Here is a 72,089-nt window from a genome sequence, read left to right as displayed (position 1 = left end):
AGAACAGAAATTATAATAAACTGTCTCTCAGACCACAGTGCAATCAAACTAGAACTCAGGATTAAGAAACTCACTCGAAACCGCTCAACTACATGGAAACTGAACAACCTGCTCATGAATGACTACTGGGTACATAACGAAATGAAGGCAGAAATAAAGATGTTCTTTGAAACCAATGAGAGCAAAGACACAACATACCAGAATCTCTGGGACACATTCAAAGCAGTGTGTGGAGGGAAATTTATAGCACTAAATGCCCACAAGAGAAAGCAGGAAAGATCTAAAATTGACACCCTAACATCACAATTAAAAGAACTAGAGAAGCAAGAGCAAACACATTCAAAAGCTAGCAGAAGGCAAGAAATAACGAAGATCAGAGCAGAACTGAAGGAAATAGAGACACAAAAAACCCTTCAAAAAATCAATGAATCCAGGAGCTGGTTTTTTGAAAAGATCAACAAAATTGATAAACCACTAGCAAGAGTAATAAAGAAGAAAAGAGAGAAGAATAAAATAGACACAATAAAAAATGATAAAGGGGATATCACCACCGATCCCACAGAAATACAAACTACCATCAGAGAATACTATAAACACCTCTATGCAAATAAACTAGAAAATCTGGAAGAAATGGATAAATTCCTCAACACATACACCCTCCCAAGACTAAACCAGGAAGAAGTTGAATCTCTGAATAGACCAATAACAGACTCTGAAATTGAGGCAAAAATTAATAGCTTACCAACCCAAAAAAGTCCAGGACCAGATGGATTCACAGCCGAATTCTACCAGAGGTACAAGGAGGAGCTGGTACCATTCCTTCTGAAACTATTCCAATCAATAGAAAAAGAGGGAATCCTCCCTAACTCATTTTATGAGGCCAGCATCATCCTGATACCAAAGCTTGGCAGAGACACACACACAAAAAAAGAATTTTAGACTAATATCCCTGACGAACATCAATGCAAAAATCCTCAGTAAGATACTGGCAAACCGAATCCAGCAGCACGTCAAAAAGTTTATCCACCATGATCAAGTGGGCTTCATCCCTGGGATGCAAGGCTGGTTCAACATACACAAATCAATAAACGTAATCCAGCATATAAACAGAACCAACAACAAAAACCATATGATTATCTCAATAGATGCAGAAAAGGCCTTTGACAAAATTCAACAGCCCTTCATGATAAAAACTCTCAATAAATTAGGTATTGATGGGACGTATCTCAAAATAATAAGAGTTATTTATGACAAACCCACAGCCAATATCATACTGAATGGACAAAAACTGGAAGCATTCCCTTTGAAAACTGGCACAAGACAGGGATGCCCTCTCTCACCACTCCTATTCAACATAGTGTTGGAAGTTCTGGCCAGGGTAATCAGGCAGGAGAAGGAAATAAAGGGTATTCAGTTAGGAAAAGAGGAAGGCAAATTGTCCCTGTTTACAGATGACATGATTGTATATCTAGAAAACCCCAATGTCTCAGCCCAAAATCTCCTTAAGCTGATAGGCAGCTTCAGCAAAGTCTCAGGATACAAAATCAATGTGCAAAAATCACAAGCATTCTTATACACCAATAACAGACAAACACAGAGCCAAATCATGAGTGAACTCCCATTCACAATTGCTTCAAAGAGAATAAAATACCTAGGAATCCAACTCACAAGGGATGTGAAGGACTTCTTCAAGGAGAACTACAAACCACTGCTCAATGAAATAAAAGAGGATACAAACAAATGAAAGAACATTCCACATTCATGGACAGGAAGAATCAATATCATGAAAATGGCCATACTGCCCAAGGTAATTTATACATTCAATGCCATCCCCATCAAGCTACCAATGACTTTCTTCACAGAATTGGAAAAAAACTACTTTAAAGTTCATATGGAACCAAAAAAGAGCCCTCATTGCCAAGTCAATCCTAAGCCAAAAGAACAAAGCTGGAGGCATCACGCTAACTGACTTCAAACTCTACTACAAGGCTACAGTAACCAAAACAGCATGGTACTGGTACCAAAACAGAGATATAGATCAATGGAACAGAACAGAGCCCTCAGAAATAATGCCGCATATCTACAACTATCTGATCTTTGACAAACCTGAGAAAAACAAGCAATGGGGAAAGGATTCTCTATTTAATAAATGGTGCTGGGAAAACTGGCTAGCCATATGTAGAAAGCTGAAACTGGATCCCTTCCTTACACCTTATACAAAAAGCAATTCAAGATGGATTAAAGATTTAAATGTTAGATGTACAACCATAAAAACCCTAGAAGAAAACCTAGGCATTACCATTCAGGACATAGGCATGGGCAAGGTCTTCATGTCTAAAACACCAAAAGCAATGGCAACAAAAGCCAAAATTGACAAATGGGATCTAATTAAACTTAAGAGCTTCTGCACAGCAAAAGAAACTACTATCAGAGTGAACAGGCAACCTATAGGATGGGAGAAAATGTTTCCAATCTACTCATCTGACAAAGGGCTGATATCCAGAATCTACAATGAGCTCAAATAAATTTACAAGAAAAAAACAAACAACCCCATCAACAAGTGGGCAAAGGATATGAACAGACACTTCTCAAAAGAAGACATTTATGCAGCTAAAAAACACATGAGGAAATGCTCATCATCACTGGCCATCAGAGAAATGCAAATCAAAACCACAATGAGATACCATCTCACACCAGTTAGAATGGCAATCATTAAAAAGTCAGGAAACAACAGGTGCTGGAGAGGATGTGGAGAAATAGGACCACTTTTACACCGTTGGTGGGACTGTAAACTAGTTCAACCATTGTGGAAGTCAGTGTGGCGATTCCTCAGGGATCTAGAACTAGAAATACCATTTGACCCAGCCATCCCATTACTGGGTATATACCCAAAGGTTTATTAAGCATGCTGCTATAAAGACACACGCACACGTATGTTTATTGCAGCACTATTCACAATAGCAAAGACTTGGAACCAAGCCAAATGTCCAACAATGATAGACTGGATTAAGAAAATGTGGCACATATACACCATGGAATACTACGCAGCCGTAAAAAATGATGAGTTCATGTCGTTTGTAGGGACATGGATGAAGCTGGAAACCATCATTCTCAGCAAACTATTGCAAGGACAAAAAACGAAACACCGCATGTTCTCACTCATAGGTGGGAATTGAACAATGAGAACACATGGACACAGGAAGGGGAACATCACACACGGGGACCTGTTGTGGGGTGGGGGGACGGGGGAGGGATAGCACTCGGAGATATACCCAATGTTACATGACGAGTTAATGGGTGCAGCACACCAACATGGCATATGTATATATATATATGTCACAAACCTGCACGTTGTGCACATGTACCCTAAAACTTAAAGTATAATTAAAAAAACAAAAAAGAAAGACCAGTCTTCAAGCTATTAAATTATTTATTCTGTTTGGTTGAGTCTGTTGATAAAGCTTTCAACTTTATTTTGAAATTCCTAAGTGAGTTTTTCCATTTCATTACCTCCAATTGATTTATTTTTAAGATGTTTATCTCTTCCTTTGTTTCCTGCATTGCTTTAGAATTTTCTTTGTGTTGTTTTTCAACATCATCTTAGATATTGTTGAACTTCCTTGAAATCCATGTTTTGAATTCTTAATCTGTCATTTCTGTTTTTCCATTTGGTTAGGGACCATTGCTGTAGAACTAGTGTGATACTTTGGTGGTGTGTCAACATTCAGATTTTTCATGGTGCCAGATCCTATACCAGTTTGTTCTCATCTAGAAAGGCTGGCACTTCTAATTATTGTAATTATTTTCATGAAAATAGACTTTTTTTCTCTTTTCCTATATATTCTTTCTTTCCCTTTAGGGTATGACTGGAAAGTATATTGGAAAAAGTCTTTTGGCTTTGTTTTTATAGCTCTGTGCACTTATGTTAGTAGGTTTTATATTGGGCTGTGCAGTTCAACCTACAGGCCAGCAGATAGGGCTTGCAGGTAAGATCCAGCTGCAGCACAAGCAGGTGGGTATAATTTTTGTTTACTGTGAAGGGCTCTTTGTTATTTCAGGTGACAGGATGGACAGTGGAGCACCCAGGGCCCTGAGCTTCCTGCTCCACAGGGGGAGGGGCACACCACTGGGCAGAACTGGAGTCCCTGGCTTGCCCATGAATACTCCAATGGCAAGCACAGGCACAAGCCCTGAAAAGGGTGGCTGACAGGAACTTCTGGTGAAGCACACTGAAGTCTCCGTGGGGAGACAAGGAAGCTGCACTGCTTCCTCATCTTAGGTAGGCAGGAAGTTGATCTGTTTCCCTATCATACCCTTGACCCAGAACTCATGACTCCTAGTTCAGAAGCACACTGTAGTCTGTCTCTTGACCACAATGTGGTTGACAGCCATGGGAAATGCATGTTTTGTGATACTCCATGGGAGTGTTTTCAGAGCATAATGTTGTCACTCAGCCTAAAACAGATAGCTTTATTGCTCACCTGTTCTCTAATGAGGCAATACAGCCACTTCTTATAAGTAGAGGGGCTACATCACCGGGGCTGTGTGAGTGGGTACTGGTTGTGGTGGTGTTGGTTGGTTAGGTCAGCCCAACTTCAGGCCATGAGGCAAGTAGTCAGGTGCCAGCAGAGTTGTAATGGGGTGGGGAGTTCCCCAGTTCCTACATGGCCCCCTGGACAGTGCGTATGAGTCCTAAAGGGGTTGGACAAGGGTCAGGCTAGCCCAGTTCAGGTGTTGGCTGTGATGGGAAGGGCTGGGCTGGGTCATGGGCCAAACTCTTAGGCAGTGGCAGACAGAATGCTTAGGGTGGTAAGAGCCTTAGGAAGTATTATAGGCCTGTGAGGGTTCAGTTTTTAGAAGGGCTCTGGGCTGTAGCTGAAATGTTCAGGCAGGGCAGGTGGCTGTGCTGTGGGCCTTTCACTGGGGAGGGCAGGGCCTCTCCGTGGTGGCAATGGAGACTGGTGGCTATGGGGGCACATGGCATGCTCACACTTCTCTCCCACCAAGTGATGCATATACAAATGAACATCACCCAGGCATATAGTCAGACTTAAAGGCTCCTAGAGAAAAAGGTCAAATCACGTACAAAGGGAAGCCCATCAGGCTAACAGTGGACTACTCATCAGAAACCTTACAAGCTGGAAGAGACTGGGGACCCATTTTCAGCATGCTATGTGCCCCCATAGCCACCAGTCTCCATTGCTGCCACTGGATTTTGTGGTTGGGGGTATGCAAAAGTGCCAAGCCTTGTCTGTTACTCTGGGAGTTTTGCTGCAGAGGAGTATAGGACCATGACTAACTGCACTGTTCAGGTGGGGGTGAGGCCACTGCTCGGGGAGCCCAGGCATGCAGGCCTTATCTGTTAAGTAGCAGCAGGGGATGGAGTCTGAATCCTGGCCACTCCTCAGCCATGCAGCAGCAGCAGTTATCCCAGGGGTGTGCAAAAGAGCCCAGGCCCCCTTTTGGCTGGCCTAAAGCAGCTGGCACTGGCTGTTAGGGATACAAGGCCTATGGGGCTCCAAGTGGACTTAACTGGTGCCTCTGCACAGGCTCTCTGTGTTGGTCTGGAGGCTCAAGGAGTCAGAGGGGCTCTCCTATGCCTAGTATTGCAAAGGTTCATGGCAGAAGTGTGAGTCCCCGGGAACTCTCACTCACTCTTTCTCTGCTTTAGGGAGCTTCCCCCAGCTCTGTGCCAGTCTCAGATGAATGGCTGCCCAGCTTTGCTCCTCTCTGCTCTCTGTGGGTCCTGTCAATTCCTTGGTAAATCCCAATATGATCTCTTTGACAATTCACTTGAAGAGCTAGTATTTAGTCACTGCTTTGTATCCTCTCCATAAGAGCAGTGCACACTAGCTGCTTCTAGTCAACCATTTTAAACCAAAATAAATAAGAATATTTTATCAAAATCTTGCGATTTGAGCATATATTTGAAGTTTAAATATTTTTCTTACTTTCTTTTTTCCTTTTTTTTTGGTAGAGATGAGGTCTTCCTGTGTTGCCCAGGCTGGCCTCAAACTCCCAGACTCAAGGGATCCTCCTACCTCAGCCTCCCAAAGCACAGGAATCACAGATGTGAGCCACCAATCCTGGCCTCATTTTTACTTATTTTTAATATATCATGATTCAGGATGAAATGTGTGTGTGTGTGTGTGTGTGTGTGTATACATATATATGTGTGTGTATATATATATAAAATAAATAGTATGGAAAATAGTATAGAGTTTAGGTCTGTCTCTGCAAACTTAGTCTACTTTATGTCAGGTGTTCACGTTTATCCCATCAACCTCATTATAACACACCCATTAATTACCATTAATCGTTGGACTAATCTCTCTTAGCCATCCCAGCCATTTGAATCACTCTCTTTCCTGGCTCTCTTAGAATCAATACTATAGTCACTAAGATCCTGACATAATGTCTTAAATGTATGTTAATCTGTGACACATTACCATCACAGCCATTTTAGATTTCTTATCCCTGTCTCTGGTTTTACCTGGGACATCCCTGGATCATCTTGTCTCCATATAGATTTTTCTGCCTTGGGCATCTCTACCTTGACACAGCTATTAGGAGAAGTGGCCAAAGATTAAACTAGGAAGTTCCTGTCTCCAAACCAGATGCTCTGAATGAGCATATCATCTTGTCCTCAAGATTGTAGATGTCCCAATGTTTCTGTCAGCCCCATCCTTCCTCACCCCACCATTATCTCTTCCTCCTCATCACCCCCTTCATGCTTCTTGGGTCCACAAGTTCCTCTTAGTTGCCATGCCTGAGTTTACTGTCCTTGGACGGACACAGGATCCACATCTTACTCACCCCGTCAACCATCCCAAGTGACAGCAGGTGACACCATCTGTATTCATCATTCACTACAAGTCACTGCAGAGCAACAAGGGACTAACCTCCAACAACTCTGACCTCAGGCCTGAGGACTCCCACACACGTGTATCTCAGCACCCTCACTTGGCTCAGACTTAGTTTCCTACTTATCTCTCAGCCCCACTACCTCATCAGCCTAAGGGTAGGGATAGTATCTTTACTCTTGAATATGCCTTGCCCAGCACAGAGTGTGCCATTGAAATGGGAGGAGTTCCCTTATCCCATTTGCAGGGCATGCAACAGGGGTGTGACTCGCTTCTTTGATGTCCTGCTGCTCGAACCGCTAGGGGGAGCATGCAAATGGGCAGGTCCTGGGAGCATTTTTGGGCTGTGACCCCATGGCAGTGTCTAGGGTTGAGTGTTTACAGCTCCCAAAGCCCCAGTAGGCATGTGTTACAGTGTGCTCTTTCAGCTTTGCGGTCTGCAGGCAGCTTGTGTTAATCAGCTCAGTTAGACCCTCTGACTTATCACAAGGACAGAGAGCTTTCTGTATCCCATATTCTGTAGGCTCTAGTGTACTGGAAAAATCAGATTACATGTGGGCTTGGAGAATGACTGCAAGGTTTTATTGAGTGGTGGAAGTAGCTCTCAGTGAGATGGATGGGGGGGCCAGCAAGGGGATGGGGTGGGAAGATAGGCTTCAGCTGGAGTCGGACCACCCAGTGGCCAGCTGGCCTCCAACTGCCCCCACTGAATTCCATGAGGTCCTGCTGTTGATGGCCTGCTGGCGTCTGCTGGTATCAGTCAGTGTGCTCTTCTGCTCCTCTCCACGTCCAGCCACTTGTGTCCATGCCCACTAGGGTCTTGAAGATTTTATGGGCCCAGGATGTGGGGCATGGTGGGTCAGAGTGGGCTTAGAAAATGCAACATTTGGGTGCAAAACCAGGAGTGCCTGTCCTCACTTAGGTCCATGGGCATAGGCCTGAGGGTGGAGCCCTCACCAGGGACCCCACTCTTCTCTACCCAGCACTTCCCTGCCCGCCTCTCGTATCACCATCATCTCAATATAAATTGTTTAAATAACGGATGATGATAACAAATGAAAAATAAAGAGCTAAAGACCTACAGAAAGATTGAGGCAGAAATATATGAATATCTTGGATATTGGAGTTTCTTGGATCCCTGCTCTCCTCATAACTCCTGACACCTGCCATGGAGATGCAGAGGGCTTGGGGCTACAGAAGGGAAGAAGCTGACTCCTAAACAAGACTCATCACTCCCACCCCTCCCAATCCCACCACTCATTTCTTGCCTGCAAAACAAAATAAGAAAACAGCTCCAAGGTATAGTCAGTCCTCACTGGATGAAGACCCTTTTACCCAAGTTAACTTTCCATTTCCCACTCTCATCTGCTCAGGAATTTTCCCTAAGTTGTGGATTCAAAGCCACATTCTCTGAAGTAAATAAGAAAATAGCCAATTTTTAAAACTGATACAATTACATGCCATTATTCCCCTTTTTACTTTTTCTAGAGTCACTAAACTTCCCCTAAGGTGTCCTGGAAGTAAAACGAGGAAGAGTTTCAAGCCTCTCCCAAATGACTTTGGGGGCAAAGTGACCACCCAAACATGGTCTTCAGTGCCCACTGCAGTCTCTTCCCATGGAGCCCCAGCTCTAGGGGCTGCCATAGCCTCAGCTCTGGAGAACGCTCCTGCCTGAGCCATCACAAGCTTCACACCTCCAACTAAGCACAGCATCAGAGTTCTGGGTGCTGTCACTCATGCAGCAACCAGGGCTCTGAAAACCACAGAGGAGCAGGGCTGGATGATCCAGTGAAGCAAAAGAGAAGCCTCTCTCCAGTGTGATGCTTTTCCTCCTCCATCACCTCTGTATCTCCTGGGTGGAGAAGTTCCATGGAACATTAGGGAAGATGGTAGAGGTGGGGATTCCCTTACAGAATTTACCATTTAAGTTGGAAATCACATATAAACCATAAATCCTAATCTTTAAATAAAAACTTGCATTGATAAATATCTGGATTCCAGCACTCAGTGTGTGCTGGTATTAATAACCCCATCTTTGGCCTAATTTCCAGAAAGACTCTGACTCAGCAGATTGCCCAGGTGTAATGCCAGCCAACACAATATTGTGGTGCCCACTCCAGATTCTGTCAAATGTTCTTGGGTTCTTTCAATGCTCCCATTTATTTTCTCTTCCAACTACCCTGCATCTATCCATTCCACAATAAATAAACCTATTCCATGCCCCCTGGAGAGGAGAACTCTGTCAGAGCCAAAGTTTATTTCTTGAGTACCAAGTATCAGTCACTAACGTGATACACCTGCCTGGGATCTAGCACAGATCTTTTATGTCTCAGTACATTCACTCCTCTCCTTACATTCAGGATAGACAGAATGTTGGGAGAAAACATGGTACAAGAAAAGAATTGTAGCCAAGAATTGGGGAAGAAGATGGCAGATGTTGAATAAAAGGAACTTGGCAAGGGTCAGATTGATCAGGGTCTTCTACTGACTCCCCAAAAGTTTTCCTTTATTCTTTCTCCCCATGGACTACAGGTGAGTAGCACACAGTATTCTCACCATCCAGCACCCAACTTCCTCTCCTCCACCTCTTGACCTAAGATATTCCTCTCCCTAGAAGACTTCCTATCTGGCCCCCAAAATCCCAACATGTCTCCCACCCTCAAGAACTTCCCAGTTTCTACTTCCTATTGCCTTTGCATTACCCACATGTGGTCATTTTGAAGCCCTCAACCAACATCCCTGAACCTGCTTTTTTTTGTCCTTTGTGACATGGAATCTTGGCATTTATTGATTTCATTGATGTTAGAAAAGGTGGAGAATCCCAAAGATGATCCCTTGTTATAAAGACATTGTTAGAACCTTAAAAATAGTATATTAAACCTTATAAACTTGGTCTCATAAAAACAAGAAGCATTGTCTTATCCCATCATTATCTTCTCCTATGCTGTGTTGAATCTCTCCTGAAAATATCTCAGGGAAATTCCACATTTCTGGAGTGAATTTTATGGATATTAAAGTCCAGACCAGCTGAATTTAATTCGGTACGCATCTTCAAACTCAAATTCACCCTTCCCAGTGAGCACTGCCCATGGCTCTCCCAAGAGACTGGAGTTGGGAGGGAACATGTATGGCTCTTTGTCTCATTCACTACCACCTCTCCACCTTCTTCCTGAATAACACTTCCTCCTCCATTGTATTGGGAGATGGAAAAGGGGAGGGGAAATCATTACACATGTGACTGTACCACTAGCCTCCTCTGTTGGTTGCTTGCTCCCTGTGTGTGGCAGGCTCTGCAGGAGGGCTGTCTTATAGGGTGTTTTTGTGAGTCCTTCTGGAGCATCTGCAAGGGTTCTCCCCACAGCGCTACTCCCAGACATGGGATGAGCAGTCAGATTTAACCCTTCAGATACTCCTTAAGTTCCCACCTTCATTGACACCAGCCACAGCTTCTTGATGATGAGGTCTCACTGCTCAACAGAAAACCGTTCTAAACACAACACTAGGAAGAATGTGCAAGCTGGTCTTCCTTCCCAGATGTTGTCTACTATTATGTCTCAACATCCTGCTCTATCTCTTTAATTCCTTTTCTTTATTAAACAATAGGCTCAGAAGTTAAACAATCAAATCTACTACTGCAGCAGAACTTCTGCTGCTGGATGAAAATCCTGTCTTCCTTTTTTGAAGGGACCTCTAACATCTACAATTTCGAATCATGAGTCCTCCCCTTTCCATTGATCTCTGTTACAAGAGAGCAACCAGTTCCCTTCCTATACAAGATAAGGGTGAAACCATAGTACTGTCTTCTAGGACAATAACTCTCCTACCTAAAAAATTTTTATCAAAACTCAAACTTCCAGATATATAACTGGACCAGAGAAATAGAGTTATGTTTTTTCTTAGCAAGTCCTGCAGAGATTTTCAGCAGCTTATCCTGAGGTTACTTTAGTATAAGGGGATAAGGGGCACATATTATTTTTATCTTTCAACTCCAGCCAACATCCCAACACAAGAAAAAAATTCGAGTCCAACATTCTTTTACACACTGGGTCCAACCAGAACTTTCTCAGGAGACTAAAGAGGTATAAATAGCTCAAAATACTACTTAACCTGAGGGGAAAATTAGAATCCATATAAGAAACTTAGGCACATTGAAGGTATATGGCACTTTCTGGCTACCGAGTCCCATTTTCCTTAAGAATGACTCAGCTGCTTGCCATGGAATGTGACTGTCACAGTCATGGCAGGAACAGAATGGAGAAGGAACTGTGAGTTGTAAGCAAAGGGAGAAGAATTCTGTTTGTTTACTCATCTTTGATTGCTGATGTGGAATGTCCAAAATGTACTCCAAAGAGCTAAACCTGAGGTCCTGCAGTGCCTGTTCCTATAGTACCAATTGGAATGACTAAGTCATGAAATTTTTCCTGGATTCATCCAGCCAGAGCAGTCTCTGTATTTCCTTGATATCTGGGGACCACAGGAAGCCAAGTCTCCTCAGGATGGGGCTCCTGGGACTAGTGACTCTCAGGGAGGTGCCCTTGTGCTGTAAGGGAAGTGACCAGATCATGGTCTTATAGCTACCATGTGTCATCACAGGACAAATCCTGTGCATATGAGGACTGTGGACTCCTGATCTCAGGAGGAGGAGAGTGAGTGACAAGGGCAATCACTAAGGTAGAAAGGAGATTAATGAGCTCTCCAGGTCTTGTGGGGAGGCTTTCAAGACAGGTAGTCAAGAATGGGGCTGGAAGAAAGCCTAATAGTCATCCACTGTGTTTCATAAAACAGAGGTAACACGATGTACTGAAAGTCATTGGAAAAGATATTTTGATTCTTTGAAACTTGCCCAAAATGTGTGATTTATTTTCCTTTTTAATTCTGGCTCCTACCTCTTGCCTCCCCTGCTGCCAACGGCTCAGGGTTGCAATCTATGGAGGAAAATGGCTGCCATGGAGGAAAATGGCTGCCATGTTTGCCCTGTCTGGAGGATAAGGCTTGCTTATGATAACTGCAAGATATGAAAAAATAAATATTCAGTTTGCAACAAAGTATAGACTTCAATACCTTTTCTCTACATGCCCATAGCACATGGAACTCCTTCTGGGGTCCATTATCCCTAACAATTTACTCTTTTATGTTTGTTAGATCTGCTAGACTTTAAGCTCATTGAAGACAGATGCCATGATTTTCTCTTACCTACCCTATCACTACTACTGACCATGATGCCTGGCCCATAATTGATGCTGAGAAAAGAAGGAGTAGCCCAGATTTCTGGCAGCAAGCTGGCCTCGCTCTAGTAGCAAGGATCTGATGTTCTCCTGTTGAATATAAATACTTTTACAGAACTCTAACCTTAGATAAGCTAACTCTGTGACCTCGAGGGAGCAAGACAAAAACAAGACCACTCTGAGCATCAATGAAGCAAAAGCATTGCCCAAACCACAAAAATGACCAAACATTCACTTGTCTCAGCTCATATGAATGACTTCTACCTTTTTACTAGTTATAGCTTTAACCTTGCCTCATTGCTCCAACTTCCTAGTTAAAAATTAAGATACCTGCTTATTGAAGTGTCCTTGCTTTCTGACAGCATCAAATCCAGAACAAACTTTAATTCCGTCAACACTCCCCCAAACTACCTAACACACAAGCCCAAATCCTACAGTGAGCACCTCTTAATGCTTCCATATCATGTCCTATCTCCATCATTGCAACAAGTCAACAAACATAAAGTCATTCTACTATAGTTACTTTTCTGGTGCTCTTTGGATGGGAAACATTGCTAAGTCTCAATAGAAATTTATTAATGAAGGAATATGGGAATGAAGGACTTGAAGTAGGAGGAATTTCATGGAGTGAGGAGGGCTGGTGCTGGCCATTAGGAAGGGGAGGAGGCTGAAGCCAAATGATAAAGAAACACAGAAGGTGGTGTCTCCATCTACAGCCATGGACTAGGGACTGAGGTGGACCCTTTAGAAGGCCCAGAGCCCCACAATGACACAGCTTCATTAGACTGACTTTCTGCCCAGCTGACATTCTCTTGGCCTCCATCACCAGCAAAACTGGGGAAAATAGCACTGTGTTTTCCAACACTTTGTGTCCCCTCTTTGAGGGGACATCACAGACAAATCCTGTGTGTGTGAGGACTGTGGACACCTGATCTCAGGAGGAGGAGAGTGAGTGACAGGAGCACTTTGAGGGGACACAAAGTGTCTGTGCTCCCTGAGCCACCACAGGTGCCACAGGTCCCGCCAATGCAAGTGCCACAGCTCCAACTTCTGTGGCAGGGGCAGTGGTCAGCAAGGTGGGGGCTCAGGCTGCCACTGACCTGGATCTTTATGCTGAAATAAGCAACTTTAGAGGAAAGAAAGTCCAAGGAGCATCCTGGTCTGCTTTGCTCTCTCATACTCAAATCTCCTTTCCTTTGGTCAGCACTGAGAAGTTCCCCCGCAGAGAGCTCTGAGGTATCCCTAGTGGCTCTTCCTGTCCATTCTCCAGGATCCCACAGGATATCAACCCTGGTATCTGCCAGTGTGTGCAATATCTGCACAGCCAGTTGTCATCACCTGTGTCTGACCCTATGAAAAAATAAAGCCTTTGTTTTATCAGCACCACGTGGTACTCTCTGCCTTTGCTACAGCCCAGGCTGCTCTGTGAGTGTCTCCTCCCCTCTGCTACTCCAGCCAGCACTGCCTGGCACAAGAAACAGAGCTCAACTCCAGACCAGAAAAGTAGAAGTTCTAACATCTCTGAAGGGGCCTGTAGGACGATTACGTTGGGGCAGGAAGAGGAGGGGTACCAGTTCATAGCCACAGCAATGAGGCCTGATTTTCCCCTGTAATGTAGTGCCCAGGCTCTGGTTGAAGGCAACTGCTACCATCAGGTTATGAAAGATATTCCAGGATCCCCACCTATAAGACAGAGAATGGGGAGGCAAAGAATCCAAAAACTAGAAGAAAAGTTGCTGAGAGACCAGGGTGGGAAAGGAAGAACCCAGGAATAACTATTAACTCAATTTTTTCAGTAAATATCTGGAGTGCCTTAGGGAGAGTTAAACATGAAGAGGTTGTGGATGCAGGGAGAAAAATGAGACTGGGATTCTATGAACAAGTATCTTATGTAAGAAGACTGGAAAGAAGAAAAAAGTGGAAATGAGAAATGCTGCTGGTTTTATAAATGGATATAATCATAAAATCTAACATTTACTTAGCACTTATGATGAGCCAGGCATTGTTCTACGTGTCTTACCTACAGTTTCTCAATTAATCTTCCCAACAACCCTTTGGGGTAGGTACTCTTAGTCTTTCATGTTACAGTTATGGAAACATAATCATCACATGTTGCCTTCACTTGCCAAGGTCATACAGCAGTCTGGATGCAGAGACCATGAACACAACCACCATGCTATACTGATTTACTTCGAACCAGGAAGTAAAATTCTTTCTAAATTACTTTTTTCAGCCTAGCTCAATGTGTTTAACATCGCTTTTTGAAATGTATACAACTAAGATCCCAAACCATGTAAGTCATAGCTTCAATATGATCCTGTTTGGGTAAGAAAGGTGCTGTCCCAGATGAAAGTGCAGTGGTCAACTAACTATGCCTCTTTACCCCTTATTAAAACCATCACTTTGCACATAAAGCAACAGTGATATTTCCCACTGATGGTAAAGTGTTGAAATGAGAGTAAAGCACAAATCATAGCCAAATCTAAGCCAGGATATTCCTAAAATAAAACTAAAAAATCAAAACGACATCGTAGTATTCCATTTCTATGTATGCACCCCCTCAGGCCCCAGTTGCTACCAGGACCACTCGTTCGTCTAATCCATGTGGCACCTTTGAGTGAATTAGAAGAATGGACACAGACTTATGCTTACACACAGGTAGGCCAGCAACATTCAAGCTGGATTACAGTCCCCACTTTCCCCATAGGCCAGATATCCTTATGTAGTGACCACCCTACCCCACAATACTGGTTTGGAGGCTGCTGCTGATGGTGGCCCTAAGGTTTGCAGAGGAGCAATACTGGAAGAAACAAAGGATGGGTGACCTGTCCCAGTCTGATGTTCCCAGCAACTTCCTCTCCTCCAGTGTGGAAGCTGAGACCCAGGGTATTCTGTGAAGGAGCATTCTTTACAGGAGCAATGAAGTAGAACTGCCTTAATGTTCAACACGAAGGGAATAGTTAACTAAAGAACTGTGCATCCCTAAAATGGGTAAAATATTGTTCAGTCATTACAACCACTTTTAAAAGTGGACAAACTGTCATCATGTGATGTGAAAAAGCAGCATTTACAGAATGTAAAGTGTGTCTCCATTGTGTGTACACACACACCTTTTTCATGTTTCCATGGTTTTCAAAAATTTAGGGAATGTACATTACCGTAATTATCAGAAAATAATTTTATTTTTGAAAGAAAGTAATTCGGCAGGGTGAGATTCCAAAGAATTATGGATCCTGAGGTTATCTGGCACAGAGGAAGAAACAGCTTCAGGCTTCAGCCCTGGGCATGTCTCTGATTTTAAAACTCTGATTTTTTTTTTCCGAAGAAACGGATGGCCCTGCTCTTCCCTGGTCACCTCAAGTCAGTGACTGCCTCTCCTGACCACTGTTGTGCGGGAAAAGGGCAGCCCCTTACCCAGAAAATAAGAGGACAAGGGCCGTCGCTCAGGTGCGCAACCTGCCTGGGTCCTGCCCCAGACCTGGGAGGAGGACCTGTGGGCTCCCCAAACCGGTGGCAGCTCCTCCTGGAGGGGCCTGCTCCACTGGGAACAAATTAAAGCTACCCTGCCTGCCCTCATCTCAAAGTTGATGTTTCTGGTCCCCACCCACTTGCAGCACCGCTTTCACCACTTCCTACTGGCATTTTAGCACTTTTACTGTTGTTATTGGTTTTTCTGTTTGTTTGTTTGTGAAGAGGCCTCATAGTCTAGGGTAAATACCAGAGGTTCATTGTCTCATGCTAGGGAAATCGAGGATGCGGACACACAAGAAGTGAGTTTAAGAGTGGAGGTTTAATAGGTGAAAGAAAGAGAAAAGAGAATAGCTCTGTCTCCTGCAGAGAGAGACGGGTGCCCAAGTGGGTCTTCGGGTTTCCTGGTGAAACGCACAGGGTTTTATAGACAAGCTTGAGGAGGCAGTGTCTGATTAACATACGGCCTGAGAGATTGCTCGGACCAGGTGTGCTGTTTGTATAGAGTGTGAAGAAGCTGGCCATCCCCCGCTAATATTTTATTATGCAGATGGGGTCTCTACCAGTCCGGACCATGTTGCCTGCCTTTTTACTGCCCAAGTGGCGACAAAGAAAAGAGAAGAGGGATCCTCCATGTTGAACATGCCTGGCCCCCAGGTAGCCTTTTTTCTATCAGCACAGCTAACAGCATCTAACTATGCAAGCTTCCAGCTTGCTTGTTTAGGTCTGCAGCTCAGTTTTACAAGCTGTTCTTTGCTGGAAAAGAAATTATTTGGAGGCTGCTTTTTGTTAAAAGGGAAGCCTTACGGAGGACTCTCTTACACTCACTAACTGCCTAAATAATTTCTTTATAGCTCCTGTATCATTTGTTTGTTTTTCAAATAACTTAATTCTAATGTATCCATCTGAACTATCTATGACATTAAAATGCTCTGCTTTTGAACCCTTATCTCAGACAAAAATCCAAAAGTTACGGGGAAGCTCTCTTGGATCTTTGCTAAGCAGAAACTGGATGCTGGGAAAGCCAGCCACGACCTGAATTTAGGGATCCATTCGCACCCTGCTTCGCGCCCCTTTCTCAAAAAACAAAACAAACAAAAACAAAACAACAACAACAAAACCTTCTTTTGCTTCTAGGTGCCTCAGGGAGCAGAACGAAGAGGGAAGAGACTGGGGACGCTAGAACGCTAGAACATGTCTGTGTACAGAACGGCGCCACCTTTGCTCCTGCCGCCCCGGCAGGAGGCCCGACGGGAGCGGAGAAGACTTGGAAGAAACCCTTTGGGAGTAAACAATACCCAGTACCGTAGGATTTTAACTCTGTCTTACTTATGCACTCGCCCAGTTAGGAATTTTCTTTCTTTTTTTTCTTTTTTTTTTTTTTTTTTTTTTTTTTTTTGAGACAGAGTCTCTTGTCGCCCAGGCTGGAGTGCAGTGGCCCAGTCTCGGCTCACTGCAACCTCCGCCTCCCGGGTTCAAGCAATTCTCCTGCCTCAACTTCCTGAGTAGCTGGGATTACAGGCACCAGCCACCACGCCGGCTACTTTGTGTACTTCAGTAGAGACGGGGTTTCGCCATGTTGGCCAGGCTGGTCTCAAACTCCTGACTTCAGGTGATCCGCCTGCCTCAGCCTCCCAAAGTGCTGGGATTACAGGCGTGAGCCACTGCACCCGGCCAGGAATTTTCTTTAGGAAAGTTGTAGTTTCTATTTTCTGCCTAGTTGTCAAGACAATTTAAAATTACATTGAATTAGATAGAAAAAAAAAATATTTAAACCTATGGTCATTTTAAACTTGCAGAACATTTCATGGGTTTTAATTGTACCTCAATTCCACATCATCGCAGCTGGTGTTAAGAGAAAATGACAGCATTTAGGGATAATTTGTTTTCCCAACACACACGAGTGCTTGCTTATTCACACATTTTCGCCTGGACACCAAGCACTGCCTGGAGCCCCAAAAAGGTTCGCATACGTATTTTTACAAAATTCTAGAGTAGAAGGTAGTATCACTGAAGCACAAAGAGTCTGCTTAATTTGGACATCTAACCTCAGGAAGAACTGACAGCTGCCTCTCCTTGAAATTCCCCGAGGTGTCTGTAGAGGGCAGCATGGGACAGAGGAAGGAGCACAGGATTTGGATTCCTGGGGCGGGGGTTTAAATAGGACAGTGCTACTTCCTTTATGATGTAGGTAAGCATCATCCCTCTTGCCTACATAAAAGTGTTAAAAAATACAGTTAAGAGATAATGCCTTAAAGAAAATGTGGGCTAAACATAAAAACTAATACAAATGATTACTTATGGAACAGAAGGGAGGAAGAAGGGGGACAAAGATGTAAGCTAGACTTTGTTGAATACATCTTGTTTGATAGTTTTGACTTTGGATTAATGTAAATGTTATATACATAATTAAAAACAAAATTATTAAATAAAAATCTACAAACAGTAAAAACAAACCAAAATAAGTCCAAATGCATATCAGGGTTGGTGGCATAACTATATACAGAAAAGAATTACTGCAAGTAATTCTAAAGCACATTTTTACTCCACATTTCTATTCCAAGGACAAATGAGTCTCAAAGAAAATGTAAATAGCATTGAATGATCTTACTGATAATAATAATGTTCGCATTATCACTTGGAAGAAAACATAGCCATATTGTAGGATAAAACAAAGAGAAAACAAAATTTTCAGCATAAGAAAAAAAAATGCAAGTATAGAACCAAAGAGGTTAAGTGCTTATTCTGAAATGTTAAATTTGAATTGGTTATTAATTCATTCTTTTAAAATGTGTTTTCTAACTGCTCACAAAAAAAATCTCGCAACAATAAAAACGCAGTCACATTTTGTCTCCATAGTGTCTAGAGTAAGGTCTCTACATACCATTTACCACTAAAAAAAAAAAATAAAAAAAAAAGGCAAGAAACCACTGGAGAAATACCTGGGTCTAGATCTGAGGCAGGTAATATACAGAATTAGCCCAGGATATCTTATTGTACCAGAAAGCAAGCAAACTATGGTAGACTCTGGGGGTTGTGTCAAAAAAAAAAAAACACAGGAGGCAATTTTAAAGAACTCCCAGTGTCTAAAAAATGAGAGAAATAATCATTGCAATTGATCAAGATGCATTAAAGAAAAAGAGAAACCCATGAATCTATAATGATACTATTTTAAAAAAATAAAAAGAGTTATCTTTGGAAATTGTTGGGCCACCAACTTATTATTCTGAAAACTGGCAAGAGGAGGAGTTTTGCATTTACTCTATATTTCCTATAAAACTGTAATTTGGATTACCAGATAATTGATGAGGAAAGTTATTTTTTATTAAAAAATCCAGTTAATAAATGAAGACGAGGGAGAGAAAGTTACTGTTTATTAACCCATAATGAAAAAAAAGTGGGTCTAGAAACAATAACCAAGAGGTGCTTATATCATTGGGTGAAAGGATTGTGGAGAACCTTAAAATGGATAAATGGATGGTGCTGACACCTAAATCTGCAGTTGAATCTTAACATCACTAAACTTAGAAGTCCTAGACAGTATGTGCCTCCTCTATGGTATAATAAGAAGTGCACATCACATCCGATTTATGCTTATCACAAAAAAAATTGAACTTGAATTTAGTTTAAGCTTCTAAATCTAATTGCCAATTTATAAGAAATACTGGGGAATATAGAAACATAACAAGAAAGTCAAGTGACACAAGAAAGAAGCAATCAGCCAAACTCAAAATGTGAGAAATTTTTCAGGATGCACAACCTATTTATTTAAAAAGTAAATGATGTGAAAGAGTACAGGGGTTGCTACAGATTAGAAGAAACTTAAGAGACAAACCAACTAAATGTGTGGATTTCGTTTGCATCCTAACTCAAAGAAATCAACTTGAAAGCTGTTGGGAGTAAAGCTGAGTGTTGGGAGAGAAGCTGAGGCAGGGCTAGCATGTCTGCCAGACTTGCTGGCTCCTTGTTTCTAGCACTGCCGTTATCTCAAGCAGCCATATGTTTCTTATTCACTTGATACACTGTTTCATTTCAACCCCCATCCTCACCACCTGTTTTTTTGTTTGAACACCAATAAATTGTATGGGCTCCCAGAGCTCAGGGCCTTCGCAGCCTCTACACTTGCAATGGCCCCCTGGTCCCACTTTCCCTCTCAAACTGTCTTTTTCTAATTCCTTTGACTCCGCCGGACTTCATCACCCCCACGACCTGGTGTTGGGTCTGATCGCCCCAACAAAAGCTGCATTTTTGAGATAATTGTGGAAATGTAAACAAGAACTATGTGTTATGTGATATTAAAGAAGTACTGTTAGGTCGGTTAGAAATGGTAATGCACATTTAAATACACAGATGAGTAACACTATAAAGCAACCACACAACAAGCCAGCGTAATAACCAACTAACAAGACAATGACAGGATCAAATCTACACATATCAATACTAACCTTGAATATAAATTTGCTAAATGCTCCACTTAAAAGGCACAGAATAGCAAGCTGAATAAAAAAGCAAGACTCAATGGAATGCTGTCTTTAGAGACTCGTCTCACATGTAATGACATCCCTAGGCTCAAAATAAAGGGATGGAGGAAATTTACGAAGCAAATGGAAATCATAACAAGCAGAAGTTGCAATCCTAATTTCAGACAAAAGAGACTGTAAACCAACAAAGATGAAAAAAGACAAGGGCATTGCATAACGGTAAAGGGTTCAATTCAACAAGAAGACCTAACTGTCCTAAATATATATGCACCCAACACAGGAGCACCCAGATTCATAAAGCAAGCTCTTAGAGACCTACAAAGAGACTTAGACTCCCACAAAATAATAGTGGGAGACTTCAACACTCCACTGACATTATTAGATGGATAACCGAGGAAGAAAATTAATGAAGATATTCAGGATCTGAACTCAAAATTGCACCAAATAGATATAATAGACCTCTACAGAACTCTCCACCACAAAACAACAGAATATACATTTTTTTCATTGCCACATGGTACATACTCTAAAGCTGATCATATAATTGAAATTATACCAAACACACTCTCAGACCACAGCGCATTAAAAATAGAAGACTAAAAAAACTCTCAAAACCATGCAATTACATGGAAATTAAACAACGTGCTCCTGAATGACTTTTGAGTAAATAATGAAATTAAGGCAGAAATCAAGAAGATCTTTGAAATTAATGAAAACAAAGTTACAACATACCAGAACCCCTGGAACATAATGAAGGCAGTGTTAACAGGGAAATTAAGAGCACTAAATGCCCACATCAAAAAGTTAAAAAGATCTCAAATGAACAACCTAACGTCACAACTGAAAGAATTAGAGAAGCAGGAGCAAACCAACCCAAAGCTAGCAGAAGACAAGACATTACCAAAATCAGAGCTGAACTGAAGGAAATCAAGACATGAAAAGCCATTCAAAAGATCAACAAATCCAGGAGGTGGTTTTTTGAAAAAGTTAATAAGATAAATAGGCCACTAACTAGATTAATAAAGAAGAAAAGAGAGGGAGCCAAGTAAACACAATTAGAAATGACAAAGGGGATGTTACCACTGACCCCAAAGAAATAAAAATAACCACTGGAAACTACTATGAACACCTCTGTGCACATGAACTAGAAAGCCTAGATGAGATGGGTAAACTCCTGGACACACACACTCTCAAGACTGAATTGAAGAAAGAAATTGATGCCCTAAGCAGACCAATATTGAGCTCAAAAATTGAACCAGTAACAAATAGCATGCCAATCAAAAAAGCCCAGGACCAGATAGATTCACAGCTGAATTCTACCAGATGTAAAAATAAGAACTAGTGCTACTTTTACTAAAACTATTCGCAAAAATTCAAGGAGGAGGGATTCCTCCCAACTCATTCTATGAGGCTAGCATCATCCTGATGCCAAAACCTGCCAGAGACACAACAAAAAAAGAAAACTGCAGGCCAAAATCCTTGATGAAAATTGATGCAAAAATCAACAAAACATTTGCAAACTGAATCCAGCAGCACATCAAAAAGCTAATCCACCATGATCAAGCAGGCTTCATCCCTAGGATGCAAGGTTGGTTCAACATACACAAAACAATAAATGTGATTCATCACATAAACAGAACTAAAGGCAAAAAACACATGATTATCTCAATAAATGTAGCAAAGGCTTTTGATAAAGTGCAACATTCCTTCATGTTAAAAACTCTCAATAAACTAGATATGGAAGGAACATATGTCAAAATAACAAGACCCATCTATGACAAACTCATAGCCAACATCATACTGAATTGGGAAAAGATGGAAGCACTCCCCTTAAAAGTGGCACAAGTCAAGGATGCCCTCTCTCACCATCCCTATTCAACACAGTATGTGAAGTCCTGGCCAGAGCAATCAGGGAAGATAAAGAAATAAGGGGCATCAAAATAGGAAGAGAGGAAGTCAAACTATCCCTGTTTACAGATTACGTGATTCCATATCTGGAAAATCCCATGGTCTTGGCTCAAAAGCTCCTTCAGCTGATAAACAATGTCAGCAAAGTTTCAGGATACAAAATCAATGTACAAAAATCACTAGCACTACTATACACCAACAACAGTCAAGCCAAGAGCCAAATCAGGAACACAATCCCATTCACAACTACCACACAAAGAGTAAAATATCTAGGAATACAGCTAACCACGGAGGTGAAAGAGCTCTACAAGAAGAGTTACAAAACACTTCTCAGAGAAATCAGAGGTTACACAAACAAATTAAAAAAAAATTCCATGCTCATGGATAGAAAGAATCAATGTCATTAGAATGTCCATACTTCCCAAAGAAATTTACAGATTCAATGCTATTCCTATCAAACTACCAATGGCATTTTTCACAGAACCAGAAAGAACTATTTTAAAATTCATATGGAGCCCAAATAGCCAAAGCAAGCCTAAGCAAAAAGAACAAAGCTGGAGGCATCATGTTACCTGACTTCAAACTACACTACAGGGCTACAGTAACCAAAACAGCACAGTACTGGTACAAAAACAGACACATAGACCAATGAAACAGAATAGGGAGCCAAGAAATAAGGCCACAAACCTATGATCATCTGATCTTTGACAAAGCTGACAAAAACAAGCAATGGGGAAAGGACTCTCTATTCAGTAAACGGTTACCCATATGCAAAAGATTAAAATGGGACCCCTTCCTCTCACCATATACAAAACTCAATTCAAGATGGATTAAAGATTTAAATGTAAAACCCTAAACTATAAAAACCCCAGAAGACAACCTAGGCAATACCATTCAGGACGTAGAAACAGGCAAAGATTTCATGATGCCAAAAGCAATTTCAACAAAAGCAAAAATTGATAAATGGGATCTGATTAAACTAAAGAGCTTCTGCATAGCAAAAGAAACTATCAACAGAGTAAACAGATAACCTACAGAATGGGAGAGAATATTTGCAAACTGTCCACCTGACAAAGGTCTAAAATCCAGCATCTATAAGGAACTTAAATAAATTTACAAGAAAAAAGCAAACACCCCATTAAAAAGTGGGCAAAGGACATGAACAGACACTTTTCAAAAGAAGACATACATGTGGCCAACAAGCATATGAAAGAAAGTTCAGTATCACTGATCATTGGAGAAATGCAAAACCGCAATGAGATACCATCTTACACCAGACAGAATGGCTATCATTAAAAAGTCAAAACCATAACAGATGCTGGTAAGGCTGCAGAGAAAAGGGAATACTTATATACCCTTGGTGGGCATGTAAATTAGTTCAACCATTGTGGAAAATAATGTGATGATTACTCAAAGACCTAAAATCGGAACTGCCATTTGCCATTACTGGGTAAGTACCCAGAAGAATATATGTAATTCTATGATAAAGACACATGCACACATATTCATTGCAGCACTATTCACAATAGCAAAGACATGGAATCAACCTAAATGCCCATCAATGATAGACTGGATAAAGAAAATGTGGTACATGTACACCATGGAATACTATGCAGCCATAAAAAAGAATGAGATTATGTCTTTTACAGAACATGGATGGAGCTGGTGGCCATTATCCTCAGCAAACTAATGCAGGAACAGAAAACCAAATTCCACATGTTCTCACTTATAAGTGGGAGCTAAACGATGAGAACTCATGGACACAAAGAAGGGACCAACCAACATTGGGGCCTACTTGAGGGCCGAGGGTGGGAGGAAGGAAAGGAGCAGAAAAAGTAACTATTGGGTACTAGGCTTAGTACCTGGGTGAAAAATAATCTGCACAACAAACCCCCATGACATGAGTTTACTTATATAACAAACCGGCACATGTACCCCTGAACCTAAAAGTTTAACAAACAAAAAAAGAAATGGTAATGGCATTGAAGATATGCAAGAAAGAAAAATGTCTATGTCAATTACAGACATGTACTCCAGTATTAGTGGGTGGGGGAAAATGTTATATGTGGGCTTTGCTTTAAAATAGTCCAGAAAAAAAGAATAGGGGGCCAGAGAACAAATGAAACAATATGGGAACAATGCTGATTTCTTTTTCATCTGGGTGCTGAGGAATTGAGGGATCATTATCCTACCCTCTCTTTTGGTGCAGATTTGAACATTTACGTAATAAAATATAGAAACAAAATAATTAATGCATTAAGTTAGCATGTGAAACTTGTTTGTAAAGTATAAAGTCCTATACATGTGAGGGACAATATTTTTATGAGGCAAATAGAGAAGAAATGGTGCTGAGGTGGTGCAGAGGGCAGGACTAGGGCCCAGAGTGGGAGCAAGGTGCAAGACAGTGTTGGTAAGCACTCCAAGAAGCAGGCCTTCTCCACCACAGTGGGAGGATAGCTTAATAGAAAATGCAGCAATTCCAATTCTACAGGTTCATCTAAGGTTTATCCTATGGATATGTGACACAACGTTATTTCCCCTCCTAAATTACAGACTGAGCCTTGTCACTATCTCATTAACCCATCTTATTTTTTTCATGGCAATTATCACTCTTTGTGATTATCTGATATTTGTGCTCTGATTATTTGTTTATTTTCAATCTCCATCTCCCCCTTCAGAAGTTAACACTGAAGACAGGAACTTCGTTTCCCATGCTGAATGGTGCAGGCAGAGTTAAGGTGCCTGACAAATATTTGCTGAATGAATAAATGCATTACAGCATATTTAATTATAGTAAAGAATTGGAGGCAAGACAATGCCCAACAATAAGGAGTTGCTTAAATAAATAGTGGACTATCCATAAAATAGAAAATGATTAAGGCATAAAAAGTTTGCTATGGATGAATGTGTATTGTCATGCAAAGATGCTATGATACATAATTGGGTGACAAGTTCAGATGAAAAAATAGCGTTCAAAACCTGAAGACAATTTTGTTAAAAGAAAAAAAAGTTTGCATAAAGATCTGGAGGAATGCACAATTAGGTGTAAAAATGATTATCTGTAGACAATAGAATTATAAGTTGTTTTATTTTTTTGTTTATGTATATTTGTATTTCTCTACAATTCAGTTTTATATGCCCTGGGTTTAAACAGGGCAGTGCTCCTTCCTCTATAATGGAGGTCATCATAGTCTCTTTCCTGAATATATAAAAATGTTATGCCCTGAACATTCTAGAATTATTCAATAATAAGAGAAAAGTATATTTTAAAATCAAAAACCTAATACAAAGATTTTTTAAGTAAAGTTTTCTAGAAGTGCAATAAATTTATTGAAAAGATTAAATTTTTCAAAATGAGATAAATGATTATGTGAGGCAGTGAGCTAACATCCTGTATCTAGCTGTGTTTAGCACTAATCAGGTTATTACAGAAGGACATTTTTCTGCATTTAATGAGTGATCTGACTACATAGTCTCTAATAACCTTCTCAAATTATAAATATGTCGTGAACTTTCGACTGTTTACCCTGAAAAGTTTTTTAGAATCTATTTTGAACTAAGCAGGAATACATCAATCATCTCTACTTTATTATTGACTATAATATTAGTTATGGAATGGAAATAATGTCAAAAATGAGCCCTGGCATTTTTTTGTATGTTTCTACACTGGGTGGAGTGCACAGTTAATATGGTACTTTACACTGAAATGCACCACACCTTGATGTAATTTTCTGATGAGTACAAAGTTCAAAGCAAGGATTTGTACTGTCAACAATCAATCATCAGTTGTGTTGAGCAACTTCCATATACAAACTGCAGTGCCAAGTAGACAGAGAAATAGTAAGATGTATGGGACATGACACTGTCCTCAAGGAGCATAGAGTCCAGCAGTTGTATGACAAAATTTGCCATATTTAGCAATGGGCTGAGAATCAACAACCTGCTCCTGGATTTTGCCTTTTTTTTAAGGTTCTCTCACATCAAATATCACTGATTCAGCAGTCTCCAGGGCATACTTGCCCCTAAGAATAGCAGAAATGTTTTCCCTTCGTTTTCCTTAGCACAGCTGTGATCATCTGGAACTTTCTAAGAACTAACACCAATTCTGACAGTATTGCTTATTAGAAAACTTTTAAATCTTTATACTATTACCATCTCATGTGTTAGATACAATGTAATAAATATATTTTTAATGTGTATCTAAACTTGCATGAAAGTTAAAAAAATTCCCAAGTTCCATAATTGAATAGAGAATTGAGAACCAAAACCAAAATAAAAGGCCCATAGGTTGATGTGGCAGCTGTCTGAAAGTAGAAAATGTTATTTTCTAAGGTTTTGGAATCTCAGGTCTTGAAGAGAAGGAGACAAGATTGGGAGCAATAAAGGAAACATCCTCACTGGAAAAGGTGGATTACAGAAGCAACACCACAAGACACAAAGAAGCTTGTCTGCCTTAGCTTGGGTTTATAAGGAGGGGAGAAAATAAGCCCTTAAAATGTATAACCAAGGGTCTGTGCCTCATATATATTTGCCACTCTTTCCAAAGGACACTACACATGGGATCTGAGAATACCTAAACTAGATAATTACATAAAAATTGGTTCCAGGCAGATGACAGATACCTGAGATACCTGGCAGAAATAAATTCAAAATCAATCTAGAGGGATTTGTCTTCAACATAATCCCCTTAGGATGCCCACACATAAAGTCTCACTGAAGATGAACTCTTGTGGCTTGTTTTCTTGTATGTTTTCTAATTTTGAATTGTGATTTCATCTTCAGGGAGAATCAATGAATACTATAAGCAGTAGAATTAGACCACCAAGAAATTTCAGATAAAAGAATTATCAGATAAATATTGTAAATTTGGGTGATTATGAAGTATCAGTGTAGGCTCGGCAATTGTAACAAATGTACCACTCTGGTGGGGGATATTGGTGATCAAGGAGTCTATGCATATCTTGGGGCAGAAGGTGTATGGGAGATTTCCATGCCTTCCTCTCAATTTTGCTGTAAACCTAAAACTGCTCTAAAAAATTAAATCTTTAAAAGTATGTTTAAAATGATTAAACACAAATAAGAATTTAAGACATAAGAAAATATATCGACTCTATAAAAAAAGAACCAAATAGAACCATAAGAAATTAAAAGTATATTCATTGTCATTTGAAAATCAATAAATAAATGGTATAGGTTAAAATTAGATGTGCCTGAGAATAAAAGCCAAAAAAAGATAGATTAAGAAGTTAGAAGTTTCTCACATAAAATTAATTTGTTTCTCACATAAAAATCCCAGATCTTGACTGTTCAGCATTGGCATTAAGGCGCCATAGCCATCTGGAACTGATTATTCTTCTACATTTCTATTTCAACTCCTAGTGGGTGACACTTGTTATTTTGGCTCAATACGCAGTTCCAGCCATCAGTATACATTCTAAGCAGAGGAAGGAATGAAGAAGGAAAGGAAAAAAAGGATGTGGGTTTATCTTTTGAAAACGTGTCTTGAAGATACTCCCATTGACATCCTATTGCCCAGAACGAGTCATATGGCGATGCTTAGCTGCAAGGGATCCTGGAATGTTTATTCTTGGAAGTCATAGACCCAATTAAAACTTAGAAGTTTTATTAATGTGAAAGGAAGGTTACATAGATATTGAGGTAAATTAACACTTAAGTGGCAAACAATAATATATTTAAAATAGTTGAAAAGAGAAATTATGAACTGAGAGATATGTTGAAATGACTTAGAATGCAGTGATTTCCATATTACAGAATGCAAAAGTCCTAAATGCATCTAATGAGATTTCCAGAAGGAATATAAGAAATAATGAATAAGTAGCAATATTTGAAGAGGTATTGGCTCTAAATTTTTAGAAATGAATGAAAGACATGAATTCTCACAAACACAAATCTGAAGGGAAAATTGTAAAAAGTATCGGAATATGAAACAGATTACCTCCCCAGAAAAAAAAAGGCTGATAGCACCTTTCTCAACCATTAGTGTCAGAAAATAGTGGAATAATATCTTCAAAGTGATTTGAGACAATATTTGCCAACCTGGAATTCTATATCTAGCTAAAATATTATTTAAGCGTAAGGGCGCAATTAAGGTATTTTCAGATGAAGATTAATCTTGCTACTAATAGTGGCTAAAAGAACTACCAAGGATTTACTCCAGGAAGAAGAAAATTGAATCCATAAGGAGAGAATAATCTAAAGTAGGCAATGGTAAGGGGGCAGAGAAAAATATGAAAATGTGGATAAAAATAAACAAGCATTGACAATATAAAATAGTAGAAGTAGTTTCAGGGTGTTAAGATGAAACTACAATATTAGACAAAAATAAAATGAAAGGCAAGAAGTATATGTTTATAGTTAAAGTGCTCTAACATGTTATACTGCTCCAGAGCATGGGAAATATAAGCAGCTGTCCATCATATGTGGTCTGACCTCATCAGAGATAGCTTGTTGCCACCATATGTAGGCATAGATTAAGATTTCCAACTTGAGCCTCGTCTGGTACCACATGGCAAATGCCTTGCCTGGATCCTTTACTTCCAAGTTCTGTGCCCATTTTCTTTTAGAGGATTAAAAGATGATGGTAGTAGATATAGGGGGAAAGGGAGCAAAGAAAAAGAAATACACTTTGGCAAATGATTAGATGCAAAATCAAAAGAAAGGGAAGAGTCGAAGATTTCACTGCAGTTTTTAGTGTAATTGGTGACAGTATCCCCATCCTCTAAAGTAGAGAAATCTAAAGAAAAATATAACAACACTAGTTTGAGAGGTAGTGATGTTTCATGTGAGATGCGTCTGAATTAGTGAAATAAAACCATTTTATGAGAATCAGAGGTTTTTAACCTTAATTTTCAGGAAGTATCATTATTAAAGATAGAAATTTTAGAGACAGACACATAAAGCAATATCTCAGATACATATTTCTATCTGAACTCCTAATGAAGAGCCTAGCACATATTAGGTTCTCAATAAAAGTGTGAGGAATTAGTAAATGAATGAATGAATGAGATTTTTCTGTAGAAAGAAAAAGTCAGACAGCTAAGGGCTAAACCTTAGTTATTATGCACAGATTTAGAATTGGAACTAGCAGAAATACTAGCAGAGAAGAGACGGGGGAGAATCCCAGTGAATTATAAAACACTGACAGCAGTGCAGTGTCCAGAATAGAGGGGCAGGAGCTGACCAAGAGTGGGCAATGCTTTCCAGAGGGCTGGGACCCTGGGAAGTAAAGAAAGACTGTTGAGCACAGAACTTAGGAGATGACATGGTGACTGGGATGAAATGATCAAGCAGAATGGCTAGTGGGACAAGCATTATTCAATGAGGTTAAGGAAGATTCAAGTAAAATATAAAACTATGAAGAGCACTTTTTGAAATTTGGGGAAGACACTAAGAAAAGAAGATAGGTGAGCATGGTGGCTAGAAATGATGCTAATGCCCTCATTTTTTTAAGCTAAGGTAACTTCAGTATAATTAAAAACACAAGAGAGAGACCTATCAAGCCACAAAAATGCCATGGTCCACGTCGCCTCCAAGATAAGGTTCCAGGAGTTTTCAAGAGTCATACAAGACCCTGCTTTATTTATTCCCCGACTAGCTATATAATCTCACCTACTCTGGCTTCCATGATCTTCAGCCGTGCAATATTGCTTTCTATAAAATACATGATCACCTTTCCAACCTTTGCACTTGCTGTTGTCTACTTTAAATTAAATATCTTTTCTACGTTCTCAGCCAGAGCAATTCCTACACATCATTCTGGACTAACTTCAAACAATACCTTTTGCCAGTCCCTCAGCCGAATGAGCCATCACCTCTCTGTATTGCTGACTTAAAGCGTTTATCAAATTACACAGTATTATGATATTTGACTCTTTCCCACTAAACTATTGGAGAAGAGTTGTTTGTATCACAAAGTGCCTAAAATATAGTAAGTACACAATAAATGTTTATGAATGGAAGATTGCAGTAATTAATGAACAGAAAATTATTTTGGGTAGTGGGAAATGGTTAATTTCTGACTTTCAAGTACATATAATCCTATTTCATACCATGGAAAAATGGCCTTTGAACTTAATTGCAAATTAAGTTTCCAAACATGCAGAGCTGATATAGCTACATTATTGGCAATGGAACTAATAAATCCTTAAGGATGAGATATATCATTAAATAAGATGGCTTAATACCCCTCACTCTTGCCCTGATGCAATGTTTATAAGAGAAGAAGAGATGCTTGCTTTTCTAGGGTTGACTATTACTCAACCTGAGCCAAGATAATATGTTTCAGATTTATCATGGCCAAATCATTCTGACCTGCTGCAGTGTCATCCATGGAAGAGAGGATTTTTTTTTTTTTACTCAATGTGAATGCCAGTTTTCCTGTTCAACCCGTTCTACCTAGTTAGGATGAAACTGCTATCCCTTCAGATGGAATTTCCTACTATAACTGTTCAATGGTTTAAAGATGCCAAAGATAGATCGCGCAGTGGGAAGGAAGACCCTGACTGGTTGACATTCTTTAGCTTCTGCATTCTTGCATCGTGCTGGTTCCCTTCTGCCCAGATTCCTAGAACATAAGACTTTAAAGTAACCTTATATGAATTGTTGAGGCCAAATATCTGAGTAATTTCTCTGACTTCATCATCTTTGCCCCCTTCGATCGGAATTCAACTTCCTCCTTTCTGCTTCGTTTCTCCCTCAACTCAAGTCTTGGGCACTCTGTCTTGCTGTTTTATTTATTGACTTACTCAACACATATTCACTGAGTGCCTTTACTTGCCTAGGTCTCTGTTCTTTGCACTGAGGTTGCTGCAATGAACAAGACAGACCAAGTCTATTTTCTCATAACCTTCACTGCAGAAATAGGACTGCATTCATTCCCAAAGATTTGACTCCAAGCTGCATAAGGCTTATTACCATTTATCTTAATTGTGTTTATGTCAATGTTCAAGGATTCTGAGTCTGAAGTTCCAGCCCCACATCACTGTCACATGGTCATGTCCTGCCAGCACGTCAAACCCAACACATCTTGGACCAAACTTACCTCTCCTCCTCACACTTGTTCTTTCTCCTGACTTCTCTATTTTGTCAATGCTGTCATCATTTCCCAGGCACAAGGCACAAAACCTCAGAGACACCCCAGTTGCTTCCTCTTTCTCAACCCCAATACATCACCTGATTCTATCCCTCTTCCTTCTGGACAAATGCTTTTCACAACAGTCATTTCCTTTTTGTAATGACTGCCATGTGCCAGGTTCAGATCTTCATTTCATGCCTGGGCCATTGCACCTGCTCACAGAGGTAATCTCTCCATTAACTTCCTCTTCTGGAGCACCTTAATCATTGCTGCCTAATTAATCTTAGGGTCATGTCAGAGAGTACTCTAGATGTTATATAAACCAACTTTTATCTCTCTAATGTACTTCTTTCAAAGCCATTTTCCTACCACCATACTCCACAAATATGAGATAGTTGAAACTCCTTGATTTGGCACTCCAAACCATCCATGATCTGGCCTCCTATCTCCTTCTCTGAAGATGTGTCCTCAGGGTCTTTCAATATCAACACCACTCCCTTGAGACCCCTTTCTCCTCCCCTAGTCCAAGCTTGAGACTACTCCCCTCTTTCCCAGAAATGCAGACTGTAGCACAATGTTCAGAACATTGACTTCAGAGGAAAATGTCTCCAGTACAAAACCTTGTTCTTCCTATTACAAGCTGGGAAATCCTAGGATGGCTACCTAACAGCTCTATCTTTCAGTTTTCTTAACAAAATGTGGGGAAAACTTGTCTTGTAGGAGAGTTGTGAGGATCCAATGAAATAATGCCAACCTCATGGCACACGATCAATCACACTAGCAAATCTGTCTGCCAAGAAACTGGAATTCCAAGTTACTTTCCTAGTAGTGAAACTGTCTGGTGGAGGCAACATAACTGAAAACACACCTCAAACACCTGCAGCCCTAGGCTGCCATGGATGCAGGAACCCTGTAACCATGGGCTTCCCTGCTCTGTGTCATAACTCCTATTTCTCCTGCTCAAATAACATGTCTTCAGAGAGGCCTGGCCTAGCTCCATCTAAAATCCCCATACACCTCTAGTTAATGTTTATACCTTTATTTTCTTTGTTTTCATCACAACACTTTTCACGGTGTGAAATAATCTGACTTCCTTGCTCACTTTCTTGTCTGTCTTCACTCCAGAAATTGAGGTCCATGCCAGCAGGGCCTTGGTCTTATTTCTGGTTCTGTCCCAGAACCATAAACAGTGTCTGATGGAGTTGAACAGATACATAAATGAATGAATCTCTGCCCGTCTGATGTGTTTCCATCCTTCACACCCAGCCCAGATCCTTCCTCCCATGAAGGCTTATAAATAATCCAGTCCACAGTAACTTGCCCTCATTCAAAGTCGTATCACAATGCCTCATCTAAACTCAGTTGAATCCCTAGAGCAGTTGCCTATGCCATGTTCTGCTTGTGACATTTTTTGCATTTCAGATCTGAGTTATCATTTATATCTTGTATTTTTATTTACCATAGTTTCTGAATCAGACTATAAACTCCTTGAGGTCCAGAAATGCTTTGTATATCTCTGTGGAATTCTTTAGCACAATGCCTTACACATTATGCACTAATAAACAATCATTTATTTATAGACCTTTAATATGTACCTGGCATGATACTAGGGATGCAATAGTGAATACAGCACTGTCTCTAAGTAATCAACTGGGTGCCATTATTCAATTATTTCAGTGAATATTCAGAAGTGGCTGTTGGCCTTCTTAGAGGGCATTAGAAGGCCTGGTCCAGACAGAGACCACACGTATCAGCTGGATAACCTCAGGTGGGTTGTTTAAACTGTAGGAGTCCCTCCCTGATCTGTTAAACAGAGATGGTAATACTTATGTTACAGAATTATGAAAGAGATAATATATGTGGAAACGCCTCATAAACACTAAATGCTACATAAGTATCAGTTGTTATTATTACCAGTATAATAATATAATTTAAGCTGAAATTGGAGCCATCATGAATAAAATATATTTAACAATAATGTCCATTTATTCCAGAGATAATACGAAACCTGATTCTGCCTGTCACGTGTACCAGGTGACAACCTCTGAGTAGGACTTCACTTTGCCAAATTTCCCACAGGCTCAGCATCCACCACCATCACCTCACAGAGAGTGCCTGGGCCACACATACAGCTTTACCTACTGCTGGAAATCAGAAAAGCCTGAAGGACCATGAGCAGAGAGCTCTAGACCTTCCAAAGTCGCTTGCTAGATTTCTAAAATGAAACTATTCTTAAAATACTCAAATGTCTCTCATCAAAGTCCATGTGTGCTGACCTGCTGGGTTTCAGCAGCATGTGGGCCTGGAGGTACCACCACCATCAGGGCCAGCCATTTGACATGAGACCCAAATGCCTGGTGTACAGGGCATGTGCTCCTATTTGGACTCTAATATCTCTCCGTGAGTCACCACCTCTCTTTCCCAGAGCTCAGGCCTCAGCTTCCTGCTCCAGGTTGAGCCCTCACCCTCAGATTAGCTGCGTAGTGTGTCTGTTCTGAGTCAGGCAGTTCTTCCTTCCCACCCACTGCCCACCAAGTCCCAGGGCTTGCTGTTTCAGCACACATTACTAGTGTGGGGAGGCAGGTCCACGGGTGATATCATCTGTTTGTAAACAGCTTCCACAAATCACCTCCCACTGGAAATCACAGAATCTCAGACATGGAAGGAAGGGCCACTCCCAGGCAGAGCAGGACTGCCCTCCAGAGCCTCCCTGGCAAGGGGTCATTTGGCCGCAAGGTCAAACATCCTGGATGAATCAGTAGAGCATTTCCGACCTCACCTTTGAGCAGACACCCTCAGCCGCCAGCTGCTGGGTGGATGCCATGACAGAGCTCCCCACTCATTGGGTCACCAAGGGAGCAGCAGCCAAGAAGCCGAGCTGCAATTTTCTGAGAGCCTGGGTGTGTCCAGAGACCCGAGTGTCTCTTCCCTGTGTGGTGGTGATTTCTAAGACAGTAGAGCATGACTCTTTGAGTGTGAGGGCATGACTTTGGAGTCACACAGGTTCCAGTTTCAATCTCATCTCCCTCACTCAAGGGGACATTCACTAGCTCTGTGATTTCAGCCAAACCACTGGAACTGTCTAAACCCATGTGCTCACGTATAAAAAGTGGGGAAGTGAATGTCTATATTTTTAGATTACTGTGAGGATTAAGTGAGATAATATAGGTAAAGTGCCTTGACTTGTGCCTGAAATATAGTGCCAAATAAATGGTAACTAGTGTTACTATTATTATTACCATGATTATCTCTTCCTTCTGAACCCAGCAGACACCATGCAGAGGATATTGTTCTCCTGTTTCCTCGTGCCTGAAATGAGTGGATAAAATCTGTGCCCACAGGGATAGGTTTCTGACCTATGCAAGATGACCCATCCATTGCCACTGCCACAGCCACCATCTCTAAAGAATGAGATCCCCATGTTTCCGAGCACACATGCTGCACCACAGAGACTCCCAGAAACCCATGGCTGTTGGTCCTGCTTCAGCTGCACAAATGAGACCTGGAGAGGGCAGCTCCCAGTTTCCTGGAAGGCTCATCTTAGGAAAAATTTCCTCCCCAGCAAGCAAAGCAGTAGGTCAATGAACTTCCATGCCAAAAATAAAAAATAAAATAAGACATAAAACTAAAAAAAAAAAAAAAGAAGACAGCTGGCTTGATTCCAAAGCCCCAAAGAGTTGCCAAAACAAACTTTTACCACACAGCTGCCTGGACCTGGTGGTCGGGAGGAGCACCTCAGTGGTAAGGCTTGGGAAGCCCAGGTGAGAACTCAGCAGAGCAATGAAGCCCTTGAATCAGATGTCCTGTCTTCTTTATCATGCGCCAGCTGGGTGACTTTGAACAAATTACTTAACCTCAGTTTCTCTTCTGTAAAATGGGTATAATTGCACTCTCCTACGCAAGTCATTATGAGAATCAGATTGTGCCACATAAAGTCCTGAGAATATTCAAGGACTTTGTCGCATAAAATCCTTAAAATACTCGAAACAGTCGATATGTGATCGCTGCTATCATAATTAACTATCAGAAAGCCACCTTCTTGTTCAGGCATGAATTATAGTATTCTGCCTTTCACAAACATTTCAAGCCTTTCTACCTGGGTGGAGAAACGAATGAAGAACAAATAAAAGGTGTTCTCAGGAGGTAGAAGCTTTATTATGACATCTTCAAAAGACAATCAAATCAATAGACATTTGCTGAGCACCTGCTGTGTGCAAGCCCGTGTAGACAGTAGGGTCCAGTGTCCCACGCATGGCTCTCGAATCCCCGGGGAGAAAAATCACATCGGGGTCAGGGAGTTTTGCGTGGCTGAGAACAAAGTGGGTTTCTGAACATCAAAGTGCAATTCGCTTTACGGGGCAAACTCCGAGGCCCAGCCCCGCGTGGGAGCCGCAGCGGGGCGGGCCCGCTCTGGGCTGGGCGGGTTTCTCTAGCGCAGCGCTGGGGGTTGCGGGCCTCTCAGCAGCCGGAGCAGCATCCTGAGCTCCGGTTGTTGGAGCGCTGGGACCTCTGGCTGCCGCCCCCGCAGCAGCAGCAACCACTACTCCGCTGTCGGCGGCGTCTCCTTGGGAAGCAGCAGCAACTGGTGGAGCTGGAGCCGCAGCAGCCTGAGTCGCCGCAGCAGCCCCTGCCGGAGCCGCAGCAGGAGGAGGAGGAGGCGGGCGCCGGGGTGGGCGCCGGGGCGGGACACGGAGCGGGGCCCTGGGACGACCCCTTGGAAAAGCCTTTGGCGGAAACGGCGCTCTGTTGAGAGGACATCGCGGAGCTCCTCACGACAAACCTGGAAGAAAGGCAGCCTTTCAAAGGCGAGCCGGCTTTTTCTTTCCACCAATGGAACTCTGTCTGGGCTTTTGAGATTCGGCTTAGTGTACAAGTCAGCCTGGCCTGGGACAAGGAGGGAAAAGCACCCAGAAAGAGCGGACGCAAAGAAGCAAATCCAAGCAGGTGTTTCCAGTGAGTTAAACATGCTCAGAGCAGGACACAATCCATGCAATGAATCAATGCATTTCCATTTTCTCTGACTAGAAGAAGACTGCTCAAGTTCTCCACAGTGGAAAATAAACAGCACACTGCGGCAACTTATCTGTATGATCCAGTCCAAAATCTCCACTTGGCTTTTTTCTTGTCCCTCATTTTACTTTCCTACCGACCTTCGACTGTATCTTCCTAGTTACTACACCCCCATCAGTTAGAAAACACCCAAGTCCAACAGGCGGTCCCACCTGCTGGGTCTAAATAATCCACAGGCCAGAAGCATGTCCTGATCATTCTTTCTTGCCTACGCCTCTCATGCCCCACAACCATGTGGGAAAGGAGAGTTGTGCCAATATAAATAACCCCATCCAGGGAGCTGAAAGACCTGGGTTCTAGTCACAGCTCTTCTGCGGACTTGCTGTGTACCCTTGCAAAAACCACCTCCTATGTTGCCTTTATGTCCTCATTAGTACCTTAAGAGGTTGGCTCACTAGAAGCGTAGGTGCCTTGCGGGACACCCCTTCCACATCTATCTGCTGCCTGTGTTCTGTTTGCTCCTCCCCTGTGCCCTCAACTCATCCCACCCTCTCCCCCAGACCCTGCTAGGAGACTTACCAGACCCTGGCTCCACTGAAAGACTCACTACGTTCTCCAACTGGAATGGGCCACCTGCTAGGCAGTGGATTGAGCAGCGTCCAGCCAGAGAACCTTTTTATAAGAAGTATTCAGGTTCAGGCTCTTGGGAGGGGCCCATTTCCCAACAGACGTGCTCAGCTGACACTCACATCCCAGAGACATTCATCACTCAGGTAGCATTGTAGGTGGTGCATGTGGGCATCTAAGTCACTTCACAGAGGTGCCAGGATTGCTATGGCATGTTTACTTTCCAAACAGGGCACTGTTTGTACCTGGGAGGCTGTGTGTATGCTAAGAGAGGGCATGGGGCTCAAATGCAGGGAGGTCTGGAACCCCTGCCCTTGTCTTCAATACACACACACACACACACACACACACACACACACACACACACAGACGGCTCCACTTGCCCACACATCCATTCCTATGTAGTCATCTACTTGGTAGGTGGTAGTTCACCTATTTTTATCTTGATTCTCATCTCTCTGGCTCTTGGTCCTTGGCTCCCCAGGGCAGACCACAAGCTATGCGATAAGCCTGCTGGGTTTCATCCATATGCTTCAAGATGCAGTGAGTGAAGATGATGACGGGGATGCACCTTTGGGAACCCCAGGGGTGATTTCTCTCTGTCACTGGAGACAGGAAGAAAAACCTAGGCAAAGTTAAGGAACCATAAGACCAGAAAAGTTGTGAATGTAGTCAGGTTGCCATATCCCCATAATACAGCATGGTATGACAAAGAGAAAAATGTGTGCAGGACAGTGGCCCAATTGCAAAAAGGCTAGTCAGCCTGTGGGACTCCTGCTTCTTATCCCACCCCCAACCACCAATCTGCCTTTGAAGATAAGTTCTCCCTAGGGCCACTGCCCAGTGCAAAAGAAAATGGGAAAGGAAGAAGGGAGGGAGGGAAAGAAGAAAAAAAAGAGAAAGAAAGAAAGAAAGTTCTTTCCAAAGGTCCAAAGTGTTCATGATAGATAGTGTTTTCAGAATAACTAATTTTTAAGAATTGGAGGATACTTTGGCAGTCAACTTCAGAACTGCTTCTTAATCAAATTGCCCACAACTGTGAATGTGAACTATAACAGAAGTCCAAGACTAAGAATTCAGGAATTAAGGATGAGAGACAGGTTTGGGGGCGAGTGAGCTGGGAGTGGCTCAAGGGACTAGGCGAGGAAAGATAAGTCACAAAAGATACCAGTTTCATTTAACATGGATTTAGAGCCTGATTAACAGGTTGCCAGTTCCTAGAGCACCTGTTGGTGAGTATAGGTGAGACATTCCAAAAAGTAAAGTCAATATTAGAACAGAGAAGGAAGTAATGAAATAACAAGACAGAGGCAGGATCTCCTCTGGGAAAATGGGCAAAGTTCTTTTAAAAAAAAAAAAAAAGAATGAAGAACGTTTGGTAGGAATCAGTATAAGGAGATAATCTGGGCAAGTGCCTACTCATTCTGTGGGCATCCTATGATCTCATAAACCAGCTTACTTTATTTATCGCTATTAACTCTTATCAAAGGAGGCATCAATTGTTTATCTTTTATATTAAAGGCTGATTTGGAATTAACTTTTCTAGTTATCTTTTCTAGGTACATTATGAGTGTCTCCTGAAGGAACCAGCCCATTCCTAAAGAAATGTTGCTTGGAAAACCCAACACAGGGACCAAAACCCCTGTACTCTTATACCTCTCACTGCACACACACACACACACACACACACACACACACACACGTACGTCCCAACCACATAGAGACAGTCTTTGCAAAGAAGGGTGTCTTTCTCAGTTCTTTACCCAGATTCAAATCCAGGATTTCAGCATGCAGGGAAAATGTGCTCAGACGTTTCATATCTGCCTCCAAAACTCACTCACTGCCCACCCAGCTCTCCCTCTAGCCAACTGATGGAAACACCTGAGCTTATAATAATCAGAAAAGTAAAGAGTGTCCATTTATTAGAGCCCAGGATGAGCACTTCAGGCAATCTTATTCCCCATGAATGGGGACAAGCAATTTTTCAAACTGTGACCCATGCTTGAAGGAAACCCTCTCAGAACCTGAACCTTTTGAGTACAACCATCCTCTTCTCTTCAAACCCATTCCTGGCTCTCCTCATACAATCTTGTGTCTGGCGTAATGGTCTCAGACATTATTCTTTCCTTCAAGCTTAAAGTTCCAGAATCCAGTGCATAGAAGGAAATATTGTTTTCCAGAGGCCTAAGTAGCTTCACTGCCAAAATGTGCTTCCTAAACAAGTTTGTAAAGTGTTCGCTTGCATTTAAGAGAAGGGAAGGGAAGATGGCTTGATGCAGCAGGTAGGGAGTGGGAGAGGCAAACAATGAAATCAGGAGGCAGTGATATCAGGAATAAAAAGCTTTATTGTTACAGAGAAAATAGCTTCATAACTGAATTACAACACCTAGTTCTCCAAAGAGCTATGTCTGAGAGGGAAAGCCAGGCCAGAAAATATCACAAGCTAGACTTCAACCCTACAATGGAGTGAACATGGGCAGGATAAAGAGGGGAACTTAAGGCATTTCCGAAGTCCTTCCATGGGAAATGAGAGAAAAGAAGCCTCAGGCTGACACACATCTTCAGCACCTGGGATCTGCCAGTCCTTCTCCTCCGTGCTCCTCATGGCCCAGGTCAGCAGCAGCCTCCAGAGCTGTGGCAGCAGCCAGAGCCCCCAGAGCTGTGGCAGCAGCTGGAGCCCCCAGACTGCTGGCCACTGCCACTGCCACAGCAGCTGGAACTCTGAGGTCGGCGTCGGAGGGACTGGCGGGGCCTGTGGTGGCTCAGGCAGCAGCCACCACCCTCAGAGCTGCAGCAGCCCCCAGAGCTGGAACCACAGCAGGAAGAGACTGGAGGTGGGCATGGGGCTGAACACTGGGGAGGGCATTTTGGGGGACACTTGGGAGGACACTTAGGAGTACACTTGGGAGGGCATTTAGGGGTACATTTGGGAGGAGGCTGGCACTGCTGCTGGCTCTGCTGGCAGGACATCTCTGTAGAAGCTGAATAAAGCTGAAAGACAATACAAGCCCAAGGTCACTTCCTTGCCCTTAAAATTGAACTATAATTTCACAAGATTTTATCTCTAAGATGACCAGAATTTATTATTATGATTATTATTATTATTTGGGATGGAGTCTCACTCTGTCACTCAGGCTGGAGTGCAGTGGTGCTATCTCGGCTCACTGCAACCTCCACCTCCCGGATTCAAGTGATTCTCCTGCCTCAGACAGGTGTGCACCACCACACCCAGCTAATTTTTGTGTTTTTAGTAGAGACGGGATTTCAGCATGTTGGTCAGTCTCGAACTCCTGACCTCTTGACCCGCCCACCTCAGCCTCCCAAAGTGCTGGGATTACAGGCATGAGCCACTACTCCTGGCCTAAGATGAACCAGATTTTAAAAACCCAGTCTCCCAAGACCAGTAACAAGAATGATACAAATGATTTCCACCTAGTAACTCCATATTTTCAAATGAATAACTTGGAACTTCAGAAAGGCATCAGTCCTTCATTCCTTTTACCTACCTTCCACCCTCCCCTTCCAGAAGAACCTTCCCCTCCAAAATCCTTCTTTATCCTTGTCTTTCTTCAAGAATGGCCTCAACCTCCACCCAGGGGCTCTTTCTGCCCAAAACACCAGCACCAAGAGTTCATCCTGGTCCTGAGAAGCACTCTACCTGGTTCAGGCACTGCAGCAGATCACTCAGGAGACAGGTAGACTGAGGTGCTGTCAGAAGCTTCTGCCTTTTATACAATTCAGTCCTGACCTAGCATCAGGAGGTGCAGACCATGTGCGGGACGCTAGAAGCATCTTTCATAAAGGCATGGGTGACTCCCTCCCCTCGCATCCCAGGGACCCAGTTCCTCCCTGCATAAGCATCTCAAGTATTAACCCACAGGAAGATCCCCTGAGAACTGCAGGCCTCTAGGATGGTGAGGGAGCTCTGTGAATTGCACATGGCACCTATCTATCTCACAGGCAGCTCTGCTATGCCTTCTATTTTCTGAGCTGGGCCAATACGGCTCTACACCTCTGGAATGAACAGAAGTTCTGTTTTCTCTTTGGTATAGGAACTGAAGGAGAAAATTCCCAAGATGGAAATTAAATGGCCCTTTTTAGAATAATAATAGAGATCCAAAATAAAATTGTAGGCCCAAGCAAATAATCTAACATGATTTTTTTTTCATTTCTAGATGATGCCATAACCAGAACAAGGAAGGTTTGATATCTCAGTGATGTTATTTTAGGCAGATCTAATGCTGACAGTGTGGGTGGTTGGGCTTCTCTCCTTGCCTGAATTTGATGCTCCAAAACTGCTCACAAACAGTACCGATTCAGCACTAACAATGCCTTTAAAAGGGCAGAAGTCTAGGAATGGCTTATTTACTCGTGTTAAAGAAGGTGCCCTTGGCCAGCTCGAGGTGAGGCAGCAAAGACCAGGTGTATACTGAGGGTGGAGCAAAAGCTCTCCACTCATCTGGAGGTTTCCAGAAGTGAGGCACCAGTTCTGGTCATTCATAAGAGAAGAGCATCCAACCTGGGAAGGACCTCAGGAGAAGATTAATCTTTGGATGGAGAGGTGAAGAGGAGGAGTATATAGGTTTTAAAAGCCCATGGTGGGATCCAAAACATTTTCTCAGCAAACAATATTCTGAGGGAAAGTTGGGTCCCCAGGATAGTTATCAAAATTGACTTAGCTGGAAAGGGTGGCCAAAATATGGCATATTCACAATGAAAGCTGCAGTGAGAGAAAATAAGACTGGGAGAAAAAGGCAGTACCTTAGCTCCATGCTCTTTGAAATGGGCTGCAGTGAGAAGCATCAGCCCAGTTATAACACAGACCCTGGAGAGGGACATCCAGCATCAGTTCCCACCCTTGCTCTCTCCACCTGTGCAACCTCTGGCAAGTTACTTAACCATCACTGGAAAAGGGGGCTGAAAACATTCCTAATCCACTGAATAAAGAAATACAGATGAAGTTCTTAGCACAGTTCCTAGAACTGCAAGTTTAAAAAAGAAAAAACTAATCACTATGGCTATCCTTATTTCCATGAGAAAATATATGCTAAATTTCAAATTACTGACCTGCCAATTTTGAAACCAAAACTAATTTTTATGATATCAGAACTTAGACTCGATGTTTTCTTACAGCAAAATATTAAGAGTATTTGCTTGTCACTAGGGAATGAGATTATAAAGAAAGCATACTCATTATTTAAAAACACCAAAAAATAGGAAGAATTTTAAAATCACCTATAATCCCATCCCTAAAATATGGTTACTATTTTGCTATTTTCCTTCCCGTCATTTTTTTCTATATATAGTGGTTTTGTTGTTGTTGTTGTTATTTGAGTTTTGTTTGTATTTTACATAGTCTTTCTCATAGTACTTACATGAGTTTACTTTACTAACTTTTCACTTAACATTTTAACATCAACATTTCCCATGTTATTCGTTGTTTGGAAGCATTATTTTTGGTAGCCATAAGAACATTTCATGAAGGGCACAGAATCTATTTATAAGTGGTTGGGAGCGTGAGTTCTTTTTTTTTTTTTTTGAGACTGAGTCTTGCTCTGTCACCCAGGCTCGAGTGCAGTGGTGCGATCGATCTCTGCTCACTGCAAGCTCTGCCACCTGGATACACGCCATTCTTCTGCCTCAGCCTCCCAAGTAGCTGGGACTACAGGCACCTGCCACCACGCACGCCCGGCTAACTTTTTGTATTTTTAGTAGAGACGGGGTTTCACTGTGTTAGCCAGGATGGTCTTGATCTCCTGACCTCGTGATCCACCCACCTCGGCCTCCCAAAGTGCTGGGATTACAAGTGTGAGCCACCGTGCCCGGCTGGGAGCGTGAGTTCTAAATCCAGTCTCTGGGTTTGAATCCCAACTCCCCACTTACCAGTGGTGTGACTTTGAACAAGTGATATGAGCTTTCCACCTCACTGTCCTCGCCTGTGAAATGGTCAAAAAAGTAGTGTTTATCTCATGGGGCCATTAAATTGAGTTAACATACCTAAAACTCTTGTAAAAGTGCCCGGCATATAGTAAGCATTCAATAAATGTTTAAAATGAAAACTGATGCTGTGTCACTTCTAAATTCCAGCACTCAGGGCAGGCCTAGATAAAGACCACAGGGTTGGGGCGTCGGATCTGTCTCTGCCCTCCTTGTGGAGAAGTATAAGCAAGAAGGTAGAACACAGGCTCTGAATTTCTGGAAAGGGAATCCCAGTAAAATTAAAGGAATTACCCATTTAAAACATGGGTTTGGTGAATTCTAAAAGGAACAATGTCCATCCCCTTTTAGTTATAATTGTTTGGGCACACGACCCACCTATCTGACCACATGGTAAGGTCTTTAGTGCAGGAATCCCTAAGGGGTCTAATTTAGTGCCTTGTAGGCAGCAGGTGCTCAGTTTTCATTTCCTTGTTCAGTTGAATTTACTATTCAGCAAGCAAGATGAATGCCTCAAACAAATCCAAACCCAGATTTTCATTAACAAATTCTAGACATTTCATGGGATGATAGAATAGTTGTGGAAAGGACCTTGGCCATCATTCAGAGCCGGTGGTTCTCAACCCCGGTGAGATCTAGGCTTTGACATTCTCCAGACGTCCATCAAGTGGCTCTGCTGCACCACTGGGATTGATAATTGCTGATTTAGATCATGCCCCTTGTTTGACAGAAAAGGAACCTGAGACTTAGAGATGGAAAAAGGCTTTCCCTGGATCACATGGAGAGTTGGGAGCAGAGATGGAATTCAAAACCTGCTATCTGCCCTCTCTCCATCATAGCACTCTGCCTCTTGAATAGTATTTTATTTCTTACTGTGATTTTTTCCAGCAAGATTTATTTTATATAATTTGCTTGTTAAACATGGCTATTGAATTTGGAGTGAAAATAGTAATAAATATGGGGAATCACAGCCTGAATTGCACATATGAAAAAATTGGAAGTGATCATTACCTCTACTAAATAACCAGGGATTGATTACCTGTGTTGGACAGGCAGTGTCTGGCATTGCCAGGGATAGGCCAGCTGGCAGACCCCCAAGAACCCTCCCCAGGATGGCACTATCTGGATGACTGTTCCCTAGCCCAGAAGTCCAACTCTTAGCCTTAGCATGGCTAAGTTCCTTAGTCCATGTCCCTGAGCTGATTAATCCTGTGGAGACTGATTCACTGCACCTAACTCACAAGAGACTGTGATGACATCAACTTACAAAGAGAAACCTGAGTGTCAATGTTGGCAGGTACATTGTCTTCCTGTAGGAAAACTCCTGAAAGAAGTCATCATAATCTGCCAGCACTCAGTGAGCATGAGGTTGCATAACAACCTCAGGTTTTGATGGTGAGCAAAACTAGACATGCCCCTTAGGTCATCTGAACACCGCCAGCCCTGGACAGATTTGGGAGCCCTGAAAACATTTGTCCCTGACCTCCCTTTGCTTCTCTGTGCTGGACTGTGGCCTGGGAACTGCCTCCATGAGGGCCTTTGCACAGTGTTGCTCTCACCCACTGCAGGCTGATTCTGGAGTTTAACACTGGAAAGGGAATTTTTCTATTTGTCTTATTCCCACTGCTCACTGTTGCCCTGATGTAAAGTCTGAATAGTGTACAGAATAATGCCCACCCCTCCTGTGCATAGATGTCCACATTTCAATCCCCAGAACCTGTGAATATATCACCGTACACAGCAAAAGGAACTTTGAAGATGTGATTAAGTCAGGGATCTTGAAATAGGGAGATTTTCCTGGATTATGCAGGTGGACTCACTGTAACCACAAAGGTCCTTACAAGAGGGAGGCAAAAGGGTCAACGTCAGAGAGGGGAGATTTATCAGCAGAAGCAGAGGCTGGAGTGAGGCATTTTGAAAATGTAAGAAGGTGACAGAAGCCAAGGAATATAAGCAGCTTCTAGCAGCTGGGAAAGGTAAGAAAATAGATTTTTCCCTAGAGCCTCCAGAAGGAATACAGCCCTGTCAACAGCCTGATATTAGCCTAGTGACACCTATGCCAGTCTGACCTGCAGAACTATAAGATAATACCTGTGTGTTGTTTTCAGCAACTAAATTTGCAGTAATTTGTTACAGCAGCAATCAAAACCAATCAAGAGGATCCTCAATGCCTCTGAGGCTAATAGAATGTCGTCAGGCCAAGGGAAGCTCAGTGAAGAGGTGACAGAGAAAACTCTTACAGATAGATAAAGTGCTGTCTGGGTTGTCCCAGCTCTGCCCCTTGCTAGCTATGTGACCCCTTGGACCTGTTTCCTCAGCCATAAAATGAGGATAATAACAGTGCTTATGGCCATGCTTGTTGTATGAGGACTCCATGAGATAATGCCTGCAAAGCCCTTCATCCTAGACTTGGCACATAAGAAGCGCTCAGTAATTTTTAGCCCTTCTTATTCTGGTCATTATTAGTCTTGTCCTCACCATCATCAGTGAAAACAGAGATGTCATGATGGTTGCCAGTGCATTCCTGGGTCCCTCCACTGGACTTAAAGCTCCCAGCTACTTATTTCCTGGACTGGAGCTTGAAGAATTCCATAGAGTAGGATGGACAACTTGCCACCACTTTGGGCTTATTTGAATTTTCAAGATACTACTTGCACCTCTTCTCAGGAAGACGAGAGCTTCTTATTCTTTAACCTCTGGAGAGCATTTTACCATTTATGAGGTGTTTGTGCATTCCTTCCTTTACTGGAATCTTTTCAACAACCCAATTTTGTAGAAGAGAGGGTTACTACCCCTATTATTCAAAGGTAAAATCAATGCTCAAAGAGGCCAAGAAATTTGTCTAAGGTCACACAGATGTTAAGAGAAGTTACCAGGGTTCAAATCCAGCTCTTTGGACTCTATATCTCATGCTTGCTTCTTGAATCACAGTGACCTCTAGCCCAGGGTCTGTTCACCCTGTCAGAGAAGAAGTGCACAGACCAAAATCTGCAGGGGGCTAGAATATAATGCACAAAAGCAGTCTGTAGATGCTCTTCTTCAGAGAAGATACTGCGATATGGCCTTAAAATGAAGCTTTCTTCCTGTCCTAAGTGAACAAAGTGCTGAGTGGAAGGGCCTCTAGCAGTCTGGTTGCAAGCTGCAGACCTTTCTTCTTGCCTTCCTGCACACCACCACCTTCAAGTAATGAGTGCCAGAGACATGGGGGCAAGCAAGGACATCAGAGACTGACTCATGAGCTACCTGGGGCCCCCAGGTGTGTGTGTGCACTTCCTGGAAAAGCCTCACCTCCAGGCCCCGAGCCAGGCCTGCTCAGCCTAGCTGTGGATCCCTGGCATGTGGGATGCTCAGGTTTCCTGGGGCCTTGCCAGCTACAGTGTTATCTTCTCTATGGAGAGCATCTCCATAGCTGGAGCCTGGAAGCGAGGATGCCATGGGAGCCTCCAGAGTGAGTAAACAGAGAAAGGAAGATTCCTCCTCTTGGAGAGCAGGTAAATATCCGGGGCGTGGGACTCAGAGGGAGTAAAAATAGCCAAGGAGGCTCCTGGAAACACATACACCAAGGTACCTTGTTTTCCCAGATGGAGAGGATGGAGACCAAGCACACAGGTGACGTGAAGCAGGCAGCAGGGAGAGGCTGGCTGCAAAGGGGCCAGGCATACCCAAACACCGGGGTAAGGGTACCTCCATCCAGTGGCAGGTATACCATGTGCCTCCCTCCGGGGAACTGGGCTATCCCTCACAGTGGCTTAATCTGCCCATTTGTCTTCATCAGTGGAGTGTCTTCAGCAGGGCTTGTTTTCAGTTCTCCCAGCTTACATTGATGACCTATGGGGATCTAGTCCTGGGCTAGGCAGTGGGGAGGCAAAGATAGGGAAGCCATCAGCACTGCCCGCTAAGAGCTGTCAGTCCAGTGGCAGAGACAGGTGTTCCCCAGGAACTGCAATACAAGCAGACTCTGATGGGTATGGACCAAAGGTTAAGCTAAGTGGATTAGAAAGGAAAAGGTGTACATCAAGTTACAGTAGTATAAGCAACATGAGAAATTCATTTATGTAAGACTCTCTAAACATTTATATATATAAATGTATATATAGATAATGTATACATACATTATATATAAATGTATATAGATAATGTGTATATACAGTATATATATATAAATCCACCTATTATATATATGTATAGTATATATGTAGAGAGAGAGTAGGTAAATAATCAGGGGAAAAAAGCTTGGATTGACCATATTAAGATGTTAACTGCAATTTCTTCTGGGTGGGGGATTGTGCACATTTCTTTTACTTTTGCTTACCTACATTTTCTGATTTTCTGCAACGAATATGCATTACTTAGATGATACACTGTTTAAATTAACACAGAGGTACTAAATAGACTGAAAGGATCAGAAGTGACATTTGACGCTTTCATTTAATTTTGCAGATGTTGTGGTTTCCACTAAGCACCAGGCACCATACTTGGCTCTGTAGGCATAAGGAGGAAGTGAGTTATACACAGTCCCATTACTCCTGAGGCTCAGAATGGCCTTCCCTCTCTTCTCCATCCATTTACAGTTCACATGCCACCACCGCCTACCTGGTCTCCAGTAGCCTCACTGGCCAATTTGCTTCTCAGTATTTTAATCACAGAGTGCACAGTACTGCCTGCTCCATATGTGGACATCATTTACCTGCAAGATCTTGAACTCCTTGGAAGCAGGAACTATGTGTTATCTTTCTATTAAATTCCCAAAGCATAGAGCTAGGAAAATACTGGATGCCTTGGGAACATGAGCTGAATGTAGCCAAGCAGAGGGAAGGAGACATTGAGGCCCACACAGGAGTCAGCTTTGATGCCCTGGTTTCCTCAGGGATCCTAGGTCTTGACTCCCGAAGGGACTGAGGATGTGAGTCCTGCTCTTCTCTGAGCCACTCACCTCCAGTGGGTTGTCTCAAACCATGGCTCATGTATGGAAAAAACACAGTGTTTATTGAGCTGAAATTAGCACTCCAGAGGCAGGCCTTGCACCCACAATTGGGAAAAAAAGTTTCCCTCCACCCAAAGATACTATCTTCCCCATCAAGATTTCAAAGCTCAATTGACTACGTCCATGCAAAGACTAAAGAAATTTAGTTTAACTTTGTAAACGTGAGGCTTGGTTAGCTCTGTGGTAAGCACAGTAATAGGGAAGAGAGAAAGGGAGTGAGGAAGAAAAGAGGGAAGGAAGGATAGATGGAAGGGAAAAGGGGAAGGAGAAGAAGGAAAGGAAGAAATGAACAGGGATGGGAAATGAACAACAAATACAATTCTCTCTTCCCACCTATAAGACATTCTACTTCAGGTAGTGGTGATTTTGTTGACAACTCAAAAACGTAGGGCAGAAAGTGAATCTCACTTGTAACAAAGAGGAAAGACACCCACGTATCCTAACAACTAGTATTTATGGTTATAGGTTGGGGCTTCTCTTTCCACCCCCTCCCAATCCCACCCACCTATGCCTGCCCAGCTCTGGGCGCTCCCTGCCCTGAGGTACCAGGACTTCTCTGAGCCTGCTCAGTCATGCTCCCGTGTCTGACAGGCGGAGTATGACTGAGTCACATTACAGGAGTCGGAGCAGTTTCACACATGCCTGAAGTCTCTAGGTTAATGATGAAATGCTCAAGAATTTCCTGCTGCCTGTATGCCAGGCTTTTCACCAATATCTGGGAATATGGCTATGTCTGTCCGAGGGTTGCAGATTACTCCCTCCAGGGAATTCAGTCTCTTCCCCTCTACATATTCCCCTCTATTCATCATCTGCCCCACCACCTCTGTCATGGCCTCCATCATAAGGACCTCTCCCCCCTCCTCCCAACTACTTCTCCTTTACGCCTCCCCTCTGATGGCATAAGCCACATTCCACAGTTTACAGTCAGTGATGCAAATAGGACCCATCATCATTACCTCCTCTGAAGCCTCCTTAATCCCCCCAGTAAATGTCCCCAAGACCCAAGGCTGAGAGTCATCCCACCTTCTCCCTCTTCCTCACCTCCATGTCTAATCATGCACCCAGGCTCCTCCTCCCAGTCCTACAGTCTCCTGTCCTCAGACCCCTACCATTTCTGTTTCTAAAAGGTAAGTCTGAGCCTATTTAAAACATTCAAGGGCTCCCTATTCCCCACAGAGGAAAAAAAAAAGTCAATTCCTCCACATGGTGCCTAGATTCTTCATAATTTGGCAGCTTCTACCTGCCCAGCCTTATGTTCCTGCACCATATGGACACTACAGCCACATCAAATTATTACCATCCCTGAATGCGCCTGCATGCACCCTCTGCTTAGAACACCCTTTTTCCTCCACTCCTGCATGTTCTCAGGCTCCTATTCTCCAGGAAACCTTCTGAGACAGCCCCAACACTGGCTCCTGTAATGGAATGCCTCCCTGTCAAGGCGCCTGGCACTCTCTGGGATCCCCAACAGGATCGCCTCTTTGTTAGATTCTGAGCCTCTCCACAGTGGGGTCTGGGCACTCCCCCATGATGCTGGGGGATATCACAGAGGCTGTGTATCATAAATACTCAAAGGTGCTTGGAGACAGATGCTGGGGTTATTCATCACTGTGTATCCTCAAGGCTCAGCACAGAGTTCATGTCATTCAGCAAATATTTGTTGAGTAAAGAATGAAGGAATGAAAGACTGAGAGCTTGTCGTCATTGTCGTGGAAGGAGGAGGCCCACAAGGCCAGCCTGGTTACTGTGTAGCAGGTTCTGACCTTGACTCAGTCTGATACAGGTGGAAACTGCAATGAAGTCATTTCTCATCAGTGTGTTGCCTTGGTCTCCCTGGGATGCCAGGCAAACAGGAGCTTTTAAGCACTGGAAATTCTGGATCCCTTATTAGATAAACTGAGTGACACCAGGTCCTGCTTGAGTTATTCTTAGACTCCACAGGTCACCAGGAGTCTGTCAGAGATTTGGCCCATCCCTCCTCATCCAGGGGATGAAACTGGCTCCAGAAGCCAGAACCAGCACTCAGAACTCCAGCCACTGAGCCCCATGTCCTTCCCATGTCTTTCCCATCTCCATTGTCTGAACTGCCTCCTCAGTGGCCACATCTGAGCTGAGCGGAGCCTGGGGAAGAGTAACGTAAGGACAGAGTCTTGCAGTGCCACAGAGTGTCCTCTCAACTGCTAATTGCCTAGTTAAGTGACAGGAAGCCCAGCAGGCTTTAGGAAGATTTCAGGGGAAAAATGACCCCTGACTTCTGCTGCTGTCCCCCTCTGCCCCAGGCAGCTGCATGAGGGTTCAGTTACTGCCATCCCAAGGGGTTACTCTGTGGAGGCCCTTTGGATGAGGCCAGCCCTCTGAACCTCTGTCAGTTCCCACTTGTAGCATTCCAAGTGCTCAGGGTTTCTCTGGTATAGAGCTTGGTCCCTGGACCAAACTCTATGTACCAGAGAGAGTTTCTCTCTTTAGGTTTCTGGTTTATTATTAAATCCTTAGAACCCAGAAGATGTTTGGAACATAGTAGATGCTCATTAAATATTTTTGGGAAGAGGGAGGAAGGAGGAAGGGAGGGAAGGAGGGGGTGAAAGAAGGGAAGGATAGAGGGAGGGAGCTGATCCACGTGCCACTGTTTTAACCAGCTGCCACTGAGCTGGCTGAGAGAGCAGGGTGAGCCTCTGTGAGCATCTGGACAACTCACGCATGAGGCTAAAGCCAGCTTCCCAGAACAGAGGTGACCTCCCCTCAATCCCAAGACTCTTGGACACAAATGCTCATTTACCTGAGTAGAAAGCCTCTTGAGCTAGAAAACTTCACAGTCCATGGGCATCCTTTGTGGTACATAGCAGGGGCCCTGGAACCCTTTGCTATTTCCTCATTTCAGCCCTGTCTTTTCCTGGGGCTTTCCATGTGTATCTCTCCCACAAGCCATCTCAGCACCGTAGAAGGATCCTGTCTTAGAAACACTAGGCTCAAGAGGGTCACCGAGGTTCCATGTTTCTCACTGGGATCCAGGAGATAAGGGTGGTGGGAATGCATTCTATTAGAAGTGTAAGACTCAAGGACCAGTGGTGAGCCATTTGTATCTTTAAAGTGGAAGAGGAATCCATTGAGCAGAGTGAGCTGAATAAGAGACAGAGATATCTGCCCTTGAGTCTCAGTTCTGCCGCGTTAACTCTGCAACCTTGGACACACCACATTGCTTCTCTGAGCCCCAATGTTCTCATCTATAAAATGGAGGCCCACAATATGCTACCCAAACAAATGAGATCACATATAGCAAAGTATGTGGTGATCCATAAAGTGCAATAATAACTATCATAATAATATAAACATAATCAAATAATGATGATGATGACAATTAAGGCCAAGCTGTGAGTGGTGTTGTCTCTCACATAACCCCACAGCTTTACGTGATGTCAGTGCTTCTAAGGGGCGCAGAAGGATAAGGCCCACAGCAGGAAAGACCCCCAGGTGAGAGCTGAGTGTCAGTGACACTTCCAGGCATTCCTGGTGCCTACCTGGAAGACAGCACTGAGGGCAAACACTGTCCTGCCCCAAAGAGCATGAGAAAGCAAGAATGAACCTGATGGTTAATCTTTGTGACCCTGCCTTGACCCCTGTAGGACTCCTCTTATGACTAGAGAATGAGCACCCTATTCTCACCAGCTGGTTCTGCAGGCCCTCAGAAACCAGAATGTCGAGTGGGGTGGTGCCTGGGTTTGGGCACTCACTTTGCCCCTCTGTAGCAGTGTGTCCTCCAGTGGAAGATGGGGAGGCTGGACACAATGGCCTCTGTGAGTCCATCCTGCTCGGGTGGATCTGGTGGAAGTGTCTCGCAGGCTTCCCAAGGCCCTGTGCTCCGGGGCTCACAGTACCGAGAACTTGGCCAATACCCAGCACTATCGACAACACCTCATAGTGCCTCCACTCAGGGCCAAGCCTGGCTTCAAGCAGCTTCACCCTGGCCTTGCACCTACAGTGTCACATACAAAAGACATTTGGAGCTGTTATCGGAAGGTTCATCCATCAATCCATCATTCAGTCCTCAAAATCATATTAAGTACTGATAACATACCAGGCATCGTGCTTGACCCTGATGACACAGATGGAAATTAAACACAGCCCTGTCCTTAGGACGTCCCCACTCTGGGTCAGGGCCGGGTTGAGGCAGGCAGACACACAGGCATTCACTTGTAAGGCAGTGTGATGAGTGCTGATAGACGACATAACACTTTTCTCTCTTCGGAGTTGCCTTCCACTCCAAAGTCCTGGCAGGAGACAGATGACTTCCCACAGACACCCTTGACCACCCTGTCGACCTTCTCAGCTAAGAGCCAGAAAGGATCCCAATTTTGCCATCAATTAGCTATAAGACCTTGGGAAAGTCACTTTGGTTCTTGAGGCCTCAGTTGCCTCATCTATAAAGTGGGAACAATGATGGTTTTTCGTCTATTCAGGAATCAAATTTTTTTTTTTAGCAGCAGCTATATGCTAGGCTTTGGGAACACAGAATTGAGCAGAGACATGTCCCCTGATCTCATGAAATATAGAGTTAATTAGAAAAGACAGACATTAAGACTTAACATTAGTGCCAGAGCTATAAAAGGAGAAACAGGTTCCTATGGAACTACTGGAAGAGAATCTCACCCAGCCATGACTGTTCTCCCAGAGATACCATGGGCATTCAATTAAACAGTGAATATAAAAGTGCTCCTTAGGCTGTAAAGTGCTGTGTGAATATGTGCTATCCTCTCCTGGGTGTTTTTGCTTGTCTCACTCAAAGCTTGGGAAGTCAGAATATGAGAAAGATAAAAAGGAAAGCAAATGTCAATTTAGATAATTGCTTAAATAAATAATAGATATTATTCCACTTGTTAGCAGACCAGGACCAGGATGTTCCCCAATAATAGTGAAATGTCTATTATTTCACTAGCATGCCCAGGGTGGCACAGCTCAGGGTCAGACATGAAGGTTAACCATGTCCCTCTCCACTGCTCTGTAGTAAACAGGAAAACAATTCTCCTCCTTGGTGTTTCCACCTCCAGCCCTACTCCTCAACTTCTGGTTAGAAGCGAAGGCACAGACCAACTCCCAGCCAAGATGCTCAGAGAGGGCAGAGGTCCACCCAGGAGAATGGACAGCAAGGCAGGTAATTGTTGCCAGGCAGAGCTCAATCTGCCTCCTCTGATGGGACTGCATCCATACTAATGGCCTTACTAAGTCTGGTGGGAAGAAAACCCTAGTCAAGCTGTGAGCTGAATCCAGTTGAATCCAGCTCTGGTAGACAATGGCTGGACAGATATGGAAACTGAGGTTCAGAGAGGAGAATTGGATGGTTGCAGCAAAAAAACTATGAGTGCCAGTGCCCTGTTTCTGAGTCTTCTGGTATCAGCAACACTGTGAAGTGGCTTGGGGAGGCAGACCTTCCCCTGGTGGTATTCCCAGATCTGGGCATCTCACCTTTGGCCAGTGCCCTCAGGGTCTCTTCCTTTTCTCCTGTTCATTCAAAATCCAGTCTCTGTAAACCATCTGAAACTTACTCACAATTAAGCATGGCCCTTGCCTGGGGAATATATCTGTGTTTCAATAGATACCAACTCTCAAGATAAAGGAATGAATTTATAATCATCGGGTTTCAGGACTAAGCCCTAGAAGGAGTGTTGGGCAGTGGTATATGCAGTGGTCAGGGTCGATTTCTCCCCAGATCAGAGAACGGAGACCCAGAGCCAGAACAGAGATGCAGCTGGCCTTCAGCCACATGGCTAGAAAGTAGCAGGCCCAGAACCCATGTCTGCTGAATTTCAGCCCCTTAAGAAAACCACAGATGCTGCAACTCTCAGTGGAGCTAGAGAAGACCCTTCGCCAGCTGGAGAGGTCCCTCAAGGGACAGCAATCCTGTCCCATATGACAAGGGGGAAACTAGGGATGAGGGATGTAAACCTGCTCTCCCAGGACTCTTGGAGTTGAGAGGAATTTTGGTCTTCATTCAGGGCTGTCCAGTGAAGTCACCCCAGGTCACTTTCTGAACAGCCTAAGTACAAACACAAATCCTAAATCTCCCAGAGCCCAGACTCAGGCTCGCTGAGTTGTCACTCTTGTTGAGACACCCCCTGGTGGTGTGGTAGGAAAATCCTTTTGATTCTCTGGCCTGTGGTCTCAGGGAAGTTATTTAACCTCTCTCAGCCTCAGTTTCTATATCTGTAATGATGGAAAAAATACTGCCTAATATTTGGGGATTGGTCTGAGAATAAATTAGACTGCAAATCTAAACTTACTAGCACGGAGCCTGACACAGGGAAGTCATTCAATGTGTGTTTCTTTCCCCCTCCTTAACCTCTTCCTTTTATAATAGTGACGCAGCATACTTCATAGAGTTAGCTTAAATAATGTCAGAGATGTGAAGTAGACAAGACCTATTGAAGACGGAATCTGTTTTTCTTTTTTTTTTTGAGATGGAGTCTCACTCTGTTGCCAGGCTGGAGTGCAGTGGCGTGATCTTGGCTCACTGCAACCTCTGACTCCCTGGTTCAAGCAATTCTCCTTCCTCAGCCTCCCGAAGAGCTGGGATTACAGGCATGTACCATCAAACCCATTTTCATGTATTTTTCATAGAGACGGGGTTTCATCATGTTGGCAGGGAGGGTCTCGATCTCCTGACCTCGTGATCTGCCCGCCTTGGCCTCCCAAAGTGCTGGGTTTACAGGCATGAGCCACCGCGCCCGGCCGAAGTTGGAATCTTAAAAGAAAACTCAAGGAATCTCTATTAAAATAGGTCCCTGCTTCCTTGGGACTGAAACATCACAGAACCTCACCCTGTCAGTCCTTGCAATAACTATAGGAGTCAAGATGTTTGGGGGCCTTGGATTTGAACCTTAAGTTTTTGACTGTGAAATGAGAAGAGAGGTCAATAACTCAGCAAATATTTATTAAGCTTCAAATGTCTCCCAAACACCAAGAACAAGGCTGAGTGAGGAAAGAAAGACTAAAGGAATGGACATGAAAATGGGCAAGACACACTCCCTGCCACATAGGAACATACAAGCTGGACATGGAAGTCAGGACACACACAAGGGAGCTACACAGCCAGAGGTGAAGAGCACAGACTCGGGAGCCAGTGTGTGGGTTTGAGCCCTAACTCAGTTTTTGTACTTTCTTTTTTTTTTTCTTTGAGATGGAGTCTCGCTCTGTGGCCCAGGCTGGAGTGCAGTGGCGCGACCTCGGCTCACTGCAAGCTCCACCTCCCGGGTTCACGTCATTCTCCTGCCCCAGCCTCCCAAGTACCTGGGACTACAGGTGCCTGCCACCACGCCCGGCTAATTTTTTGTATTTTTAGTGGAGACGGGGTTTCACCACTCTCCAAGACTAGCCAAGATGGTCTCGATCTCCTGACCTCGTGATCCGCCCGCCTCAGCCTCCCAAAATGCTGGGATTACAGCCGTGAGCCACGGCGCCCTGCCTATTTTTTACTTTCTTTTGAGACAATGTCTCACTCTGTCACCCAGGCTGGAGTGCAGTGGTGCAGTCATGACTCACTGCAGCCTCGACTTTCTGGGCTCAGGTGAACCTCCAGCCTCAGCCTCCCTAGTAGCTGGGACTATAGGTGCACACAAACACACCTGGATAAATTTTTTTGTATTTTTTGTAGAGGTGGGGTTTCACCATGTTGCCCAGGCTGGTCTCCAACTCCTGGGCTCAAGCGATCTGCCTGCCTTGGCCTCCCAAAGTGCTGGGATTACAGACGTGAGCCACTGCGCCTTGCCCCCAACTCAACTTTGGGCAAGATACTTACCTTATCTGGAAAGAACTTGGTTTCTATAAAATAAGGACAATAAGAAGGTCAATTAACTGGGTTGTTGGGGTGTGTGTGTGTGTGTGTGTGTGTGTGTGTGTGTGTGATAAAATAGAATAAATATTTTATAGGGACAAACCTGGCTTAGGCTGTATGTGTGTGTGTTAATTTATATAAGATATAATAAAAATAAAGTATGAAATTAAAATATTATTTACAATATAGAAATTTATTAAAGCACTTTAAATAGTACCTGACACATAATAATCACATATAAGTTTTGCTATGTTAACCAGATACACCACATAAAAAGCAGACCAGAGTTCCATGCTTCATAGAGGAAAACACAGTTGACTCTGATTACTTGGGATTGACAGCATCCCATCAGGTCTTGAAAGAAAAAGGGATTTGCTGTGACCTCTGCAGCAGCTTCCTGCTCTTCGCCTATCCTCATTACTGTAGCCCAGCAAAATCTCCAGGATTTACTGCCATTTCTAAACTCCTGCCTCTGATTCTGTCGCCCCCTACCGTCCCATGTGTGTAAGGCAAATTGGATGCTCCACCTCTCCCTCAGTGCACAGAAGTGCTAAAACCCTAATCCAAGGGTTTACAGCCTTACTCAAGAGACTTGGACAAGTGTGTGACACGGCTGTGAAATAAGAAATAATAGGAGCAGAGTTGGAGAAAATGTTGGACATGGAAACCCTTGGAAGACAGATGTGTTAGTTTGCTAAGGCTGCCAAAACCAAGTGTCACAAAGTGGTTTAAACAACAGAAATTCATTTTCTCTCAATTCTGGATCCCAGAAGTCTTACATCGAGAGTTGATGGGCTTTGTTTCTTCTCTCCTTAGCTTACAGACATCCATCTTCTGCTTGTGTCCTCACTTGGTCTTCCCTCTGTGCATGTCTGTGTTCTAATTTTCTCTTCATATATGGACACCAGCCATATTGGATTAGGGCCCACACCTGATGACTTCATTTTAACTTAACTCCCTCTTTAAATACCCTGTCTCCAAATATGGTCACTTTCTGAGGTCCTGGGCTTGGGACTTTAACATATGAATTTTGGGAGGACACAATTCAGCCTATAATAACAGATAAGAGGAGTAGCCTCCCTCAGGAACCAAACGTAAGCCCTGTACCATCACAGATACCCATGAAGAGGGGGACAAAGATGGAGATGGGTGGAAATAAACTAAGACCCCCCCCCCACCCATGCCCACCTCATTAAGGATTCAGCTGACTTTGGAGGGTGGATAGAGATTACACCAAGGCCTCAGGGGGGAAGTGAGGACTAGGCAGCTTTCAGAGGATGGGCTTTGAAGCTTCTGCATCCTGAGGTCCAGGAAATTAACCCTGTCACACTCCCTCTCCACAGTACCCCAACATTCTGCAACAAGGAGTTCCCTGGTATGCCTCCAGCATACTATAAAAGAGCAGAACTGGCCGGGTGGGGTGGCTAAGGCCTGTAATTCCAGCACTTTGAGAGGCCAAAGTGGGTGGATCATTTGAGGTCAGGATTTCGAGACCGGCCTGGCCAACATAGTGAAACCCTGCCTCTACTAAAAACACAAAAATTAGCTGAGCGTGGTGCTGCATGCCTGTAATCCAAGCTACTAGGGAGGCTGAGGCAGGAGAATCGCTTGAACCTGGGAGGTGGAGGCTGCAGTGAGCCAAGATCGCACCACTGAACTCTGTTGCCTGGGCAACAGAGCAAGACTCTGTCTCAAAAAAAAAAAAAAAAGAAAAAAAAAAAAGCAGAACCAGTCCTATGATCATCACTGACACATCTAATCAGCCTATATATATAGACTGGCCTAGACATTCTAGAAGCATTCTTTGAAATAGATTGTTTCTTGGAGTAAGGAATTTATATCTTTGGGATAATAGCTGTGGCATTTTCCCCTTTTCTCCCCTTGTGAGTAAGGAGAGTTTGTTTTTCCCACTTTTCAAGCCAAGCAAAGAGTCCATAAGAAAATCACTCTGAGATATTGGGGGTCTCTGCAGGAAAGTGAGATGATGTATTGTATCTCATTCGGATGCTTGATGTGCTGTGGAAAGAGAGATGTTCAGCTGTGCTGGGTTGACTGCCAGCATACAGAACAGTGAGGGGATGCTGGAAAGAGCTTGCCATGTGCCCTGGATTTGGGGAGGCGTCCCTGATTGGGTATAGGTCCTGTCACCCAGGTAGTGAGCATTGTACCCAACAGGTAGTTTTTCAACTCATGCCATCATCCTAAGCGAATTAACACAGGAACAGAAAACCAAATAACACATGTTCTTATTTATGTGTGCTGAACATTTAGAACACAGGGACCTAAAGATGGGGACAATAAACAGTGGGCACTACTTGCGGGGAGGGACAGAGAGAGATATTACTGATTATAAAGTCTGCAGCACCCATCCAAACTATCCACTGAGACCCCAATATATGGGAAAAAGGAATATATCCAAAACAAACCCCATGTGAACAAGACAGAGAAGGAGAAACAACGCAGGAAAGTAGATCAGACCACCCACTGCTTGCCAATGCAGATTCCCAGGACCTGGTTTAGGTCTGAGCTGACAGAGCAGAGAAATCTTTTAAATTGTGCTGGACTGAAGTCTTTAAGCCCTGAAAGTGACCAGAAAGCTATAAAATCTGCCAGAGACTTCATTAAGGCACAGTAAAGAGATTTAATATAGGGTTTTAAGTATCTGAGTTGATAAATAAATAAATAATTTTCCATCTGTAAAATATAAAGTGCAAACCTTCAATATGTTTTCTCCAAGAGCCATTTTTGTCATTATTGTCAGAAGTTATTTCTAATCACATGTATGATTGCTACCCTCATTAAATAGTGAACCTCTCCACCCAGAGAATGCACCTAGTGGTTACTTTCCTTAAAAGTCATCCATACTATTTCTGTACACATAAAAGGATGCCTTATTTGTATGTGGTATTTGTATCTTGTTAGCATATCACTTAGCAAATTACCTTTTCATATATTTATTATTACATTATATTTCTTACTTGAAAACTGTTTAGCAGTAAGTTTTCTAATGTTCTACATTTTATATTTATCCCTTTGTTAGAAGCTTTCTGTATTCACTTTTTAATTCATTGTTCATAGACTAATGGAAAACTTATTTCTTTGATAACTCTAGTGATATTCTGAAGTTCATTAGTAATCTATGAATGTCTATACAGTTTTATTCATCACTAAAAACCATTTATTGTGTAAATCACATGAAATTTCTATAAATTGGAACTTGTTCAGAAAACAGTTTAGGTGAAAATGTAACTATTACATACACTAAATAAAATAGGTTGCAATTTCATAAAATTTTATGCAATTAATTAGATAAATATGTGTACTTTGTTATTTTATTGTTCAACCCCAAGATCATCATCTACCTTAGATGAAATCTATTGAACTCTGGAAACAGCTAAATTTAAGAGTGAGAAAACAGTTCTCAAAATTAAAAGCTGCTACAGGAGACATCAGCGAAAATGATGAAGTAAGGACCTTTAACAATCTGCCCTCTCTCCATCCCTCTCCCACAGTAGTACCCACTGTCTATTATTCCCATCTTTATGTTCCTGTGTTCTCAATGTTCAGCACCCACTTATAAATGAGAACATGTGTTATTTGATTTTCTGTTCCTGCATTAATTCGCTTAGGATGCTGACATGGGTTGAAAAACTACTTGTTGGGTACAATGCTCACTACCTGGATGACAGGATCCACACCCAAACCTCAGCATCATACAATATACCCATGTAACAAACCAGCACATGGACCCCCTGCATCTAAAATTAAAATTAAATTTTAAATTATTTTTTAGTGGAGAAGAAAACAAATCTGCCCTCCATAAAAGTAGTGAAAAAACAGACAAAAATGGTCAGATTCAACTTTTTCAAAATTCTAGAAGAATTTATTCAAGAAACATTGTTGAATCTTGGTAAGAACAGTTAATTTGGTAGCACTGGAGCCATCTCTCTCTCTCCAGCTTCCTGGTAGCCTTGAAAAATAACAGCTAACATTTGCAGTGAAGACAATTAATTACCTGGCAGCCAGTAGAGGGAGCAGAACAGGAATGGAGCTGATAAGTAACTTCAGAAACAGACAAACAGAGAGCCAAATCATGGGTGAACTCCCATTCACAATTGCTTCAAAGAGAATAAAATACCTAGGAATACAACTTACAAGGGATGTGAAGGACCTCTTCAAGGAGAACTACAAACCACTGCTCAAGGAAATAAAAGAGGACACAAACAAATGGAAGAACATTCCATGCTCATGGGTAGGAAGAATCAATATCGTGAAAATGGCCATACTGCCCAAGGTAATTTACAGATTCAATGCCATCCCCATCAAGCTACCAATGACTTTCTTCACAGAATTGGAAAAAACTACTTTAAAGTTCATATGGAACCAAAAAAGAGCCCGCATCGCCAAGTCAATCCTAAGCCAAAAGAACAAAGCTGGAGGCATCACACTACCTGACTTCAAACTCTACTACAAGGCTACAGTAACCAAAACAGCATGGTACTGGTACCAAAACAGAGATATAGATCAATGGAACAGAACAGAGCCCTCAGAAATAATGCCGCATATCTACAACTATCTGATCTTTGACAAACCTGAGAAAAACAAGCAATGGGGAAAGGATTCCCTATTTAATAAATGGTGCTGGGAAAACTGGCTAGCCATATGTAGAAAGCTGAAACTGGATCCCTTCCTTACACCTTATACAAAAAGCAATTCAAGATGGATTAAAGATTTAAACGTTAGACCTAAAACCATAAAAACCCTAGAAGAAAACCTAGGCATTACCATTCAGGACATAGGCGTGGGCAAGGACTTCATGTCCAAAACACCAAAAGCAATGGCAACAAAAGCCAAAATTGACAAATGGGATCTAATTAAACTAAAGAGCTTCTGCACAGCAAAAGAAACTACCATCAGAGTGAACAGGCAACCTACAACATGGGAGAAAATTTTCGCAACCTACTCATCTGACAAAGGGCTAATATCCAGAATCTACAATGAACTCAAACAAATTTACAAGAAAAAAACAAACAACCCCATCAAAAAGTGGGCGAAGGACATGAACAGACACTTCTCAAAAGAAGACATTTATGCAGCCAAAAAACACATGAAGAAATGCTCATCATCACTGGCCATCAGAGAAATGCAAATCAAAACCACTATGAGATATCATCTCACACCAGTTAGAATGGCAATCATTAAAAAGTCAGGAAACAACAGGTGCTGGAGAGGATGTGGAGAAATAGGAACACTTTTACACTGTTGGTGGGACTGTAAACTAGTTCAACCATTGTGGAAGTCAGTGTGGCAATTCCTCAGGGATCTAGAACTAGAAATACCATTTGACCCAGCCATCCCATTACTGGGTATATACCCAAAGGGCTATAAATCATGCTGCTATAAAGACACATGCACACGTATGTTTATTGCGGCACTATTCACAATAGCAAAGACTTGGAACCAACCCAAATGTCCAACAATGATAGACTGGATTAAGAAAATGTGGCACATATACACCATGGAATACTATGCAGCCATAAAAAATGATGAGTTCCTATCCTTTGTAGGGACATGGATGAAATTGGAAACCATCATTCTCAGTAAACTATCGCAAGAACAAAAAACCAAACACCGCATATTCTCACTCATAGGTGGGAATTGAACAATGAGATCACATGGACACAGGAAAGGGAATATCACACTCTGGGGACTGTGGTGGGGTCGGGGGAGGGGGGAGGGATAGCACTGGGAGATATACCTAATGCTAGATGACACATTAGTGGGTGCAGCGCACCAGCATGGCACATGTATACATATGTAACTAACCTGCACAATGTGCACATGTACCCTAAAACTTAGAGTATAATAAAAAAAAAAAAAAAAAGAAAAGTCTCAGGATACAAAATCAATGTGCAAAATTCACAAGCATTCCTATACACCAGTAACAGACAAATAAAGCTCCAAATCATGAGTGAACTCTCATTCACAATTACTACTAAAAGAATAAAATACCCAGGAATACAACTTACAAGGGATGTAAAGGACCTTTTCAAGGAGAACTACAAACCACTGCTCAAGGAAATAAGAGAGGACACAAACAAATGGAAAAACATTCCATGCTCATGGATAGGAAGAATCAATATCGTGAAAATGGCCATACTGCCAAAAGTAATTTATAGATTCAATGCTATCCCCATCAATCTACCACTGACTTTCTTCACAGAATTGGAAAAAACTACTTTAAACTTCATATGGAACCAAAAAAGAGCCCGCATAGCCAAGACAATCCTAAGCAAAAAGAACAAAGCTGGAGGCATCACATTAACTGACTTCAAACTATACTACAAGGCTACAGTAACCAAAACAGCATGGTACTGGTACCAAGCAGATATATAGACCAATGGAACAGAACAGAGGCCTCAGATATAACAACACACATCTACAAGCATCTGATCTTTGACAAACCCTTCATAAATAAAGGAGAAATAAAAATAAACTCCTTCCCAGACAAGCAAATGCTGAGGATATTCATCACCACTAGACTAGCCTTACAGAAAATGCTCAAGGGAAGCCTAAAACCCAGAAGCAAAAGGACAACAGTTACCATGATGAAAACACATAAAAGTATAAAACTCATTGGTAAAGCAACATACAAATGAGGAAAAGACTCAAATGGTACCACCACAGAAAACCAGCAAACCCCAAGAACAAATAAGAAGATGAAAAGAAATGAACAAAGAATATATGAAAACAACCAGAAAACGATTAACAATATGACAGGAAGAAAACTTTACATATCAAAAATAACCTTGAAAGTAAATAAATTAAATTATCCACTTAACATATATAGACTGGGTGGAAACAAACAAACAAACAAACATGATCTAACTATGCTTTACATGCTGCCAGAAGAAATGCACCTTACCTGTTAAGACGTATATATACCGAAAGTAAATGAAGGAAAAAAGATGTTTCACACAAATGGAAACAAAAAGTGAGCAGAAGTAGCTAGATTTATCAGATAAAAGGGACTTTAAGTCAAAAAGAGTAAAAAATAAAAGACAAAGAAGGTCATTACATAATGATTAAAGGCATTAATCCAGCAAGAGGATATAAGAATTTTTTTTTTTGAGAAGAGTTTTGCTCTTGTTGCCCAGGCTGGAGTGCAATGGCACAATCTCGGCTCACCGCAACCTCCGCCTCCTGGGTTCAAGCGATTCTCCGGCCTCAGCCTCCTGAGTAGCTGGGATTACAGGCATGCAGCACAAAGCCCAGGTAATTTCGTATTTTTAATAGAGATGGGGTTTCTCCATGTTGGTCAGGCTAGTCTCAAACTCCTGACCTCAGGTGATCCGCCCACCTTGGCCTCCCAAAGTGCTGGGATTACAGCCATGAGCCACCGCGCCCGGCCCAAGAGGATATAAGAATTTTAAATATGCACCCAACCCTGGAGTACTCAATTTCATTAGCAAATGTTTGATCTAAAGAAAAAAAAATAGATTCCAATACAATAATAGTAGGGAATTTCAGCACTCCACTCTCATTATTAGACAGATCATCTACACAGAAAATCAACAAAGAAACATTGGACTTAAACTGGACACTAGACCAAATGAACTTAAGACACATTTACAGAACATTTATCCAAGAACTACAGAATACATATTCTCATCAGCACGTGGAACATTCCTCAGGATTGACTATATGTTAGGCCACCAACACAAGTCTCAACAAGTGTTAAAAAATGAAAATCATACCAAATATCTTCTCAGACCACAATGGAATTAAACAAGAAATCTAATAGGAACTTTAGACACTACACAAATACATGAAAATTAAACAACATGCTTCTGAATGACCGTTGGGTGAATGAAGAAATTTAAATGGAAATTTAAAACATTCTTGAAACAAATGAAAATGAAAACACAGCATATCTTGGGACACGGGAAAAGCAGTGATACAAGGAAAGTTTATAGCAATAAACACCCACATCACAAAAACAGCAAGATTTCAAATAAACAATCTAATTATGCACCTTAAAAAACTAGTAAAGCAAGAAAAACCAAACCCAAAATTAGTAGAAGAAAAGAAATAACAAAGATCAGAGTGGAATTAAACAATAATAGAGACTAAAAAAAATACAAAGCATCCATGAAATAAAAAGTTGTTCTTTAAAAGGTAAACAAAACAATAAACTACTATCTATACTAACCAAAAAAGAGAGAGACAAGACCCAAATAAATCGGAAACTAAAAAAGAGACCTTACAACTGATATCACAGAAATAGAAAAGATTATGAGAAACTGGTATGAACAACGATAATCTAATAAACTGGAAAATCTAGAGGAAATGGATAAATTCCTGGACACATACCACCTAACAAGATGCAATCAGAAAGAAATGGAAAACCTGAAGAGACTAATAATAAGTAGTGAGATTAAATCAATAATAATAATTTTTAAAAAGTGTTCTAGGAAGCTAGGCAGGATGAATCAAATGGGACTGGTTGGGGAATGAAGGGAAAGGCGGGGAGGGGTGGAACTCAGAAAGTCTTCCGGGAGGGGAGGTGCTGAGCTGATCCTTATTGCATGAGTGGGGCACCCAAGTTAAGGAGCCAGTGAAAGGTGGTGGGCATCAGGGGTGTCATGTGGAGGCCAGCTGAGACACATCTAAAACCTGCATCTATGCCTGCTTCCCAGACCTAAAGGTGGGACCTGGAGAAAAGCAGAGAAGCAGGAGCTAAACCAGAGCTGGAGAGGTGTGCAACTGGAGGGTCTTTCCCAGTTCAGCTGGAGAAAGGGAGATCAGGCTTTTTAGGATAGCAAAATTCATGCGCTAAATGGAAATGTATAAAGAACAAGCAACTTCTTTAGTCTGAATGGATATAATGTTGTTTCTTGAGCAACTGACCCACCTGAGGTGGAGATAAAATTTCTGATTAGATGTCTATATTTCTGTCTCTTCTGGTTTAAGAAAATCTCATTTTAGGAAATAACTCAATCAACATAACTTTTACCTCCTGCTTAGCATTTTTTATCCCCTTTCCCCTTGTCCTGTACTGATGGCATCTGGGTTCAGGACAGGAACCCCAGGCCCTAGGGGTCACACGCAAAGGAAAGCCTGGGATTCCTCTGCTGGATTTTGGATTTTTGCTGCCCCCTACTGTAAGGGGGACTGAACTGACCAAGTTCTTGGTCTAGGGTCCACTGATGAAATTTGTGGCCAGTTAACTTGTATTCTGTTCCCATGGCCTGGGCCAGCCCACTGATCCTCCTGGCTCACCCAAGCTCACTTTAGCTCTGACTGGAGCTGGAGATACGAAGGAAATAATGTATACAGTGGTCCATTTCCAAGATAAAGTGCCTTAAATTGTCTTAGGTCAGCAAACTACAGAAAACACAGGATATACTAGGCCCCTGCTTGGATAGCCAACATCTGCTTGTAGCCCCTGCCCCCTGTTTAGTTGCCCTCACCCAAACCAAAGAAGTTTAGTCTAAGATGAAAGTTTACTAGCCTGCAAAATAGCTCACTTTGTCTGTTCTTATCAGCCTGCCCAACTACTTAGGTCATAAGTCAAATACTTAAAGAGCCCCTGAGCTGACTAGGATTGCAATGCATTGTAGGCTGCAACAAAATGCTGCAAGACAACACCTAAAGCCCCAACCCAACAAGTGATAGGTGATGTCTGGGAAGATTGTGACCCCATAGTACTTAGCCTATGAAGAGTCCGGGAGAGGGACCTGTGCACTAGGGGATAAATTGCTTGTTGTAACTGTGCTAGGTGTGCCTGCCCATCAGACAAGCTGTCTTGCAAGACCATCATTAAAAGTTTCACTTTAGCTGTTCTCTGGGTCTCTGAGTCCATTCTTTGGGATTGGATGGGTGAGTTTCTTTCTCACAACCTGGTAACCCGTATGGGGAACTCTGTGCCTGCATGGAGTGGGACTCCAGCTGAGAGGGGAGATACATCCCACCTGATTTAGGTGGCCTGCTCTGTCTGGGTGTCCTGGCTCCCCACAAAAGCAGAAGACAAACCTGAGACTGTTATTCAGGAGACAGTGGAAGTGACACAGGGAGAAAAGCAGGCACCATGGCAACTAGGCAAACTTGTGCATGAGCCAAGGTAGGAAAATTGGACTATAAGTACTGCCTTGGTGGTTAGGCATTTTCAGAGGTTGAGTGTGTGTGACTAAGATGTACCTTAGATACAAAGCGAGTGCAGAGTCCCAATTGTCCCATGAGGAAACAGCTGGAGACAAACGAAGCAATTCTTGAGGTGTCGAAGAAACTTCCAGTGTGGGGGCTGAGTACACAGGAAAAAGCTCAGACACAGAGACTAACCAAAAACGGGAAATAAGAATTCTAGGCTTAGGAAACAAAGGAAAAAGGAAACTAAAGAGACCCCCCTCTAAAATTCCCCCAGATAATCCATTGGGGAAAATGCTGCAGGTTTGGAGGGATAACCCTCGAACCAGGGACAAGGAAAAGCAAAAGATAATAAATATTGCTGTTTTATCTGGCCCAAAGAGCCCGTTAATCAGCCTCAGTCTTTTGGCCTAAGTTTGGCTCAGATGAGGACTGGGTGTGCCAAACTTAATTCTCTATGTAAATACCAAAACTCCAACCTCACAAGAGGAGGTGGGTTATGCTTTTTGTTGGATTAGTGAATTAACCCCCATGATCCCCCTTAAAGAAAAAAAAAGAGCATAATAAAGGGCCTTTGCCCAGTGAAATCCCTGGCATCCCCTAACATGCTTTCCCCCTGCCCCATACATCTCACAAAGTAGAGGACAGGGAGATCAGGAGGCAACAGGAAGGCAAGAGGAAGAGGAATCTGGGGGTCATAAAGGAGCTAAACCCAATGCTCTCTTAAATCCTTATCCAAATTTAAGGAAAAAAATTAGAACAATGTTTTAAAAAATTTGAGAATTTACCTATTCCTTCTAAACAGCAGGTGTCTAACATGTACCCTCTTAGAGACTTCCCTATGGGACAGGAAGAAGTTGGATTTGTGGGTGTGCCTCTAACAAGTACTGAGGTTAGGAATTTTAAAAAGGAAATAAGGCCACCATAAAAAAATCCCCTAGATTTAGCAGAGCAGGTAGTTCAATTTTTAGGACCAATTTTTATACTTGGGCTGAAATGATGTCAATTGTAAATATTCTGTTTGCTGGGAAAGGGAGGAAGAGAAAAAATAAGAAGGTAAATTGGAAAGAGAAAGGGGAGGAAACAGCAAAGGTAGAGGACCAGAGAGAGACAGAAAGAGGAAGAAACTGAGTGTAAGGGAGAAAGGAAACAGGGGATGACAGAGAAAGCAATAGAAAAAGGAAATAAGTGAGAGAGAGACAGGAAAAGACAGATCAAAGACACAGATGGTGAGACTGGGGAGAAAGATAATGTAAAAGGAAGAACAAGTATAAAAGAAAGAAAGAGAAAGAGAGAGAGGCCATAAAGGACAGGAGACAGAGACAAAAGTGCAAGTAAGCAGTAGCGGCCACAGCTCTGCTGGTAGAGGAAATTCAAAAGTTGACCTTCAGCGGGGCCCTGGTAGTAAGCACCCCACATCAGGTCTGGAATGTATTAAACCAAAAAGCTGGAAGATGGTTAACTAATTCCCAGATTTTAAAATATAAATTCATATTACTACTACTACTAATAATAATAATAATAATAATTTGGTCTTAACAATAGATAAATCCAATAGATTTAACAATAGATACTTGCTTGAATCCAGCCAGTTTCTTATAGAAAGGAGACGAGAATGAGGAGGCATCAAACCGTAACTGTTTAAATATCATAGACTATCAAACTAAAGTTAAACCAGACCTTAGAGAAACTCCAGTACATGATGGGACAAGGCTGTTTGTGAATGGGTCATCCCAAGTAATACACAGCAAAAGACATAATGGCTATGCTGTCATTGATAGAAACAAACAATCCTTATGTGAAAAAGGTAAACCAATAACTGGTCAACCCAAACCTGTGAATTATATGCTCTTAACCAGGTCCTAAACCTCCTAGAAGGTCAAAAATGCACTATATATACTAATTCCAAATATGCCTATAGAGTAGTACACATCTTTGGAAAGATCTGGACAAAGTGGGGCCTAATAAATAGCGCTGGGAAAAAATTAGTACATGGGGAACTGGTCAAACAAGTTTTAAAAAGCCTCTTGCTTCCAGTAGCCATAGTTCACGTAAATGACCATCAGAAAGGAAACACTATAGAAGCTATAAAGAATGGGCTTGCAGATAAAGCTGCTAAGCAAGCCTCCCTGAAGAAAGAAGTTAGACTGTGTAGCCTAATACCAGATATCCCTAATGTGGTATTAAGACCCCAGTTTTCTAAAGAGGAGGAGAAAGAGCTGGGTAAGATAGGGGCCACTCAAACTGGGGATGGAAGGTGAGTGCTCCCTGACAGGAGAGTAATAATAAGCAAATCCATAATTAGAGAACCGATGTCATACTGCATAAGGGAAGTCATTGGGGAAAGTCTTGTGTAATGCAATACACAAGAATTATGGGTGTATAGAGATTTATACACTTGCTAAACAAGTGTGTGAGGGTTGTGTGACCTGCCAGAGAATAAACAAAAAGGTAGTTAAAAAAAAAAAAAAAAAAAAACGACTACTGGAAGAAGACCTCCTAGGTTAAGGCCATTTCAAAGCACTCAAGTAAATTTTACAGAAATGCCCAAAATAGAGAGACTAAAGTATCTGCTGGTAATAGTAGACCACCTCTCCAGCTGGGTGAAGGCCTTCCCCCTCCCAACTGCCACAGCCAGGAATGTGGTCAAAATAATCTTAAAACAAATTATACCCAGATTTGGCCTGGTAAAAAAAAATATTAATTCTGATAATGGAAGCCACTTTAACTCAAGGGTGCTAAGGAGAATTATGGAAGGTTTGCACATTAGATGGGATTACCACACCCCTTGGCATCCCCCCTCCTCTGGAAAGGTAGAGAAAATAAATCAAACTCTCAAAAAGCACGTTACCAAACTAATCTTAAAAACTAAAATGCTTTGGACCAAATGTCTCCCAATGATACTCCTTGGGATTAGGACAACCCCAAGAAAAGACTTAGGATTGTCCCCCTCTGAGTTATTGTATGGACTCTCATATTTAAACAAGGCTACAAAGCTTCCTACTATGGAAACCAAAGACCAATTTTTAAAAAATCATATACTGGCCATATCCTCTACCCTGTCATCTCTTAGGTTAAAAGGACTTCTGACTCAAACTCCACCCCTGAGTTCACGGTTCACCACTTCCAGCCTGGCTACTTGGTGCTGATTAAAACTTGGAAGGAAGACAAGCTCCACCCAAGCTGGGAAGGTCCCTGTCAAGTGCTCCTGACCACCGAAAAAGCCATGGAAACAGCTGAACGAGGGCGGACTCATTACACTTGGGTCAAGGGACCAGTAAAAAAAAAATGTAAGGAAGGGTAAAAGGGAAAAGGGCAAATGGGAAGTGTATAAATCGCCTAAGGAACCCTTAAAGCTAACTCTAAGGAAAACCTAGAAGAGAGCTATAAGCGGGCCCTGTCATTGGGGATGGTTATGGTTAGGATTAATCCTAACACAAAGGGTAAAAGGAAACCCGAGTATTGAATGGAGCCCAGTACTAGGGGTGGAAAGTAGGGAACATCCAATCAAACTAATAGTCAACATAACTCAGACTTTCACCCCGCAAGCTGTAAAATTTAATGCCTGCCAAGTTTTACCTTGAAGGACTTTAGGACACCAAAGACAGTTGTCACAGGCAAACAAATATCTATGACCTAAAACAAACCATTATTGGGCCCTCTCAGAAAAGCCCTACACTAGCTGAAATCAGTCTGGTAGACCAGTTAATACCAAGGCTGAGTAAGTCATTCTTCCAAAAACAAAGCCTTAAGGGGTAAAATACATTTATATAAGGGCCCCACACAACCTAACTGTGAAAATTTAAAATCCAATCATATATTAATCACAATAAACAACCCAGCTACTCTAGACCAGGAACCTTGGAAGTATGGATTAGGAGTAAATATCTCAGGAAGGGACCTCGTGGGATGGTTAGCTCTCAGGCTAATCACCAACTCATCCTGGAGCTCACTCAAAGTTACTATAACTTCTGGTCCCACCATTTCCTTTAACCCACCAGGCAATAACTCTAATAGAGTAAAAAATAATAATAATTGAAATAACTGACCTAAGGCAGACTTTAAAAATTAAGACCGGATATGAGGATGTAAATGCCTGGGTTGTATCCCCATAGGGATACAAGGCCACCAGCCCTCCAGGGTCCTCAGAAACCCCAAATATTAGATGCAGATCTAAGATTTTTAGTCCTTCCCCAGGCTCTTTTTCCCTACTTCAAGAGGCCAAATGCCCTGGAGAGGAAATCACATGAGGAATGTGTTTAAGAAAAGAGTAAGCACTGTGAACTTCGCACAGGTTGGAGGAGGGTAGGTGGGGTCCGTAAAAGAAGCCTGCAGGCATCCAGGAGGGACAGATGATAATGAGGAAAAGGAAAATCCTGTGAGTGCTCCTGGGAGTCTGGGACAATTCTGAAGTTTTCCTACCTTTGGTTCATCAACCGAAGAAAGCAGGACTGGCTTCAGGCTGGCCATGCCCAAGACACAGAAACAGAAGGCTGACTGCCATTGCCTGCCCAAACTTGGTCCATTGGACTGGCCCAAAGCAGGTCCGTTGTGCAACGAGAGAAGCAAAATACAGAGTAAGCTCAGCTGTTACCAGTGAAATGGGACCTAGAGAAACAACGAGGCAGAGCTTCACTCTGACCCCCTCCTTGGGGGCCCCCTTTGGAGCAGAATAAGACCTGTAAAAGAAAGACCAGGACTTGGATTCTGCTCTCTGGATGAAAGAATATTGGGCTCACGGGCTGTGTTTGGGAGAAGGGAGTGGTGCAGGCTAGACAGAGCAAGCAGAGTGGAGGTGGGGCCAGGAAATCTCCAGATGAGCCTTGGTTTTGCTTCTCATAGGAGGTGAGCGTCCCTGTCACCCCCAGTGAGACAGTCAGGAGTACAGCACCCCACCCCCTCACTCGGCTGTTGTGGGGATTCACAAAGTGAAGTGGGGTATGGAAAACATGTATTGTCAGCATAAAGGCAGGATTATTTCCAAAGGCCCTGCCCTTCAGTATACATCCAGCAAGCTAGTCCAGGAAGCAGTTTCCAAAAGATTTTAGCCTTGATCCCCTTGTTCACTTCGTCATGGAGAGAGAGACTGGGAAAGGGGGAGAGACTGAGGCTATGCCCTTAAACCTCTGTACAGCTTTTTCTGCTCCCAAAGAGCCATTGAAACCTTGCTGCCTCTATCTCAGCCACAGAAGAACTTAAAAAGCTGAGGGCTGGAGACTGGTTCCTCCTTTCATAGCCTCTCAGAACACCAGCCCTGTCACAGGACCATGAAGCTCCGTTCTCAAGGGGATCCAGAAAAGGATCATCCACACCTCTGTCCTCACAAACAGAGAAAGCCAAAATCACCACCAGGGGGCGGAGAGGAGCCCTGCAGGGAAGGCCTTGCGGCTATAGCCTCCTTCCTGTTCATTGAAGCGCTGTGGTTGGCTGGCCTCGCCTCGTCTCCCCTCCCCTCCCCTCCCCTCCCCTCCCCTCCCCTCCCGTCCCCTCCTGTCCCCTCCCCTCGCTCTCCTTTTTTCCTTTTCCTTTTCCTTTTCTTTCCTTTTTCTTTCACTTTCCTTCTTACTCTACTTCTTGAACAAACATTTATTAAGGCCCTTACTGTGAGTCAGGCACCCTGCTGGAGCTAGGGATACAGCTGGGAGACAGGTGTGTGGTCCTGCTCCTACAGCCTTGGTATGTAGTCAACAACACTGAGTGAATGAATGTATTCTCTATAGACCTTGAAAGAAAATAACCACAGGCCAAACCTTGAGAAGAAAGACCTTGAGGACAGCAACAGCCCCAACAGACCCAGACATAGGGAGTTACCACGGATCAGTCCCAGACACCCACCAAGAAGCCTTGCAGGGATGCAAGACCACAGCTCGTTGGCAGCAGCAAGGTTGCAGGTAGAGGAAGCCCAGTCCCATGGGCTCATCTTTTCTTCCAGACTTTTCTAAGTGAGAGTTATCTGGTAACCATACAGGCCAGAGTCACAGAAATTCCCTTTCCTGAATTGGAAACGCTGAGCCAGCCTTTCATCCCCAGTAGAGAGGGGTAGGTGCCAGTGTAGGTGGATGATACCGTAGCTTACCTGTTCTACTCAGAGTGGCACTGGGATGAGCGGGCACCAGGACTCCAGTTAAGGATAGCCAGGGGTAGTGCTTCGGAGTCAGACCAGGAGTGTACCCCAGCTGTCCCAGCTGTGTTTCAGAGAAGGTGGGGGGCAACCCTGAAATTAAATCCTTCTCTAACTGAAAGCCTGTCTTGGAGGACAGGCGGGAGGAAGCAGCCACAGACTCAGTGCCTCTGCTCCTACTACAGCCACGTCCTCTTCTACAGCTCATCACCAGGCTAGGCCCAAGGGACCTCCACATTCTCAATGGAAACTCCCACCCAAGGTTCAGGGCATTGTTAGAGCACCCCTTCTCATGTGAGGGCATCCCTTGACCTGTTTTGGCACCCTTCCTTCTGTTGGGGAACCCCTCATCCTGTTAAGGCACCTCTTCTCCTGTTAAGGCACCCCTCATCCTGTTAACGCA

General features: G+C 42.8%; 2 protein-coding genes across 3 annotated transcripts; both read right to left on the bottom strand.

Annotated features, from left to right (window-relative positions):
- Positions 1 to 35,172: 35,172 nt before the first annotated feature.
- CRCT1 (cysteine rich C-terminal 1) lies at positions 35,173 to 36,699 on the bottom strand. Of its 2 annotated transcripts, none has more exons than XM_011509656.3 (2): positions 36,629 to 36,699; positions 35,173 to 35,923 (listed from the first exon to the last, which is right to left on the bottom strand). In XM_011509656.3, the coding sequence occupies exon 2, from the start codon at positions 35,795 to 35,797 to the stop codon at positions 35,498 to 35,500; it is 300 nt and encodes a 99-aa protein (XP_011507958.1). In that variant the 5' UTR covers positions 35,798 to 35,923; positions 36,629 to 36,699; the 3' UTR covers positions 35,173 to 35,497. The 2 variants fall into 2 exon arrangements, with proteins under 2 accessions (XP_011507958.1, NP_061933.1); NM_019060.3 differs by having other exon boundaries at positions 35,173 to 35,819.
- A 2,304-nt stretch (positions 36,700 to 39,003) lies between these two features.
- Positions 39,004 to 40,378, bottom strand: LCE5A (late cornified envelope 5A). The gene is made up of 2 exons (NM_178438.5): positions 40,183 to 40,378; positions 39,004 to 39,667 (listed from the first exon to the last, which is right to left on the bottom strand). The coding sequence occupies exon 2, from the start codon at positions 39,644 to 39,646 to the stop codon at positions 39,290 to 39,292; it is 357 nt and encodes a 118-aa protein (NP_848525.1). The 5' UTR covers positions 39,647 to 39,667; positions 40,183 to 40,378; the 3' UTR covers positions 39,004 to 39,289.
- Between the last annotated feature and the right edge of the window lie 31,711 nt (positions 40,379 to 72,089).

This window comes from Homo sapiens, chromosome 1 (genome assembly GCF_000001405.40).
Source record: "Homo sapiens chromosome 1, GRCh38.p14 Primary Assembly".
NCBI lineage: Eukaryota > Metazoa > Chordata > Mammalia > Primates > Hominidae > Homo > Homo sapiens.
Note: the sequence above shows the minus strand (reverse complement) of the source record. Positions and strands in the feature narration are given on the sequence as shown.

Bases quoted from the DNA above. Each gene is read 5' to 3' on its own strand.
- CRCT1 (XM_011509656.3), bottom strand. From the start codon at position 35,797: ATGTCCTCTCAACAGAGCGCCGTTTCCGCCAAAGGCTTTTCCAAGGGG.
- LCE5A (NM_178438.5), bottom strand. From the start codon at position 39,646: ATGTCCTGCCAGCAGAGCCAGCAGCAGTGCCAGCCTCCTCCCAAATGT.